We start from the raw sequence: 72089 nt of genomic DNA, 5'->3' as shown, positions 1-72089 counted from the left end.
CCTCTAGTTCTATTATAGAACAAACATACAGATCAAAACAAACAAAAAAAAAGTCATCTCTAAATCTAAAGAGTTTGAACCAATAGTCTTAAAAGACACAGGATAATAGGGTATCTGTACCACACAGTAACAGTTGACACACTTTTGTTATTATGGGTTTAAGAATATCCTACATTAAAAAAAAAAAGAATATCCTACATAATAGCTACATGCCTGTGGCTTATTCTTAGCTTAAGTCTATTAATTTAAAAGTCCCACCCACCGTTAGAAATTAATGGATATCCAAGGACCACTAAATATGTCAAGGAAGCCTACAATACAAATGAAAAGGCTAACCCCTAATTCCAGATGGAAGCATGATATTTCAAACACTGAAAAAAGCTACATCTAACTAGTACCATTAGAAAAATTCTAGATTTTGTACTAAATAACAGAATGGGGTTTTATGAGAAACGGGAAAATGACAAAAATAAACTTTGGAAATTAAGAGTACTGAAAAAGTGCTGAAAAAGTGACAGAATCAAAGAAAAGTTTTAGAATTTAGAGTAAAACAACTAAGAAACTGAAAATTTGGGAGACACGAAGGTATGCTCCATATTGTCAAATAGAGAAGTTCTTGAAAATAATATAGGATATACTGTAAGAGAGTAACAGCAGAAAAATTCAAAGTAATAAAAAGTGACAGAAGCCCTAAAATTGATAGGGCCCACTAAGTGTACAAAAGTATTAAGTACACTGCACACATGTGCACATACACACACCTACAGACAAAATGACCTCACCCAAACATTTCACAATGATTTTCTTCCACATACCCAAAATGAGTAAAAAAACAAATAGCTTCCAGAAAGGAAAGCCAAAAACAAAACAATACAAATACCAAAATAGAAAACAAAAAGTGAACAAAAGTTGGGTTTTAGAGTTTGCATCAGAAAAATGCATGCTAAAAGACAATGGAAAATGAAAAATGACTCAAGTTTTAAATGGAAGCAATTTTCCCTTTGAGTTGTATGTCCATACTAAGTTAAAATATAAATGTATGAGTACAGAATTAAATATCAGAAATCTGATCTGCTACTCATCTTTATCTGGCACGTTACTTGATGAAAACTGAAAGAGTAGATAAAAAAGGAGGAAGACCAGATATCTAGGGAAGAGGAAATACTAGCTAGAAGGGCAGTAAAGGGAAGTAAAAGATGATAATTATGCACCAAGCCTCTAGAGTAAACAGTTCAGCTGAAAGCTGGAGAAATAATTTCTTGATGGTAAATGTGCAGTGTTAGAAGATCATTAGGATAACATAAAGACTGAAAATATAACATAAAGCATTTAGAGATATGAAGCCCTCACTACAAAAAATAAAATGATTTAATATAATATTAATTATAAGTTACTTTTCCTTGTGGTGAACCATATGCACATTATCAGAATATAGGAAAAGTAAGCCTAGTATTAAAAGCCTTTCAAAATCATTTTTTTCCTGATGGTCCCAGATCCTCTTTACATATTTATTCTCAAGGAAAATTACACAGTCATTAATTGTTGTATGGCAAAATGTTTATCCTTGCCTGTTAAAAAATATATTCCCTTTGGGGAAAGTCCTCTCACAACCATGTCATATGAGCCTGCTGAAATCTGTTTATTCATATCACTGTGGGTAAAACACAAAGGCAAACAGTTTCATCCACAGGTGTATCTGCAGTACTGTGAGAGTTATAATCTCTCTGAAATCTCTCCTGATTTGCAGCCAGTAGATTGTATTTTCTTTCACCTTTATACCTCAATAGCGCTTTGTTTTCTCTCTGATATTTATATTGTTACATACTACAGATATTTAGATACTTATTTCATCTCTCCCATGAGATTGAATATTTTTAAGGAGCAAGCAAAGACATTCTCCTTCTATATTCAGCACCTTGGCTACAGTAAGTGTTTGCTAAATATATTTTGAATTGATATGACTCAGACAAAATCATCCTAAACCTTGCCTCTCTATAAATCATTGGTAGAGGGCTATTAAGCCATAAGTACCAGGGAGAGTTTTTGCACAAAGCTTATCAGCTATTCTTTCCCTATTTACTTAATAAAAATGAACATTTATAATGCTAGGTTACAGCTTTTTTTTAGGTCACCCTCAATTCAAACCCTTCTAGGGCTCCCACTGTCTATTGCATCCATTAAAAACATAGTCTAATATTTAAAGCTTTTTTTCAGATTGTAGGCTTCTTTCATTTTAGTAATTATATAACATATATTTGTACTCAATAACTATTGGTTAAACATATGACTTAATAAATTAATGAAGTATTTTGGAATAGGAGATCTAAGCCTACCACCTTTTAATTCAAGCAGTCATTGATATTCTATGGAGAAAGTACCTGGAAGTTAAAGTTCTTTTTTCACTTAAAAAAAAAAAAATCCATAAAAGAGAAATAAAATTCCTGCCACCCTCACTCAGTAGGATACCACAAAGATTAATGAGGTAATGTAATAAAAAGTGCTTTGAGCTATTCATATGAATGGTGCTTTACAGAGGTACTTTATTGTAATCATTTTCTGCATTTACCTTTAATGCCGTAACTAAAGGATTTTGGACTAAAAAGAGAGTAACTTTCCAGTATACAAAAGTTGTTTCAAAGTCATCTGTTCCAAAAAAAAAAAAAAAAAAACAAAGTCATCTGTTCCAATCTTGACTGCTAGCTATTTTTTAAGTTAATTAAAATCCTCACCTTATACAATTTGTATTGTAGATTAATGTCATGAATTAAGTGAGATAATATATTTAAAGTCTCTGGTTCTTGATAAGACCCTAGTAAATGTTTGTTTTGTTATTGTTGTTATTGTTTACAGTCAAAATAGTTATAGTAGAAATTGTTTTAGAAGTTCTATAAATATAATTTGTAGAAATATCTGGAAGAAGAAGGTAGCCCAGGGAAGCCAAATGAAGTTTGAAATGCTGGTATTTATAATAGCCTGATTTCAAAATATTATTAAAGAGCTACAATAATCAAGACAGTTTGGTACTGGCATAAAAACATACATATGGATCCATGAAAAAAAAAATTCCAGAGAGCCCAGAAATAAACCTTACACACACGCATGGTCAATTAATCTTTGACAAAGATGTCAAGAGTACACAATGGTGTAAGAATGTCTTCAATAAATGGTGTTGGGAAAACTAAACAATCTTATACAAAAGAATGAAAGAGTATCCCTATTATATGCCACTCACAAAATTAAGATGGAATGAATTAAAGACTTTAGTGTGAGGCCTGAAACCACTAGAAGAAAACATGAGGGAAAAAGCCCTTGTCATTGGTCTTGGCAATGATTTCATGGATACAATACTAAAAGGGCAAGCAACAAAAAGCAAAAATAAGTAAGTGGAGCAACACTTATTAAAAAATAATTATTTTATTTGCTTCAATTCAGCAAATGAAACAACCAAATGAAAAGGCAACCATTGGAATGACAGAAAATATCTGCAAATCACATACCTGATCAGGGATTAATATTCAAACTATGTAAGGAATTCACACAACTCAATACCAAAAAATAAATAATCTATGCAATAGACAAAAGATCTGAATATACATTTTTTAAAGAAGTCACACAAATGGTCAACAGGTACATAAAAGGTGCTCTGTATCACCAATCATTGGGAAATGCAAATCAAAACCATAATGAGATATCACAACTGTCATACTGGCTATTATCAAAAAATCAAGAGGTAAGTGCTGGTGACAATGTACATAAAAGATAACCCTACTTCACTGTTGGTATAAAAGCAACCATAGCGTAGCCACCATGGAAATAGTATGGATTCCTTAAAAAATGAGAAATAGAACTACCAGATGATCTGGTAATTCTATTTCTGGGAATTATATCCAAAAGAAATGAAACCATTATCTTGAAGATACATTTGCATTCCCATGTTTATTGAAGTGTTATTCATAATAGCCAAGACATGGAAACAACCTGAATGTCTACTGATGAATAGATACACAAAATGTAGTAGATTTTAGATACTAGCCCTTTAACACATATGTCATTTGCATGTATCTTCTCACATTCCATAGGCTGCCTTTTAGTTTTGTTGATTGTTTTCTTTTGATCTTGATGAAGTCCCAACAGTTTATTTTTGCTCGTTTCCTTATCTCCAGAGATGTGTCTATAAGCTGTTACTATAGCCTATGTCAAAGAGGTTGCGGTCTGTGTTCTCCTCTAAGACTTTGATGGTTTCCTGCCACACATTTAAGTCTTTCACCCATTTTGAATTTGTGTGTGATGTAAGAAAGTGGCCCAGTTTCATTCTTCTGCATCTTGCTGTCCAGTTCTCCCAACAGCATTTTTTGGAGATGGTCTTTTTTTCCATTGTATATTCTTTCCTGCATTGTTAAAAGATTAGTTGGCATAGCTATGGGTCTATGTATGGGTTTTCTATTCTGTTTCCATCGATCTATGTGTCTGTTTTTGTGCCAGTACCACATCTATGTGTCTTGATGATTACAGCTTTGTAATATAGTTTGAAGTCCAGAATTGTGATGCCTCCAGCTTTTACTTTCCTTCTTCAAGACTGCTTTGGCTATATTCAGGGTATTTTGTGTTTCCATACAAATTTCAAGATTTTTGTTCTAGCTCTCTGAAAAATGCTGGTGGTATTTTGATAGGATTGGTATCCAAATCTATAAAGAACTTACCAAATTCAATACCCAGAAACCGAACAATCCAGTTAAGAAATGGGCAGAAGATATGAATACACATTTTTCTAGGGATGCCTGGGTGGCTCGATGGTTGAGCATCAGCTCAGGTCATGATCCCGGGGTCCTGGGTCAAGTCCCACCTCAGGCTCCCCACGGGGAGCCTGTTCTGCCTTTCTCTCATGAATAAATAAATAAGATCTTTTTTTAAAAAAAGACATTTTTCTAAAGACATCCAAAAGGCTAACAGACTCATTTTGATATAAAATTACCTAAATTTTTTTAAAATAAATAAAATTACCTCCACAAGTTAGTAAAAATAGTCAGAAAACACTAAAACTTGCCTTGATTTCCTGAGTATATGCAATGCTTCTATGAATAACTTCAAGTAATACTATCTTTCCAAAGCAAATTTTCCTCCAGTGGATACTCAGTCTGGACTGGCTCTATAATGATCATTTGTGTTAATCCCCCTTGTGTTACCATAACATACATCCTTTTTGAAATAGCATACACCTTCTCTCAGACCCATCCTTATAACTAAGTCCTTCCAGCATGTCCATTTATATACACTTTAGGTCAACTAGAAAGTTAGTAAAACGGAAATAAATCTATATTTGACTAAACTTTAATATGAATAATAGACTAGATTTTTAAAAAGATTTTACTTATTTGATAGACAATGTGAGAGAGAGAGAGAGAGAGAGCGCACAAGCAGGCAGAGCAGCAGGCAGGATAGGGAGGAGCCAGCTCCATGCTGAGCAGAAAGCCCAACGTGGGGCTCGATTCCAGGGCCCTGGGATCATGACCTGAGTCAAAGGCAGATGCTTAATCAACTCAGCCACCCAGGTGCCCCGATAGACTGGATTAAATAGGTTTTGTTACTGCATATTTTAATTGATTTGCTTTCCATCCATCTGCCATAAATATGTATGTATATTTACTTATTTATATATTAGCTTGTACATATATTTGGGAAATTATTAAATGTTACATAATTACTGCAAAATTATTACATAATTACCTAAACTGTTTTTCTGACTCTCACAAATCTTACAATACTAACTCTAGCATTTTGTTGTTGTTGTTGTTGTTGATTTCCCCTCTCTCTGCTTATATTACCCATCTGTTCTTACATGATATATCCATCAGAATCCTTATCATGTTAATCATTGTTTTGTTTTGTTATAACTCCCAGTTAGACAATTCCAACATCCCTGCTATGTCTGGTTCTGATGTTTGCTCTGTCTCTTAACCTTTTTCTCCCTTTTGGTATGCTTTGTAATTTTTTTTTTCTTGATAGTCAGATATGGCTGAGTAAAAGGAATTGCTATAAATAGGCTTTTAGCAATATGGCAGTGAGGTGTCTGGAGAGGTGAAGCATTCTACAGTCCCATGAGTAGATCTCAGTTTTTCAGTGAGCCTGTGCCACTTCACAGGTACTTACTTTTTTTTTTTTCCCTCCTTAAGCTGTGACAGGATGGCTAGAGTGTGCTGGAGTTCTTTCCCTTCCCAAGCCAGTTAGTCTCTGATACTTTCCCATCTTGTTAGACTCTGGTTAACTTCCCCTGAGTGTAGGCCTTACTGAAGAAAGCAGAGTGCTCTGACAGATTTCAAAATTGTTTCTCCCTCTCCCACCCCTCAAAGTAGGAAACATGAAGGGGTTTTTCTCTGATATTTATTATAGGAATCTCCTTGAGCTCCTAGAGGTAAACCTGACAATATTTTCGGGGCCTCTCCACCACTGGATTCCCATGGACTTTTTTAATTCTCAGATTTGTCCACACTTAACTTCCAGCAATTCATCCATTACATTCAAGTTTTTTTTACCCAAGCACTGGTTCCTGGCACTAGTTCCTGTAGCAATTTCTGCTCATGAGTATCTGCTAGAGTAAGTAAACTTCCTATATCTGCTCATCTGTCTCTCCAACCTTGAGATGCTTGCCATGTCTTCTCTTATGCATCAAAAAAAAAAGTTATTGACTCTTCAGTCTCTTTAGCTTTCAGCTTGTTGTTAGGGTAGAGTGGAGACTTTCAGAGTGCAAACAAGTCTTCTTCCCACCCCATATTTAATGTTCATTTATTGCTAGACTACTCCTCCAAGAGGCGTAATCAGGAATTTCACTGACTTCTTTTCCCCCATTGCTCTGGTTATTAAGTTTGGCATTTTCAACATTAATGTGGTTGACAACCCTAAATTCTAGTTGCACAATTACTTGCCCTCCACAACTCTAATAATGCCACCACTTAAAAATACCACCATCCTATTACTCCACAGCTGTATTCTCTCAGGAGGACATTCTAGACCTTCCCACTGCTGGTTAGTGGTCTACCTCAGAAGCTTTAATTAGCTCCATCTAAAATAAACATCTAAGCTGCCTCCATGCCTTCTTTTCATTAAACTCATTACTCTTTCATTTTAGCCTTCAGTCTCTTTCCACCTTTTTATTTTAACCTATAAATTACCACTAAGCTTTACATCTCTGCTCTTAGATGTAATACGTTCTATTTTTCTTCCCATGAAGAGTGTGGTAACTTTTCATCCACAATTTGGATTACCATTTTTTCTACAAGTGTGTCCATGTTTTTGCACTGTGTTGCTCTACAAGGTGAGATCCTCTTCCTTTTTCTGGCCTCCCTTGACCTTCTTTGACCATGCCCCACCTCCCCTCCATGTCTTCCCATCTGATTCCTTTTTACTCCTTCCTCTTATGGCATATCTCTATTTCTTTTACTACTTTACTATCCTCGTGCAGTTTTTATTTTATATTGTGATTATTTATATGTATCTCCAAGTCCTAGCTTATAAATTCTTTTGGTGCAGGATAAATTTTTGATTTGCCTTGAATTTTACGGAATAAAAACTTGGTAAATACAAAAAAAACAAAAAAAAACAAAAAAAAAAACAGTATTATGTATCTTAGATTTACCAAGCCTCTCTATATAATGTGTATAGTATCTTAATTCTGCTTGACCGTATAATATGGCTTGCTTTGGTCAATGAGATGTCAGTAGACGTGACAAATGCTGCGTTCGGAGATTAACAGAGCCAAACAAACCACGGCTGACCTGTACATCTGTCAGCAAGTCATAAGACTGTTGCTATTATCCACTAACATTTTAGGGTTGTTTGTTGCAACTGATAAGCTGGCTCACATTCCCAAATTGAGCCCCAAGGCTGAATATCTCTCACCAGCATCCTAATTCCTTTCCTCTATGATGTTCTGCCTCACATACAAACAAAACAAAAAAATCCTCAAAAAGTCCCCATTCTAAAACATGCTTTTTAAAATATTTATTTTAGAGAGAGAGAATATGTACATGTGCATACAAGTTGGGGGGGGGGAGGCAGAGGAAGAGAATCTCAAGCCCACTTCTTGTTGAGGGTGGAGCCTGAGCCAGGGCTCAATCCCATGACCCGGATATCATGGCCTGAGCCGAAACCAAGAGTAGTGAGCCCAACTAACTGAGTCACCCAGGCGCCCCTAAAACATGGTTTCAATTAATGTTCAAGAGCTTATGATAAAAACTACATAAAGGTACACATTGTCGCCATTACACATTCCCAATTTCCAAAGAGCAGAATTCTGAAAACAATTTATTAATATTTTTAGTTATCCTTGATCAACAACTCCTATTATCCTCCATTGCTATTCCAGACTTCCTTAAAGTCTCCTACCCAGCCAGCACACCCTTCTTCTCAGTAAATTGCCTTGCATATATCTTCACATATTTATTGATCTTTACTCAAGTACTTATTTACATCTGCAGCCATTTTCCTCCCTTTTTCTTTTCTTCTCTGGATCCAATGTTGTTTTTCCAGTTCAAGAGTAATACCACTACTCCTGTTTTACCTAGTTATTACCTCATCTTACTTCTTCTTGGAATTCCACACAACTATTATTTTTTCTCTCCTGAGTTACAAACCTATCATCTTTGTTGTTTTTCCATCCTGCAAAACAAAACAGCTCTAAACCTGACTATGGGTCCTTCTTCCTGTCTCTATCACACCCAACCTTTTGAGTGTGATTTGCTACTGTTCTTCTCAAACACACCACAGTGCCCTCAAATCTGATTTTTATCTCCACCTTTACAATTAAGCCACTTTGATAAACTTGTCATTACCTCAAACTTCTCTTTATGCTTAATTTGCTGTCATTGTACTTCTCTATCCTGCATTTTTTTGACAATTTGTGGACAGGTTTGTTTGTCTTTTATTTTTACCTATCCCAATGCAGCCTTCATCCTTTGGTTTCTGTAAGACCATCTCTTTTAATTTCCTTTCCTTGTCTTATCTGTGATGAATAAATAATCTTTTAAAAACATTTTTTTGCTATTATTTGTATTACTAACATAAATGTACCTCATTGTCATTAATAAGTCTAATGAGAGTACTTTTCTTAGGAAACTATGTTTATAATGCACAATTTGATTAGGAATAATTATTTTTGCCTTAAGCCATTAGAGAAATTTTCCCTAAGAATGAAATCCTTGTAATGAGTCTTGAAGGATAACAAAACATTAGGGAACACACAGAGAAAAGACGGGCACTTCATGAGAGGGGGAAAAAAAAAAAAAAAAAAAACAGGTAAAAATATATTTATTAATGGAGAATTCAATGTGGTTAAAGTACCCAGTGGAATAGTAAGGAATGTAGCAAATTATGAGGTAAGGTTTTGGGTCGGGCTGGATTTGACCACCAAATAGCTTGCCAAAGTTTTAGGTGGCACCTATAGTAAATTGTAAGGACATTTTGAAAGGATTTTCAGGAATGAGGGCTTTTTGTTTTGGTTTTTAAAAGAAATGACCTTCCACAGATGAAGCAGATAAGATTAACCATAAAGAAAACTTGATAATAATGAGGCAATGTGGTGCACTACTGTGGAAAGACCTTCCCCCTTCAAAGTAAAAAACAAGAAAAATTCAATATATATAACATATAATACATAAATTTATTTTATACTATGTAACATTACATATGCATGTATATATATAATTAAATACATGTACATATATCTTTTCCAACTGAAAGGAAATGATGTTGACTTTAGGCCCTACGTCACTACAGTATGTAACAGAAAGGAGTCAACAAAAGTAAACTCCTAACAAAATTCAAAGTTTCACAAATCTGTCTCATTGTTTCTAAAAAAAGATGTCCTAAGAACACTCTAATATATTATTTTTTTAATTTTTAGAGCTAAACATTTTAAGTGAGCTAAACATTGAAACAACTTCTGATTCCTGTATTACAAAATGTTGATATTTGGTATATGCTCCTTTCCTTCATACATTCTCAGAATAAGCAAAAATAACTTAGCTACTTGCTTCATGAAATACATACTCTCAGGAAACTATGAAGCAACTAAACTATCTTACTCATAAAGACTAACTTTTCAAAACTTGCTCAACATTACTTGCTCTCTAATCCAAAGCCATTATATCACAAAACTCTAATACCAGTTTCCAGACTTAGAAGAGTCACCATGTAATGATTTAGCCCATGCTTTAAAATCCTGTATCTTCTCGAATTCCCTAAGACACTACTTAAACTATGCCAAGATGGTGCTCTCTCTTACTGTAAGTTTAATAAAACCTAGATTTAATTCATGAATATTTTTTTCGGATGGTCTTCTGGGGAGTTCATCATACAGTTAATGCATTGATGCCAGTGGTATATTTCACAGTATTATTATTATTTATATTCAATTGGTGCTAGGAAATATTCAGAGGATATATTAAGATTTCAAACTGAAGCACCTGCCGTGGAATTATTGATTTTTAGGACACTGGAAGCTGAACTGCCAAAAAAAATATGGCTTTGAGATAGATCTACCTTGTCTATTAATGAGCTTCATGAGGGAGGGCTCTGTGTCTTTTGTATAAAGTATTATAATCTCAGGATCTTATGTTATGATTGGCACATAGCAGGAAATGCACACATTGCTGAATTAAACAAAAAGGTACCCACTGAAGACACTGCCATCGTAATGTGTGAATTTAACTAAGATTCCATTGGTAGTATTGTCATATATTTACAGTTGAAAGAAAACTGATTCCAAGATGACAATTAACTATATGTTACTTGGCTAGGGACCAATCAATGACAAATTGTTCAGTGGTTACTAGGCTCTCATATTCTTAGGGGAAGATATGATCTTGAAAAACTGGATTGTATATGGCAGCAAATTCCACCTATTAATGTTAAATGAACTGTACTGTTTCTAATATATTTGTTATTATAAGTAGGCTTTTATAAAATAGGCATATTATCACAGAAAGAAGCAAATAATAACTCACATTTTAACCATGTAAATACTTACAACATTGAAAAACAGAACAAGAATTTGTCTTGAGGATTAGCTGTCCTTGTTTAGAAACATCTGATGGAAAAAGAGCTGCTGGCAGAGTCTAGATAAAGAGGGGAAAAATTAAGGGAGGATTAAATTCCTTTGTATTAGAAATGTATAGAACCTTTTTGTTTGCTTCTATAATGATTTCTCCAAAATGAAAAGGGATGAAAGGAAGGAAAAACAATCAAAAAGCATTATAAAAACATACAGTACTTGAGCAGACAAAACAAGTGAATTATGCACTAGTGAAGACTTAAGAGCAGAAAAAAAAAACTCTTTAAGAAAAATGAATGCTATCAGTCTTTTTTATTTTTATTTTTTATAGGCATTTTTTTAAAGATTTTATTTATTTATTCATGATAGTCACAGAGAGAGAGAGAGAGAGAGAGAGAGAGAGAGAGAGAGGCGCAGACACACAGGCAGAGGGAGAAGCAGGCTCCATGCAGGGAGCCCAACATGGGATTCGATCCTGGATCTCCAGGATCGCGCCCTGGGCCAAAGGCAGGCGCCAAACCGCTGCACCACCCAGGGATCCCCAGTCTTTCTTTTTTAATTCAATTAGCCAACATATAGTAGGCTATTAGTTTCAGATGTAGTGTTCAGTAACTCAGTCTAAAATAGACTGAGCAATGTTGATTGTTACAATTTCTTAATTGTTCAGTAAATTATTCAGCACACACAAATACCTCATGAAATTGGGTGTGGTTTCATGAATGGACAACTTTACATCCAAGTGTGTGTGGAATGGAAAGTATGGGTAGGATATGGATTTAATCCATGAAATTTATTAATTTGTTGAAGGAGAAGCTTTGAGTTAGAGACAGGTATGATGATGTAAGCCATAAATGTGTATACCCTAATCCTGAAGCAGAGGTGGGTGGGTATATATTATCATTAAATTTCTGAACACTGTAGAATGTAGATTTGAATTAATATCATAGATAGGGACACCTGGGTGGCTCAGAGGTTTAGCACCTGCCCTTCAGCCCAGGGCGTGATCCTGGAGACCCAGGATCGAGTCCCACATCGGGCTCCCTGCATGGAGCCTGCTTCTCCCTCTGCCTATGTCTCTCACGAATAAATAAATAAAATATTAAAAAAATATATCATAGATAACTTAAGGACAAAGTGACCACAGTTAAGAGCTAAACTAATATAAAATGAAAACAAAATTCTAAACAAAAACAACTACAAAAGTGACTCCATATATGGAACATGCTAAAAATAAGTATTTCCATGTATTTATTTGTAGCTAACATACAAAAATATTTTTTTCCATATTCTGTACAATCTCAGGCAAAACTGGAGAAATTGAAGCATAATGCATAAATATGACCTATTATTAGTTATCATTTTTGATAACTGTATTGTGAAATGTAATCCCTGATAATCCATTAAAAATTTGTTTTTTCATAGTTGTGGGGATGCAGATTTGATGCAAGAATATAAAATTATGAACTGCACATTGAAATCACCATTTTCAATTAGGGTATGAGCTTTAAAATTTCAGCTCTGAACTTATAACTCCACCATTAAACATGATTTTCAACACCATCAACTAAAATTTGTTCAGTACTGATTTGTTATGTGCTTAAGCACTTCAGGAATATAATTTATTGACATCAATCTGTTTGTAAGTATGCTTAAATTCAATTTTAACAGCCATTAGGATATATGCCATCTAGTCTTCTCCAAAAAATGAAGCAATAATGGAAAAGTCAAAAGTATAATAGAGCGTGAAAGAACGAGAGAAAGAAGAGAGAAGGATGGAAGAAAGAAAGAAAAAGAGAAAGAACAGTTCTGAATATTGAACCCCAAAGAAGTGAGAAAGTTGGACACATTTTCACTCTATCATCTCACCTGTTTCGATTAAAATACCACTTCTCAGGTTCACTTTGAAATCATTGGATTTTATACCATCCATTTATAAGCCTTTGAGTGGATTATTTATAAATCTGAAATGGCCAATAACAATTCATTTTCCATTTCAAAGATTTTATTTGAGAGAGAGAGCATGGCGTGGGAAGAGGCAGGTGGAGAGGGAGAGAGAGAATCTCAAGCAGACTCCCCACTGAGTAGGGAGCTTAGGGCAGGATTCAATCACAGGATCCTGAGATCGTGACCTGAGTTGAAACCAAGAGTCCGATGCCTAACCCACTGAGCCACCTAGGTGCCCCTGCACTTTCCAATTTAAAGCTAGCTACTTTATCTATATTTTGGAGGGAGAACCATGTAGAGGAAAAAAACCACTTTTTGAACCAGAGCATCATGAATTCAAAATCATTTAATAACCCTGCATTTACTCACAAGGAGAACATTGCGATGTTTTCATTGTTGTTGTTTTTTAGGCACTTTTTTTTTTTTTTTAAACATTCAACTCTCTGGGCCACAATGGTGCTTGACCTGATTCTTTAAATAGAATGCATCTACTGAATCCCTGAATAGTCCCATCAGATGCTTTTTAAAGGCAAAATCCCTTGATGGGAAATTCTTGGGACATAACCATCCCCTGAACTCAGCAACAGTTTGAAAGCAAGGTTGGGGTAAAACTGACCATTGGCTACACAAGAACCTCTCAGTATCTCGTTGAAATAGCTTGGGATTTCCATGTCACTCATTAATTAGTATGGATGTGTTATGTGTTTTTAAATTAAATTCTAATGGGAAGCATTTATTAAAAACAAAAGCAAACTCATTTGCCTTAGTGGTGGAGAAACAGAACTTCTAAAATCATGAACAGGGAAAAATATTATTTGTATATTATTATTTACCTTTTATCTTCTGAAAGGATGAGGGAAAAAAGTTAATGGTAATAAGAAACAGATTAAGCTTTTGTATTAATTTAATTTATTTCCACAGGGTAACACTAAAGCAAATAGTGCAGTGGCGTTTAAAAAACTAGATTTGATTTAGTGAATGAAAAAAGTATCTGTAGTTATTTTAGCTGGGGCTAAGGCAATTAAAGACTTTATGTCTGCCTACTTCATAATAAAAATTAGATACTTATCTAACTTAGCTAGGGAAAACTTATCCTTTTATCCTCGTGGTTTATTATAAGTAAATGTATCCTCACAAACAACTAGCTGGCTTTTTTTTTTTTTTTTTTTTTTGAGGTTCAGAAATCCTTTTAATTGGGAATGTAGGGATCCAAGTGTTCCCACTTTGATGAAAACCTTATGACTATTCCTTAAACTACTATAGTGCAACACAATAAAAAGAATTATGATCACTTTAAAGCTGGGTGGCATTCATCAAATGGTAACCCAGGGTGAAAGGTCCTATATCCCATTTCCACTCCTTTGAACCATGTACTGAACTAATGTGTTTTTCTCTTTAAAATGTCCTAAAAGATATAAGATGTCCTCGTGCTTATAGGATTTTGAAATTTTATTTTAAAGAATCAAAAGAAATTTGCTCTGTGAGCAGGTTTTTCAGTTTGGCTTGAGACCTTTGATTCAGGGAACAAGCAATCTCCTTCCAACTCTCTCTACTGGAGAGATGTCCCCTTGTCCCCTTTCAACCTGTCTCTTGGTCCAATACAAATCAATGAACTCAAGACCCAATACACCATGTCTTAAAAATCCATTTAGAAAACAATTGCTCCATTCAAAGTTCATCTCCTTCCTTTATCAGAAATTGCTGGAAATGTAATTTTGCAGCAAGCATTTCATTTCTTGTCGTGAAATAGATTGAGGTAAATGTAAAGTCAATGATTAGATAAATGTAATGTCTTGGGTTGATGCCACGATGCAATATTTGATGGTGTGGTCAGTACCGATGGATGTTTTGTATAGTTACCCAGTTGTATAATGCGACAAATTCCCATGACCCTATTTAAAACACCACATGGCTCCTCTCAATTAATATTACCAAAAGTACTTTGGCACAAATACAAAAAGCATGAGGGATTAGTGCTGAACAGGCAAGTGCAAGTCATCTTTGCTCTGTACAGATTCTCCATACAATAAACTGTATCTGCGTGCAATTTATTTATTGAGCTGTATTGCATGCAGTAAATAACACAACAAAGATTATTCCTCTTTCAAAAATCACTTCTATGAGATTATAAATAGAAAGCCTGTGCTCAGTAATCTCTGATAGTACAGTTAAGGATTAAAACCTGATGAAGTTAACACATACATAGGCACGCACAAAAGCACGACAGCCATAGAAACACATTGTTTATGAAAATCTCATTTTGATGTCAAGAAAACATATTTATCTTCTTTATTTCCTGCTATCAAGATACATATTCAATGTAAAAGAGGGGAAGAAGAAAGAGATGACTTTCTTGGAGAAGTAATAAAAAACAGAATATTAGTAATGCCTTTAGAAAATATCTTTTGGAAATGTGCAAGCTAAATTTTCTGGTTTGCTGATACCTAGACCATAACATAGGAATGAATCAAATGATACAATAATATCTTTTTTTAAGTTCCCCTTCTCTTGAAGACTGTTCTTCAGTGATTTTCACTGTTATACAGAAACCCATGATTATCAAGAACAATATTCAGTCACTATCATGTGTTTCAAATTGGTACATTTCCACTATCATTAAAAATGAAAACATTTAATACTTTCTAGAACATCTAACACTTAAATAATTGTCAATATATCAACATTTTACTTTCTAGTGTCTTCAGGTCCAGCACAGGATAGTTAGTGATTTAGAAACTTTGTTGTCTCTACTACTGAAGAATATGTGGCCATTATTTGTAACATTAAAATATATATATATATATGGCCATTTTTTAGCTATTACTATTCATATTAAAAGTAGTACTCACTTCAGTGGCACACATCCTAAAATCGGAATGATACAGAGAGGTTTAGCATGCCCCCTGCACAAGGATGACATGAAAATTTCTGAAGTATTCCACAAACGTATGCATTCCTGTACACCGACACACACAAACACACACACACACGCGTGCAACTAAATGACACCTGCTCCTTATAATGAAAAAAAAAATTGATACATGTTTGAGGGCATATACTTATGACCATAATGTACAAATATAAATATATTCTGAAATTTTTGTGATTTTCTAAATTTGTAAGTTTTAAATCGCTCTTTGTAAAGGATTTTTTTAAAAAGTCCTCCAGAAATAATCTGATTTTTCTCTGTATTGCTGGAATTCTATAATCACAGAATCCTGTACTTTAGTAGGTTTTTTTCTCTCTGAAATCTTTTCTTATTTCTATTTCTGGTGTTACAATATTGCATGATAAAGTATACCTTAGCTGAGACTTTTGACTCCTTGGGCTGGTGCTTGGTGACTGCTTTTTCCTTCCTTGGGACTCTTATGAATTATTTAATTTTCTGCCACTTCATTTTTCTCTAATATCCTAGAACTTCTGTTAGAAAATATTTAAACATCTGGACATCTTTTCTCCATTCTTTTTCATGTTTTTGCCTTTTTTTCCTGCTTTTCAGATTTTCCCTGCTTTATCTTCTAAACTTCCTAGCCTCCAAGTCTATTCTTTTGGACACAGTAAACCCACCTTCTCTTATCTTCTTGAAGATATGAGTTATGGGTTTCTTGCCTTCTCGTTTTCTTCTCCCCCTTACATTCCCTGTTTCTTCTGTTTTTTGTTTTGTTTGGCTTGTTTTCTTCGCTTTTCTTGGCTTCACTCATTGTGGCAGTCAGACCAGTTTCAAACCACTCTCACAGGACATGCAATTACAAAGCTTAAGAATCTACTGGTTATTGCGAGAAAAGAATACAAAATGGCAGCAGCCCTGAAGTAGGAACTGCATCTCCAGGTTGGCTCACAGCACAGACAGCAGCCACGAGCTAGCTCTTACCCTCCTCCACCTGCAGGGCAGGTGGACATATCACCCCCCGAGACAGGTGCAGAGTGCCTCGGACTAGGGGCCTACCTACGCACGGAACTGTGAGGTAACCGGCCCTTCCGGCAGAGTCGGGGTGGGGGAGGGTCACCCAAGCCAGGCGTAAACCACCACCCCGCTGTCCATAAAATAATTTTCACAAGCCTGCGCAAACCAGAAGAAACTCACCTTGGTCCCGCGGTTGAAAAGCGACACTATTAATCAGCGCAAGTCAGGCCTTGTCTGGAGTCCATACTGTCTTGGTACATACCTCGCCTCAGCAACACAGCTCCGACTAATTCCAGGCCTGCTGCGATTAACCCTCGCGGCACAGACGCTTCCTTTAAACAACAGCGTGAACGAAAATATTAACTGAAACTCCGGATGGGCATGCACGGCTTACCTTCGAGTTTCAGCGAACAGGCAATTTGCACCGGAGACCATTAGGTGGCAACCCGGGCAACGCCGCCACCTGCCGCTCCTCAGAGTCTTCAGAGAGAGGCGCGGCGGGGAGAAGCCGGAAGTGGCCTCACTTCCCGCTGGGCGACCTCTCGCGAGACGTCCCGCGTGGCTCTGGAGCCCACCCGCGCCGCGCAACGGTTCTTCCTGACTCGCTTGCTGGGCGGGCAGCTGCTGGGGGTCGTGCGGTGGTTGTTTCTGGGGCTGGAATGAGGGAAGGGTTTTCGGTTCACACCTGGGATGGCCCCAAATGTTGCAGGTTGACAAAGCAGCCATTGAATGCTGCGGTCTTCGTGGAGACCGCCTTAGGCTGGCAAAGATTCTGGAAGCAAGACTAGAGGGTGTCTAAGCATTAGAGCAGGAGGGCAGAACCACGCAGTAAAGGGTGCGGTGCACAGCTTTGGCCCCCTGGAGTCTGTTGGCTTGCAGCTCCGGTATTTCCCCCGGAGTGAGTTCAAAACTGGCCCCTCTGTACGAGAGGGCAAGGAGACACTGAAGGGGTAGACCGTTCCAGATTGGTAGGTGGCACTTTGAATAAGCAAGAGGAAATTTCCGACTTTTAATGTTTGTGGGCCCTGCTTCTGGGATCCTAAGGAAGCTACACTTTAATGTTTATCAAGGTGGGCTCTACATCTGCCCTGGGCACACACTGGACAGCTGCCTTGTTAAGAATAGTTAACCAAAAAGGAGCATTCTTAAAAAAAAATTTTTTTTTTAATTTGTTTGGGGAGGGTGGGAGGAAGGGGGTGAAAGTGGGGGGGGTGGGGGGAAGGAGGAAAGGGGGCGGTTGGTGGGAGGACACAACAGGAGGAGAGGGGCGGACTCCTGGCCCAGACTGCCATGTGGGGCTCCATCTCAGGCCCCATGAAATCGTGACCTGAGCAGAAACCAAGAATCAGCTGCTTAGCAGACTGTGCTACCCAGGTGACCCCCCCCAAAAAAGGAACATCCGGAACACATGATAAGACAAGGAAACTGCCCTGGTTCTCATAAAAGTCATAAGCCTTGCTTACACTAAAAACATAATATAAAAACATAAGATCAACTTTCTGGAATGTCCTCGGGCATGATGGTTTGTAAAAAACATATATTACCCTGCACCAAATGTTCCTTTTCTGGAGCACTTTCTTCTTGAAGATCTATCCCAGTCAGCTGTTCTAACTTGGGCTCAAACAAAATCCTTTCCTTTCTCTTTAAAATTTTTTAAAAGATTTGTTCATTTTGCATCAACAAAGAATTTACAAACCAGGCTTGTCCTGGGTGGTGGCAAAGAGGAGTAAGTAGCACTCCGTACCTGCCTGCCAGAACCTTAAGAGCTTAGAGGCCTTAATCAGGGTTCAGGCACAGAGTCCATACAACCCTCAATACCACAGTACTCTCTCAAGTCTGCTACTTGAAGTATTTTCTAATGTAGGAAGAGGGCAAAACATACATTCCTAAAACACGGGAGGGAATAAAGAGCCTTTGATTACTGGGTCCCCCTAGAGGATCAACCAGCTGTCACATCCTCTTGACCACCTTCCTGACCAGCTCTACAAGCTTACATGTGCCCTCACCTTTGGCATCCTACGGAGTGGTCAGCAGGTTTGCTTGTTAGCATGTAGGTAGGTAGTTCATTTGGCAACCATCTAGCTACACTGTAGGCAAATACCACAGCAATGACATAAGCACATGCAAGAGAAAATACAGATTAAGATATCGATCCCCAAATTAAGTACCAATATTTTTTTCCCACCAAAAGCCTCATGACCCAAACCACTGATTTATTATTAACTCCCATAGGCTGCGGTCAAATCATTCAGAATATTCTTCATTTGTGTCCTTTGTGATCTAATAAAGAGGATATGACATTAAGATATCATAAATTAATATTTGGCCAACCCAAGTAATATTTGATTTACTTATCTGATGCTTTGATATTTCATTCTTCCTTTCTACAAATCTTCCTGCTTGTGTATCATAGAGGAGATGGCACCTCCATCCAATGTCATGTTCTTTTGCCCACTCTTGCATATCATAACCTTTGAAATGTGATCCCCACCACTGTCTATTCAACAAGGCTATCTGTATTTGGTACTCAGCTCCTCTAATCCCCTAATAGTGGTAGCCTGGTTTGTGTGGCAACAGGGGAAGTTTGGGTTAGGTCAGATACGTATCCATACAAACCAAGGCATACTCAGAAGGAAGGTGAGTGCTAATACAATCAATTTGCCAATCCCTCCTCGTGGATGGCCTCAGACTCCTTTGGCAGTCCTACCTTGGGCATTGTTTAGAATACACAAGTCATGCTTTTACAGCATTAACCAAGTCACTACGTTTTAAGGACAATCTGGCATCCTTGACAATATGCCATCCCTATCAGGCACTATACTGGTCACTCCTTCTATGCACCCAATCTGCTGTATCTACTGAAAGGGCAGTTGCTAGGACCGGTGTCTGACCTAGGGTATCAGCTTCCTGATTTCCAGGGAGTGTTGGTACTTTATGAGCCAGGATATGGAAGACAGTGAGGACAACTTCAGGGTCTTTCAAGTGAACTCAACTATTTTTCTACATATCCTGACCCCTAAAGGGCTTACTCATGATCATTCACAACTCAGCTTCCCATTTTCCAAACCATAGGGATGGAAACAGCCTGTTTAGTGCAAAGTATTTAGAACAGCCTGTCCATGCAAAGGGTTAACAGCCAGGGCTTATTATGAGTGCTCACCAGCCAAACTGCTCTTGAGTACAGCCCACCGGCTGTTTTCATCCAAAGGTTTCAGTGTTGGGCTGAATAGGGACTATAGTCAAGTGGGCTGGCTGCCCTGACTAGGCCCATTGGTATACCAGGCATTAGCAGGAATTTTCCCCATTCCTTCTCTACAGGCCACAAAGGCCACCACAGGAATAGGAGTGGGGACATTTGGAGAATCTACATATTCTCCAGGGCCTGCTAGTGTCTACATTTCTACCAATGATTGGTGGACAAGGAACTTCTCAGCTGCAAATAGGTTTGCCATTTAGTCAAAGTGGGAGTTTTGAGCCCTGGCAGAGGTAGATCAATGGAATATATTCTCAATAGACCCCTTTACTAGCAAGATAAGTTCTTACCATGATATGCTGTTCCTTTTTGAGAGGCTCCATATTGTAAGGAGCTGTTGTTCCAAGGGGGTATATTGAGTTCTTGCCCCCTTCTGGAGTTGGGACCAAAATCCTAAGGGTATGCTCTCCTTCTATTGTCTCTGCCACAGTGCGCAACCCATACCTTCTAGGATCACAGATACATCTAATGCAAGTGGTAGCCCTGCTTGGGTGATGCCCGGAGCTTTAATAATCTGCTTCACTAGTATTTTTGCCTTCTCAAAGGCAGCTCGTTGTTCTGATCCTCTATAGTCTCTTCTTTACCACGTGGTACAAGGGACAGAGGCACTATGCCAGGTGGGGAATAAAAGTCTTCCAAAACCTCCAAATTCCTACAAAAGCTTCCACCTCTTTCACATTCTTCGGGGGTGGATAAGCCTGCACCTTGTTGATAATAGTCTCTGGTGCAATGCATGCTTTACCTTACCATATGACTTCAAAAAATTTGGCGATGTCTGGACCTTGAATTTTCTGAGTTCACTCATCCTCTCACTCCCAGATGTTCCAGCAAAGTCTTCATAGCGTCCTGCAGCAGAGACAAGTTTTTACATGTCAACATTATATGGTCAGTGTAAAGGGCCCACATTTTATTGATGTGGGGAAAGAGAACAGATCTCAGGCTACCATCCCATGATACATTATGGGACTGTGGAACTTGGGGAAGCACTTGAAAGATCCATTGTTGCCCGTTCCACTTGCAGGCAAACTGATCTTACGACTCAGTGACCAGAAGTATACTGAAAATGTTTGTTGTTGTTGTTGTTGCTAAGTCTACTATGGCATAGTACACTCCTAGGACCGTGGCCAAGGAATCTAAGATGGTGGCAATACCAACAGGAGGCACTACCTTGTTCAGTTATCAGTAGCCCACAGTCATCTCCGTGAGCGATTTGGCTTTTTTACTGACTATACCAGGTTGTTACAAGCACTATGGACAGGGTGCACAGTATCTGCTCGGTGCAGTTCTTGGATGGTTTCTCCTGTTTCCTTATGCTCCTCAGGCAATTTATTCTGTTTGAACAGGTATCACTCTTCCAAGGGTAGTAGATTTACTGGTTTCCAGTTGGCATTTCTCGCTAGCACTGACTAGTTTTATTACTCTAACCTGAAGAAGGAATTCAGTGATAGAGATTTGAAAAGTTTGACCTTTTAGGACATTATTGCTCGATATGTTCTGAGGTATTGGAGAAAGAAAATTTTTGTTTTGGTGGGAAGAATGCCCAATTTTCTGTGTCAAAGGACCTTCCTGACCATAATGCTTGACCTGGGAATATTAGGGATACTCATACTATGTAGGTGACTTCTGAAAGCAGTGTAGAAATCTCTAGTGATGTGGATATCATGTATACCAAATTAAGTATATGTACACATGCATGATGTATGGAGAAAATATTCTTAGCAGCATTATTCATATTCTTGGAAAAATCCAAATCTTTATTTTCATTAGAATGAATAGTGAATCATTGTGCATTCATAAATTGAATGCAAAACTCTGATATTAACACATTATTTATATATTTGGTTTCTAAAATGAGCTTAGGCAACAAAATGCATGCAATAAAGTAAAACAAAAGCAAAATAAGGAAAAATAGGGGCAATACATCTGTACAGAAGCCATTAATAAAGTGGCTAATGTTTACACAGACTATTCTGATGTTGAAATTCTGGCATTCATGTGAATTTAGTTTTGTTTTCGTAATATTACAAGGTTTGTGTTCTTATAGCTATGTCTAACCATTTTCCAAGGCAGTCACTTGAAAACATGTAATATTTGGGAGAGTTTTTCCCAAATTTTCTTGAAGCAAAAGATTTTCATTAAATACCTAAGTGCCAGATTCAGCTTCCTAGCTCTGTTATTGCTACATTGGATGATATAAAATGATATCAACATACTGTAAATTTTCCCCACACTCCCATTTGTATTAATGTTGTCATATACTTAGAAGTCACATGGGATGTGTGGACATAAATTCTCATTAGCAGCTAATGAAATCTCTGTTTATATGGATTCCTCTTGCAGTCACAAATTATCACTATATTTGGAAGAACATATATAAGGTCTCAGCATAGCCATAGCCTATGTCCATTGTTATAAACGTAGTTTAATTATGTAGCTAGAAAAGAATTTCAGCAGCCTATGAGCATTTTAAAAGAAAGTAATTTGTTTCTCTCTCAGTAATGTTTCTATGAATTTTAGATTATAATGACAGTAATCTATACCTAATGCTTGCTTTTGTCAAGGAAAAGGTAATTTTTCCTTCTTTCCATTCCTGATAAGTTTTTCATTGGACTTTATTGTTTCTAGCCTTCCCTCCAAGATCTTGCCCAGTTAATTATACCCACTTTTTTTTTTTTTCAATAGCTGCCATCTCCACTGCTGTGGTTCAGCAGTTGAGCATCTGCCTTCAGCTCAGGTTGGGATCCCAGGGTCCTGGGATCAAATCCTGCCCACATTGGGCTTCCCTTCTGCCTATGTCTCTGCCTCTGTGTCTCTCATGAATAAATAAATAAATAAATAAATAAATAAATAAATAAATAAATAAATAATCTTTTTTAAAAATTGTTTTTGGTGCTATAGATGTGTTAAAAAAAAGTCTTTTTTGTAGCTCAGTATACGAATTGTAGTGTGCATATGAATACTTGGGCTGAGATTAAGTTTCCATTGCTAATGACTATAATTACCACAAAATTCATTACATGTTGGTTAATTATTTTAAAAGTAAAAATAAAGACACGTTCTTTCAAATCCTAAAAGCTGGAGTTGGAACAATTATTTCTAGACTTAGTCCCAGTTATGCTAAATATTATTAGGTTGTCTGTCCTTGAAATTTAGATTCGATTTCATCCACTGTTTAAATCTGATTTTACAAATCAAACTCAAGTAAGGAAACAAATGGAAATGCATCTTTCAGCAGCATCATCTGACAGTATATGATAAACAGCATCATTTACAGGACACTGCATCATACCATTTACATTTAGAAGGAAGAAAAATGCTGATTAAGCTTCCATTTGGCCCAGGCTTTCCAATACATAGCGTGTTAAGCAATTCAATCTTTTCAGTTTTAAAGCCACACACATCTCTAATCATAACACGCCAGAAGCAATAAAACTATCAGAATGAGTGGGAGTGTCTACTTCTGACATATTATAACATCTCTGAGCCAGCAGTATTCCAAAAGCATGTGTTATTATCTCTGGATTGACAGCTCAGCACCCAAGGGTTTCTTCCTTTCCCCAAGGTTTGTTTTTAAAACTCACAAAAGGCTCCCTTAAAATAAGTGTAAAATTGCATTTCCCATTCAATGACTCACCACTTGTTTCAAAGGAAAAAAGAAATCATCTGACTGTTTTTGTAATTAAATAATCTCCATGTTTGAAGCAGAGTTAAACAAAACAAAAAACTTGCTAACCATTGTTTTTTTTATTATTAGATTTAATGGAAGTTGTGCATGCATTAAAATTGCTCATTTTTATTTTTGAACATACTAGAGATGGTGATACTTCTAGAGGAATAGCAAAGATTTATAACATAAAGATAAAAATACAAAGAGAAAAACCTCATTACTTGATAATTTCAGATGATTAAATAAATGTCTTACTGACTCTGGCCTTTTTACTAATTATGAAGAAAAATTTCTCCATGTAAAGCATCAATAGTAAAAGAATTGTAGATAGATTACTAGATTTAAATAGTCTGTTATTTGGATAGCTTCTTAAGCACTCTTTAGTATTTCAAAGTAATTATTTTACCAATCTGTCTACTTATAAGTCATTATCTGTTTCCTAAAGCAATTTCCAACATATAGTCCTGACATCCAATTTTTGTTATTGAATATAGATAAAATGACTAAAATATATACATCTAAAATAGTTTGCAATTTAGACTGGCCTTCTTTTCTACAAGTCCAAAGTACAGTTAATTTTTTTTTTCATTTTAGTAACTCTTGCTTGAAAGTTAATATTCTTTATTATGCCCCATTTACTTTAATTATCCTTGCTAATAAACTAAAGGGGAGAAAGAATACTTATGTCTTAAATTATCCCTTATTAAAATCCAGAAAGAAAACAATGTAGATGATCAGTCCTAATACAATAAGGGCTGTAAAATAGGGAGGGAAAAACAATACCTGAACATGAATTCAGTAAAATTCAAAACTATCTGAAAAAAATATTCACAGCACATTAGACTTCATGGCTGAATTAAGGTAAATGTGGCAAATGTGTGCATGTGTGTATATATATGTGGAGAGACAGACAGATCAACTTAACCTGGATTCCCTTTAAATTCATTACTATGATAACATTCAGACTTTAACTCTGTCCTGGTCTGAAACAAATCATGGCACAAGTCTAAGTTTAGGCCACTTCTGGATATTCTGGTTTTTTTTTGTAACTATAGTTGTTATTAAATGTGTATTAATAACTATACACTGCCTTGTGGACAGCATGTGTGTGTACATGTGTGAGCAATCTATTTAATATCTTTTCACCTATGCATTCATCCTTCAAGTATAAGCTTAAATGCCACTTCCTAAACCTTTAAAGCCTACTGAGATCACTTCCAAAGTCAAATATGTTAATTTTAGATGCTCACAACACTCTATGCTTGTCTTTCAACACTTTTTTTTTTTTTTTTTTTTTTTTGCTTAGATTTTATTTGAGAGAGAGAGAGAAAGCAGGAGAGAGAGGGAGAGAAGACCTTGAAACAAACTCTGGACTGAACACGGGGCCCAACTTGGGGCTCAATCCCATCACTGTGAGATTCTGACCTGAGCTGAAACCAAGAGGTAGATGCTTAAACAACTGAGCCACCCAGGCATCCCTTAACACTTTTTTAAAAACTAGAATAAGTGTGTATGGAGGTGTGCTGTTTCCTGTTCTTGACTCTGCACTATGAGGTCATGACCCTTCCCGCCAATCCATGCCTGTCTCACCAGGACCTAGCACAACACATGGTCATAAAATGGAAGTGGCTTCAAAATGAATAAATATAAAAATGAAAGAACATATCAATGAATAATATTGAAGATCCTTGAGAATCATAGAATAATAGTTTCTTTTAAAAAAAAATCTGAATGCGTATTCCTTGGGATTACTACTAGAAGAGAGTTCTGAAACCTCTGCTAGGGAATGAGCAAGGAAGGTATTATAGGTCTCTCATAATAGACCTATGATTTAGTGAGGACATAGAAGTTAATCAAGTAAATACATAAATGAATATAAAACACTGTAATAACTGTGTGATAATAAAAGAAAGGTATATGATACTGTAGTAGATGGAGCAGTGAAAATGTATATTAGGCTGATTTCCCTAAATCAAGAGGAAATTATGCCAGGCTTTTCTGCAGAATTTAAGATAGGGCTGAGATCAGGAGCAGGCTTTAGGTAAAGTTGGTTTAATATTATCCCATCTCTCAGATACCTAAACTAGGGCCCTACAAATGTTTATAAATGTGCCATATATGCAACTAATTTGTATAAAAGCCAAGGCTAGATTTCAGGGGGAAAATAAAAGTAACATTTATTGAGACACTATATCAATTGTTAGGAACTGCTTTCAAAGATTACTTTTTTTTTTTTTTTTTACCTCATTCACTCTCTCTTTCAGGAATTTCAGTTCTTTTTGTTTTTTTAAAGATTTTATTTATTCATGAGAGACAGAGGCAGAGACATAGGCAGAGGAAGAAGCAGGCTCCATGCAGGGAGCCCAATGTGGGACTCAATCCCGAGACTCCAGGAGAGAGTCACACCCTGAGCCGAAAGCAGATGCTCAACCGCTGAGCCGCCCAAGCATCTCAAGAGTTTCAGTTCTTTTTATTCTACTTCTTGGCTCCCACTATAGGGAAAGAGAACTAATCCTGTGAATAATCAGCAAAAAATGGTCATTCTATGTCCACTACTAATTGTGTTCACCATTGCCTGAAAAACAAATTGAAACTAATTTATGGATGATCTCTTTTATACTTCCCTCTGGGGATCTAGCTGTCTCAGTAAAGTACACTGGCTAGTGTACTGGTAGCCAGTATACTACCAGTACTACAGTGCTACCAGTACCACTACAGTGGTAGTCACTGGTAGTTAGAGCTGCCTTAGTTCATCCATACCCATTCCATTCAGTATGGTGGCTTAGTGGGTGACCACCTGTCTTCAGGAGTCATGCCAACATTCTTTATCTTGGCACAATTGCCACTGTTTCTATTTATTGTGGCATGTGACTCAGAGGAAATTGATAATATCCAAAGAGTCAGATTCTCTTTCAGTGTAGACAGAAAAGGAACTCGTTTTGGCCTATAGGCTTATTCATGTGATTCAACCGGACAGATCCATGGCTTTGCATTGGATGTTGCCCAAGGTTTACCCTCCTAAAAATCAAATACTTATGGGGTATTTGATTCTTTTTATACTACTACTATTATGTATTCTTCTATGGGACTTCTTGAGTAGTGGATATGATATTTATGGCAATATTTAGTCCCTTGATTTCTTGGTTATAATAGCACCTAATCTGGGGGTTCGCATTTGATTGCTCATGAGCCAAATTCTATTTGCCACGTTTTATAGATAAAGGTTTGTTGAAACACAGCCATGCCCATTTATTTGTGTATCAATTCTGGCTGCTTTCATGCTATAATGGAAGAGTGAAGTAGTTGTCAAAATTGTATGGTCTGCAAAGCTGAAAATATTTATCATCTGATCCTTTACAGAAAGGAGACTTTGATCTAAGCTAGTATTTATTACTTGCAATAAGTATTGTTTACTTAATATTTATTACCAAAAAATCTTAAGTGAATCATCTGATAAAGATGCGAAAGATTTACAGTAAGCTGACACTTGGTCAAGAAGAAATTATGTAGTTGAGTTAACCATTCTTGCCAATAACCGATACATATAGGAGAGAGTAAAGGGCTTAGAGATACTAGAATTTCCCTCTCTTCCTGCAATGAATTAAAAAATAAAAAGATCCAAGGTACACAAAGGAACCCTTGGATCCTTTATATTCCCTAATTTTATGCATAAGCCATTTTGTAATTTATTTATTCCCTTGAATCTCTCCTTAGTATTTATTTCAACTACAATTTCGCCTGTACTCTTAAAGTTGACTCTGGGCCTCACTCTACCCTAGGGAGGCTTTGCCTGAGGGGCCTTGATAAATAACATTTTCTGGAGCTGATGATAAAATGTTCTGTAGCATGTATGTAAGAAAATCAAGGATGATCCTTGGCTAGTTGGCTCTGCTGACTGTAGTCATCTAGACTAAGTGCTGACAGAATAATATAAAAGGACATGTCAAAACAAAACAAAACATTAGAGATATATTTTTAAAAATATTCTGTGAATCAGAAGATTTTTTCATGTTGATACTTTCAAATTAGATTAATGGAACTATCGTGTTGATACTTTCAAATTAGATTAATGGAACTATCATGCAGTAGGATATATTTATGAAATATTCCAAGATATTCTACAGAGATATTGCTTCAACTTTCCATGAAAGCAATCTGAATTAAAATTTAAGTAAGCCCCTATTTTTATTTGGTGTGAATAAAAGAATTTAAAAAAAACATGAATTGGATGCCTCTTTTAGGCATATGACAGTACTAAAAGACTTTCTCTATCATTATGATTATTTGCCAATAGAAATTCCTCAGGCAAGTCATTAACTTCCAAGGGTCTCATTTAGTTCTCCTCTCAACATTGATCAAATGATATATAAAATTTAAATTACTTACAGTTGATCTAAATAGATTATATTGTGTGGTATGTCAAATATTCTTAGAACGTTCATGCAAAGAATGACTACATACAATTATATTTTATAGGTGAAGAAACAGGAAGTTTCAAATATGGGCAAAAATGTACCTTTACTTCAGTTGATTATTAAGGATACAAGTTTATAATTAAAAAATAATATGGAATATCAGCATTTCAAGTACTCTTCTGGGAGAATGTCAAATTTATGGAACTTGATGCTGTTTCTTTTGATTTAGCTTGTATTTCAAACTAATAATTGCATGTAGTCTTTTAAAGGCTCAAATAATAATATTGGATTTATGGGAAAAATTAGCAGTATCTTAATCCCTTCAATTTACCAATTCAAGAGGCAATCACTTTCATATCTTGCAATTTATTCTTTTGATATATCTCTCTATATCTAAATAAAAATTTTTATTAGTTTCTAAATTGTTGATTTCTAGGCTTTTTTCTGTTGACATCCCTCCATGGAAGGTGAGGATGTAGATGTCCTTTGTACACTGCCTCCTCCCTGTCTCCACCCCTCCTCCACACTCAAACACACTAAACTCTCATTCTCCCAATATAATTATATTGTGATGGTCATTTAGGTTACATCAATGTTCTCTGTACACAACTCATGAATATGTAAATACTATTGACAGCTGAGTACTGCCTCACAACAGATAAAGGAGGTCCAGGTATAAATATTGAACTTTCAACAATCTCTTTTATTTTGATTTCACATTTTCCCCTACTTCAAAAGGCACTTGATATTACTTTTGAGTGTTCCACAGTATAATAGATTTTTGCTCATTGCCAGGTAGAAACTATCTTAGGTTTCTAAAGGCCTTTTTCATGTGCATAGTCAGAATTCTCCTGAGAAACAGAAACAGAAAGACTGATTGACTAATTATGAGGAATTGGCTCATACAATTACAGAGGCCCAGAAGTCCCATGATCCGCCATCTGCAAGCTGGAAATCCAGGGAAGCTGGTGGTATAATTCTAGTATGAGTTCAAAGGCCTGAGAACCGTAATGCAGATGGTGTAAGTCCTAGCCCAACAGCAGAAGACCAGTGTTCCAGCTCAAGCAACCAGACAGAATTCTCCTTTCCTTCACCTTTTTGTTGAGGTCCTCAACACACTGGATGACACAGTCTGTTTTACTTAGTTCACTAATTCTAGTGCTAATTTATTCTAGACAAATCTTCACGGACACATTCAGAAATAATGATTCATCAGATATCTGAGCATCACATGGCCTGGTCAAGCTGATACATATAATTAACCGTCACACCATGTATATATCCAGTTCCCACTTTTCCTAACATTGCATTATTCTATAATCTTTGTCTTTTTTGGCTTAAGTCTATTTTATAAATTCCTTTGTTAAAAGTTTATTGGTATTTCAAGGGGGAATGGAAGATCATGTGTGTAACCCACCTACCACCTTCAACTATACACCCCTAATATTTAAATCTTCATTAATTGAACTCCATTTTATTGAATGGAGAACATGCAGACTACTCACTCCTTAGAGATACTCTTACATTTACACTTATGTTAAATGAAATAGCCAGCCTATCTCCAGAGGAAAGGCTCAGTGAATTGTTGAGTATTTTTAACTTTCAAATGAGGAGTGTTAGAAAACTTGTGAGGCCATGGATGGGAAGAAAGGGGAATGTCTTAGGTCACTGCTGGTACCAAAGGAAGTTGAAGATCCTTAGTATCCATGTACCAAGTGCTGTGTCATGCATAAAGTCTTTCTGTAGGTCCTTATGAATATCATACCATATAGATAAATATGTATTTTCCTGCCTTTTCATACATTGTAGTTTCTAAGAACTTCATCACTGCTCACGTAACTATTAAGTCTTTTACAATTCAAATATAATGTCATCCTTCTTTCCAAATATATCTTCATCAGCTTTAACTATAGTGACTCTCTTCTGTACTCCCATAACACCCAGAAAATATCTCTAATAGTCCTTTAGTAAGTATTTAGATTTGCCCCAAACATTTGTTATCCAGGACAAGAGTACAAAGGGAGGTACCCTGCTTAAATTCCATGTTCTCTAGTTCTTTACCCTATCTCTATCCTGTCCCTTTCCTTCCCAGGGGACTTATGGAGATGTTTCTTCCAATTTGAGTCATATATCCTTTCACCTATCCATCAGGAAGAGGGAGAATGTACAATATAGGACAGTCTTCTAGAAAACAATCATGTAGATGAAGCTCACACAGGTCCTCTGCCATTTGGAAAGCTAATTCTATGCCAGGATATCCAGAGAGAACTCTGTAACATCTGGGCCCTGTAGATTCCTCACCCTCTTGGGAGGAGATACACGAGAAGACCAGAGTTGATGTATCTAATGTATCAGAGCCATTAGTATTCTATATATCCCTTGAAATTAGTGATTTGTTTTCTTCTATCTCCTCCACTCTAGTTTGAGCTCCTTAGATACAAGAACTGTGTATGGTTAAATCTCTATGTGTGTCAAATTAACATAGGTTTTGTTTTTTGTTTTTTTTCCCATGGAAGTGCTCAAATAATACATGAATGGGAATATATCAGAGTATGTTAGAAATGCCAATGTTGTCTCAAGGGACTTCTTCTTACCTACCCATGAGCAAATTTCATAGATAGGTTTTCCTACATACACACACACACACACACACACACACAAAGTTTCCAAGTCTAATCATGGGTAATCACCAGAACCAAACCAAGTTGATCAAATTGTCTTAGGAGTTTGGAATTGAGACACAAAGAAATTCTATCAATTAGCTGTTGTTGAATATGAAGATACACACACAGAACTATATTTAAGCCTTCTGTAGGTTGAAGAAAAAAAGAGAAAGAAACAATGCCAAAGACGGACAAAGGTAAACTGTCACTCAAGATCCTGTGACTCCAGAGAAGTTGGAAGCCCTAATTTCCTGGGATCTCTTCAGCACTCTTCTGGATTCGGTCCTTGAAATATTCAATTACACTTCCTTTTCTTGAATTCTTTTTGACATGCCTACAACCTATTCACTGTCTCCACATTCTCTACCCTGTGTATAATTTCAGTATAATTTGACTCTGCACATGATTACTTTCTTTTTACTGTTACATCTGAGAGATAAATATATTTTCTTATACATTTATTTATATCAAGCTTCCCCCATACCACATGGAATTCTGAGTGTGTTCAACACTCAAGACTCAGTTGCTGTCTGAATGGCTACAGGATCCTTTACTTTCTGAGAAACTATGAACCTAGTATCAGGTGGTGAAATAGGTTTTTGAAGCTGTATTTTTAACCTTTTCAGGGTTATTTGAAATGGATTACTCTTCAACCTTAAATATAATCTAATCCTAGTGACAGTCTAAATGATAAATATATTTCCAAAAAGATTTCACTTTTTGTTTTTTTTATTTTATTTTTTTTTAATTTTTATTTATTTATGATAGTCCCACAGAGAGAGAGAGAGAGAGAGAGGCAGAGACACAGCCAGAGGGAGAAGCAGGCTCCATGCAGGGAGCCCGATGTGGGATTCGATCCTGGATCTCCAGGATCGCGCCCCGGGCCAAAGGCAGGCGCCAAACCGCTGCGCCACCCAGGGATCCCAGATTTCACTTTTTGAATAATTACTAAAAAGGAGTGATTTGAGGCCCAGGGTAATTCATTTTTAATATTTTTCCTGTAATGTTTAATGTACATTTTTCTTTACGGATAAATAACTAGCACTATTGGAGATGTCTGATTATCTAGTAAAATGTTGGACATTTCCTCTAATTTGAGTTATATTTTGTAGACTACAACAATTTTATGAGCCTATAGATTAAATAAACCTAGAGATTAAACCATTTAATGAGAAAATATGCTACAGAGAGTTATAATACACAAGTGCACACAAGAGTGGAAGAGCATGCTATACAATGTCTGTGATTATAAGGGAATGGATTTTCCTAAATGTTTGGTATGAATGTATGCTTCCACAAGATGGTGATTTTTTTTCTTAACAGCATGTGGTAGCTTCTCTGTCACTTCATGAGTTGATTATCACTAATTGCTCCAAAGAATTTGCCAAAGTCCAGTTTTGAATTGTTTTGTTAATTTGCTGTCATCCAGAATTGATTCTGGTTACTGGTATATTTTGAGTATATTAAGTTTTCACTACTTGGGGATGAATGCTTTTCAAAACTAATAAATTATAATTGAGACACCTGGGATGCGTTAAATGTATTTCAAATCAAAGCTAACATAGGCAAAGTGCTTGAACAGAAGTCTAGTAAGCTGAACCATATTGATCTGCTACTAACCTTGGACAATTTAAGAGAACCAAGTTTCTTATTGTGAGGTCACTAATGGCTCCTTCATTTGAAAGACCAAATGGTTCTATCAGAAACATATATTGGCATAGTTTTATGACATAATTTGAACAAAAGGGAACTTTGCATAATTGGAGTATATAGGTTTTCTCTTACACATAATTGAGTATAATGTTGTGTTCACAAGTGTAGCAATCTCAAAGATGTTTTACAGGAGTTGGAATTCACAAAACTTCCATATGGATTGGCTTTCTGAAGAATTCAGGGTCCAGGATAGCAAATTTGCAATGAGTGTTAAATATACTTAAACCGGTACAAATAGGGTAAAGATCAGATAAAATGCATGAAACATCTTCCCGAAATCTCAACACATTTCTTAACCTCCCATACCAAGGAACTGAATGAACAAAACAAGGTTGGAAGAGGGATGGGTAATTATGACTCTTCTCAATAACATCTTCATGAACCTAAGTACTGCCTTTGTTAACCCTGGGTTAAGAGCCAGATTCATGAAGCCATTATCAAGTATTCACCCCTTTGACAATTACAATATGTCAATGATATATTTGTGATGGAATTACAGATTCTAGATTTTAACTCATTTGGAAAGACTAGGAAAAAGGTATTCAGAAAGATCTCTTTCTGAGCTGAGTATATCACTTGACTTAGAATGGGAGAGGTAAAGAATAAAGTGGAGAATATTCTTCTATCTTTGAAAAATTTAAGAGACAGAAAAAAATGGAATACCTTCTTGAAATGCCTTGCTCTGAGGCAAGCTGAGCAATTGTTGTTTTTAACTTCCCCTCAGTTAAATATGCTTCCATCATGCTATCTGTACAGAACAATGATTTGTTTTGCTCTCACTGTTGGCAAAGCAGGAGGTGTAAATATGCTTTCCAAATCCTCCAGGGGACTGTGGTGAAGTCTTCCCCACCCCCAGCTGAAGATTAATTTAAACCACAGCCTCTCCCCCTTTGGCGGGCTTCCATGTGTGAGCCAGAAAGTAGTTCTCCATCTGGAATTCTCAGTGACGCAACCCTAGCAAGCCCTTGGGTAAGGGAGAAACTTAAAACTCAATATTTTGCTACTAATAGTATTGAGAATGTTAAAATTGTATTTGATAATGTATGTATAATGAACCTAGCTTTCACAACAGAGCACCAGTGCTAGTACATGCACATACATATGTACCTACCATTCTTAAATGGAAATCACAAATGTGAAGGAGGGACAATCACATGTATGACTGGGAGGGAATCTTATCTACTCTGTCCTGTATCCTCCGGTAGTTCATACATGGTTCTTAACAGCCACTTGGAGACCTGCTTTAGTTTTCGCATAGCTCCAAGAATTATGAAACACACCAAATGCTCCAGAAGCCAATACACAGAGACAGTTAAATAGACATGGACCCCTTCGTGTTTGTCATTTAAGAAGAGAATTAAAAGCTTCTGCCCACCAGAAGTCACCTGCAAATAAAGAAGTATATAATATTTTCTCCTTTAGATAAATGGATAAACACTGTATTTCCTTGATTGTCAAATAGACACACTCATTTAAACATTTCTGATATTGAGAAGTATCAATCAATAAATGCACTTAATGTTTCTTTATATTTCATCAATGTGCTATCATTAAAGAGATGGAATGTCCTAATCATTGGCATCTTAAAATGGAGGCAAAATGGTATGTGGGAACAATCCTCCTGACAATGAATTGAGTGGGTAGATAGTGGTATCATTCCTGTACTCAAGAGCTGAGGACAAACTAATGCTGGTGAATAGTGATAATTCTGGCACAGGTGTCACAAATATTTAAAATGTCAAAATATAAATATTCTGTGGCTTCTTTCTTAAATTATTATGTATAGTATTCAATTACCAAATATTATATAAGGAGAATCTTCCCAATTAGTGAGATATAAAACTGATGTGTGTGTCTTGAATGAACTACTCATGTGCCCCAATATGCATCTAATTTGCCTGAACAGCAGGAGCCCTCAGCTTGTTATCTCTGCAGCATCTACCTTCATTTATGATATTAGTTCATATAACACAATTTTATGCATGTTTCATGTTATAAAAAGTTAGGAGATCATGTACATAAGAGGGAAAAGTGGGAGAAAATATTAAAAGTTTATTATATTTGTTCTGGGAAGTACCTGGTATTGCTGGCCACATGTAAGAAAATCCAAAATCAGTTTTTGAGTAAAGTGGATAAAGAAGCTGGAAGAAGCCCTCAATGATTGAAGAGATGTTACACATATGTGGTTGGGAATAAGCCAAAAATATGTTAATAAGCAGGACCTGAAGAAATAAATTAAGCTATGTTTTATAATAAATAATAAATCAAGGACATCTTTTTAACCAGGACATAAATGGCACTCACAAATGGAAAAGTCATAGGGAGACAAAGCAGGAACTGGTATGAAAGTGAATGTGTAGGATTACAATGAATTGGTGAGACAGTCAAGAAACTGGTAGGTTGTCTGGTTTTCCCAACACAGTCTATTGAAGCGCTATATTATACACCTGAAACTAACATAACCCTATATCTTAACTACTGGAATTAAAATCCAAAACAAAAACAAAAACAAAAACAACACAACTGTGGTAGGGCCTTAAAAGAAATTTTGCCTGGGGCACTGGAAATGTATTCGATCTGAAAGAGAAATTTTACATCAGGGCCTTGGTAAGACTGTACAAAGATTACTATTTAAGCTACTAGAGGAGGGGGACTAGAAAGAAAAGATCCAGTTAAAATATAATTTCAATAGCCTTACAAGAAATAATATCAACAGGAAGAAGATGGCAATGAATATAAAGAGTTGGACAGCAAGAAAGAGGAAAGAGAATTAGAAGCAATACAAAGTTTTCATGCTTGAGTGACTCAGAAGATGGCAGTGGAAATATGAGAGATGGTAAAGAAAATGGAAAAACAGCTATGAGGATAAAATGATGAAATCAGCTTTTAGAAGTATGTTTTTAGAGGTGTTAATGGAATATGGAGCTGGAACAGGGATTGAGAATCAATAGCAAAAGTATACATTCAGAAGGATAAGGGTTTAAACACATTTCCATGCGTGCTTAACTCTAAGATCCTCTCTGTCCTCTCATTAATTGATATAATTCTTCCTTTCTTAAAAAAAGAAAAGAAAACTCTGCATTGTTCATAATGTGTCAGGCATTGCTACTGTAACAGCAGTGACTAATATCACAGTATTCATGGAATAGATGTACATAGTAGGGGACAATATATGTCAGAGCATCATAAAATGACCTTCTAGTAGTAGGCAACTAAGTTAGTTTCTGTCCTTGGGAAGTAAGAAAAAAGCCTCTCAGATATGGTTGAGGGAGTTATTTGGATGCTGTTCCATGGAGGAAAGTGAGAGATATAAGAGAGACAAGACATAGGCTTGGGAGAAGTTATCTCAGGTTGGGGAACAAATATGGAGGGAAAGGACAAATAATATAGGTTTTTAGAGGAGAACCATGGCAATTCAAAACAAGACAAAAAAATTAAAAGCAACAATATAAAAGAAGAGGTAATAGTAATTTCTTCAGAAATACACTGAAGTATAGAAACGAATTTAAAGGATCATTAAATTTTACGATTAGGGAGTTACACCAATGATCATGGTGAAAGGAAATACACTGAAAAGGCAGAGATGGGGATCCCTGGGTGGCTCATTGGTTTAGCGCCTGCCTTTGGGCCAGGGCTGATCCTGGAGACCTGGGATGGAGTCCCACGTTGGGCTCCCAGCATGGAGCCTGCTTCTCCCTCTGCATCTCTCTCTGTCTCTCTCTCTCTCTCTCTCTCTCTCTGTGTCTGTCATGAATAAATAAATAAAATATATATATAAAAAAAAAAAGGCTGAGAAATACCAGAATTTCAGGGGTAATGACTATGGGTAATAAGAAATAAACTACATTTGTATTAGTTTGCTAGGGCTGCTATGACAAAATACAAGAGACCAAGTAGCTAAAACAACAATTTTTTTAGAGATTTTATTTATTTATTCATGAGAGACACAGAGAGAGAGAGGCAGAGACATAGGTAGAGAGAGAAGCAGGCTCCATGCAGGGAGATGGACGTGGGACCTGATCCCAGGACTCCAGGATCACGCCCTGGGCCGAAGGCAGGCGCTTAATCGCTGAACCACCCAGGCATCCCAGATTTTTTTTTTAAACACAATTCTAGAGGCTGGAAATCCAAGATCAAAATGTTGGCATGTGTGGTTTCTTTCTCCTGATGCTTCTCTCCATGGCTTTCAGATGGCCACTTTCTGTGTCCTCACATGGCCTTTTCTGCATGCACTCTCACTGCTGTTACCTTTTTTGTTCTTAGAAGGATTCTAGTCTTCTTAGATTAGAGCTCTGCTCTTAAGTTCTCATTTATTAAAGGCCCTAATTCCACGTACAGTCATAGTGAGCATTAGGGCTTCAACATATGAATTTTGGGGGGATATAATTCCATATATAACTCTGGTATCCTTTCATTACATATATTTTTTTTTTACTTTGATTCTATTTAACATATTTTTGAAATTTTTTATATTTCAGATATACCTAAGAACTTCTCAAAATACAGTGAGCACTAGTATACCCACTTCATAGTTTAAGAAAAAAGAAACATTTTTCAAACAGCCAAATATTTTGCATACCCATATGTCATGCCTCAGAGTTAACCTCTATCCTGAATATGGTATTATCCTTATTACCTTTAAACAATATATAATTTGCATGCTGCTAAATTTCATATAAATAACATCAGCAATTTTTCTTTTTTGGTGTGATATTTGTGTTTGATAGCTGTAGCTCTAGTTCATTCACTTTCGCCGCAGTCCACCCTTTTGTCGTATGAATAAGGCACACATTTCCACTGTCTCATTAATGAATATTCAAGTGATTTGCCATTATTTACACTATTACAGAAAAACTGTAGTGAATATTCTCATGCATGTTTCTAGGTGCAAATGAGTGACTCTCCCTCGGGTAATTTATTTTGAGGTGGAATTACTGGTTTGTAGGAATGCACATCTCCAACTTTAACTAGATATTGCTGAACTGCTTTCCAAGGGTTCTATCAACTTACATATCCACTAGTCACATATAAGAATTGCTTTTGAGACAAGTCTTGCTAACAAGACTTTTGTCAAGCTTTTATTCTTGCTCAATCTATATGCCACATGGTATCTAATTCTGATCTCAATTTGCATGTAATAAGAATACAAGCTTCCTCTTCTATCTCCTGCTCTATGCTTCTCAGGTGTCTTCCCCCTTATAGGACTCCTTGCTATCTGGCTTCTGGTTGAGTTTGTCCAATAAAAGGATAAAGTATCAGAAGGCTGCAAGAAAGAGATGAATATTTCTTCCCCTTTTCTTCTGCTTCAGCACATGGATTCTATCATTTGCTTTGTCTCGCTACAATTACAGATGTGATCAGATGGTCCTCTGAGAGAGCCTCTAGCCTAGCCTAGCCTAGCCTAGCCTAGCCTAGCCTATTTCCTACTGTTTTCCATGAATAGCAGATAATGGCTTCCCACTGTCGCTAATTTCTATGTGCCTCAACCTCTCTTGTTAATTTCTTCAGCCTTGCCTAATATTTAGGTAAACCTCTTGTTTAAAAATATCTTCAGTTTACGCATACGTTTGAATTTGCTTTCCTGACATAACCTTGAATAATACAAAGATAGATTATGAAAACTATCTCTCCAGAACCCTATGCTTGCCTGCTGTTAATATTACCTTTTTGGTCGTGCTACCTACCAGAGATTTTTTTTTGTACCTATTAAAGCAATTAAAATGTGTGTTCTCATCCTTTTTTTAATCACAAATAGCAGACATAGTCACTGTTCCTTAACTTTCTGGTTGGGTATTGGGTTTTTTTTGTTTTTAGTTAGTAATGTACTAAGGAGGTAATCCTATCAGTACACAGGGAGCTTCCTCACTAAAATTTTTTAACACATGTGTGTAATACATCTTATAGGTATACCTTAATTTATTTATCCCTCTAACGATGGACATTTAGATTACTTGTATAATCTTTCCAAAAATAGCTTAATGTATAAATCAATGCTCACATAGATTTGCTGGGCCAAAGCTATATAAATCTGGTGTTTTAGTACTTGTCAAATTGCATTCTTTAAGGATTGCAGCCATTTGCAGTCCCATTTGGAATGTGTGAAAAGGTCTATCACCCTACAGCCTAAATAGTAACGGTGTAGTATCCAGATGTTTGCAATTTTGTTATTTTGACATAAGATATGGTATTTCCTAGTTTAAATTTGCATTGCTTTTATATTGATTCAGTAGAATGCCTTTTCTTATTTAAAAGGAATTTGCATTTTCATTCCTGAGAGCTATGTTTATTTCCTACACCCACATGATATTGAATTTTAGTCGTTTTCAATTTGTAGGCATTCTTTATTAATTATGGGGAGAGAAGCAGGTTAATCCTTTTTCTCTGGTGATATGAGTTTTAATTTCCTCTCATTTTGTTATTTTTCTTCTCACTTTGTTGTATGTTACCATTTAGAAATTTTCTACTTTTCTATAGAGGAATTTTTCAGTCTTTATAAAATACTCTTCCATGATTACTCCTAGTATTTTCATCGTGTCTTACTTTACATTGAAATCTTTGTTCCAGTTGGAATATTTTTCTGCTACAAAAGAAGCATGGATGCAACATTTTTTCTTTTTGAATAATTGTAAGTATATTTTCAAAGTGTCTTTTTTTCTTTACTCAACTGTTTTACTTAGTTATATCTTTTAAGATCACTTAGCTTCTATTCTGTTCCAAATTTTCAGTATGTGGAGAGTTTGGAGCTTTTTATTTTGTTGCTTGTTATTTCTACTAATTCTTAATTCTGGTAGCTTGTTTATTTCTACTTTTGGAAATTTTGTATTGTGAGCTCAGTTTTGGCAGGGTTTTACGTGTGGGAATCTATGTGTCCTCAATCGAGGCTGAATCCCTTCAGAGAATATTTATATTATTTTCTGCTAGGCACCACTAGGCAATAACAATTTTTAAATTAATGTTTCAACTTAGGATTTCTTGGAACATATAGGTAACATAAATAACAAATTTCAATCCCCAGTGAAAGAAGAAAGACTTGCATATGTGAAATCTCGGGAAAGATGTTATTTTCCCTAGATTCTCAGTTAATAAGATCTGCAAACAGCCTCAAGGCACCTGTGGTTTCAGCATCCTCATCACAAACATGTTCTCTACTTCATCACTTTTACCACCTGTAGCCTTCACTTACTTTCTTAAGAGCACAAAGTTTGTGGCTATTTTTTACTTAGCATTTTTAGGATGTCTGCAGGGGGAGGGGAATTTTTTCTAGGATATTTAGTCAACTGTCTTGTTGGCATGATACTACACTATAAGCTGATTTTTGGTATAAAGAAAGAGTGAAATAGTTTAAAGCAAGAACAGTATTTAGGATGCATTTATTTCAGAACAAAAACAGTTTGACCATATTTTAGGCAGGATGTAAGACTTAAAAAAATGAAGTAGTCCAGCAAGTAACATCAGTTAAAGGGCATTCTGGACAAAAAGAACAGAAAGAACATATATAAATGTGTCAAACAGATAGAGTGTGCTAGAGTAAAATGAAAAAAGTCATACTTAAATTAGAAATATATAATTTGTCCAGATCATAGGAAGTTTGGAATATGATGCTCAAGTTTTTAGCATTTGATCTGAATCTAAATAAGAATTTTAGTTAATGCTGGGATTACAGAGAGTTGAAGCATTAGTAATCTTGTCTGGCATCTCATTATTACCTATAGTCTGTATTGCTTTTACTCTAAGCTGTGAACATATGAAATGTTCAGTTTTTTCTCCAGGACCAGCTTGATAGGAGAAATAATCTTAGGGTTTTCTTAGGGTTTGTTTTTTTTTTCCCCCATCCAGATGTGCCTGCATGCTTGTTGTATTATGTACTCCCTTGGTATTAAGAAATGATTTGAAAATGAGTTTATGTTAAAGATTCCTCAGCAAACATTTAGTAACTTATATAATTTCTTACAATGCCTTAAATCACATAAATATGTATTTAAGAGTGTCAAACTCTAGGGTTGCTCATTTGAATAAAGGTAAAGAGAGATAAGTGGATTTGATAGAAAAATGAGGGAAAATATTAGTTAAAAATATTCAGAGCCAAACATGGTGTGGGCTGATTCAGTTTAGAATGGGGTTAGAAGTGGCCAACTGCTGATACTTTTCATTGTGAGAGTAGTTTGGATTGTTGCTATGGATGTCTGCTGAACATAATCAAACACATGGGCTTGGGCCCCGATCTGTCTTTTACTGCATCCCTTTTCTCTCCACTCTGACACACAATATGGGTATACTCAGTGATAATCAGGGAGCTAAAGCCTCTCAGGGAAGTCCTCATTCTGTAAGACCTATGAGTTGCTCTAAGGAACAAAAAGGTCATTTTATTTATCTATGTATATATTTGTATACTACTCTGTACTTAAATGCAAATATCTTTGGCTTAGTTTTTTAGATGTCAGTGATAGTTCTTTGTCACAGATTAGGAAGAAATCTAGAACCCAAACTTAACTAAAAGTAGCTATAGCGCAGACACTGGAGGCTTAGACTTCATCATATATATATATATATATATATATATATATATATATATATATAATCTCTCCAAGTTCTCATAAGTAAGAAGCTATCTTATTAATGAACCTAAATCCTGTTCCTGTTTGTTAAGGCTGCTGTTATTCACTAAAATCGAGCCCTGAATTTGTGCAGTATCACTTCTTAGATATTTAAATGTTGTGCCTGGAAGCCAATCCCCAGCTATGAGTTTACAAACCTGGCAACATAGATGTCAAAATATGCCTACTGTTGTATCCTCTATACTGTACTTGAATACATTGTACACTTGTTACCAATATGCTTTTGCTCATGTTAAATGTCTGAGTCAAATCTCTACTGCTTATGAGCCAGGAATTTCTTTTTGCCCTGCTCCTACACAGGTTTCAACTCTCATTCCAATTTCTGGACACTCTATGTTTGTCCTAACTCGTAATTAAATGCAGTCCGCTTGTCCACTTTTCAAACTATGGCAACCAGAATAGTTTTTCATGTCAAGGTTAGAGAAGAGTTTGGTGTCGGTGATACAGCGTTAGTTATCTATTGCTGCTTAGCAAGTCAATACAAACTTAGAGGCTTAGAACAAACATACACTTATCTCACACTTTTCATGGGTCAAGGAGTTCAGGTATGATTGAACTGGGTCCTCTGCTCAGCATCTCACAGGTTGCAATCTAGCTGTTTGCCAGGCTGCTCACATAGCTGTTGGAAGATTTTAATGTCTTGTGGTTGTAGGATTGAGGTTGCTGTTTTCTTGCTGACTGTCATCGAGGTACCACTCTCAGCAGCTAGTGGCCCTTGCAGTCTCTTGCCACTTACCTCTGTCATAACAATGCAGCTTACTCCTTCAAAGCCAGCAGGAGAAGCTCTCTCTCCAATCTGCTAAGATAGGATATAATATTTATAGCATTATCAAGGGAATGACTTTCCAATTATCTTTGCCATATCCTATTGGCTAGAAGCAAGTCACAAGTTCAATTCACACTCAAGGGGAGGTGATTTTATGAAGGCATGACTCACTGAGGCTCATCTTAGAATTCTGCCTCCACAGACACCAATCTGAAAAACTGAGTGCAAGGAATTCCTACTACTACCAACAGCTCTCCTTCAAAAATAGAAATAAAAAATAGTAACAGACAAAAAGGAAAATACCTACTAGACACATGTAGCAAATGCCTGTTGTGATGGTTAATTTGATATGTTAGCTTGACTGAGCCATAGGTTGCCCAGGTATTTGGTCAATCGTTACTACAGATGTTTCTGTGAGAGTGTTTCTGGATGAATTTAACATTTAAATCAATACCTTGAGTAAAGCAGATTGCCTTTCCTAATGTGAGTAAGCTCATCCAATCAGTTGAAGACCTGAATAAAACAAAAGGCTGGCCCTCTCCCAAATAAGGGGGTATTCTTCCTGCCTGATGACTTCCTAGCTGGGCCATGGGTTATTTTTCCTGCCTTTGGTCTCAAACTGTAACGTTAGCTCTTCTCAGTCTCAAGTCGACTGGCCATTAGACTGGAACTACACCATTAGCTCTCCTAGGTCTCCAGCTTACTGACCATAGATCTGAGCACTTATATTCCACAACTGCATACACCAATTATTTATAATAAATCATAACTCTCTCTTTGTCTCAGTTCTACATCTTATTGGTGCTGTTTCTCTGGAGAACCTTGTCTAGTACACCTGTTAAATTGAACATATTATATTAACTAATCACCAACTAAGCATCATCTAACAAATCACTAATTACTAATCAAGCATTATTAAATAAACTACATTATTTAGATGGAAAACCGGTTTTTAAATAACCATCTTACCATCTTTGTGGCTGTCTGTTTTAATAACATAGCTCATCTGAAAATTTAAGTCAACACAAATGCTTTTATTAAACTGGGCAGAGCTGACTTGTAAAACTTTCAAGAGGCCTGTGGAATCTTGTTCTTTGCATAGCTGGCTTTGAGCAGACCCAGGCTAATGCAATCTGACTTGTTTGACTAAAATAAGTTTTATATGTTCAAAGGGGAGAATATAGTCATTTTTAAAAGAAAATTCAAATTCTTGTTCATTCTTCAAGCAATATGATGCTGTGCAAATTTATATTATTAATACCAATTTTCTTAAGCATAAACTAATTATTCAGATGCTTAAGCATTTTGTTTAATGAAGGATAATAATGACTGTAAAGACATAGATGATCAGGGTAGTTAGATATCTAGCCATAAGGATGGCCCTACTATGATGTGCTCCATCAAGGCATCAGTTTGGTAACATCATAAATATGGTAAACAAATGCAAATAATTTTTTAATAAAAATTTTACATTTTATAGAAAAAAATATCCAGTTCATTAGAACTATTACTAAAACCATCATACAAAATGTATTCAGAAAATAACCTGGAGTGAGTTAATTTATTGATACATTCATCCAACAAATATGTGTTTTATTACTTATAACATGGGGAATGAAGAGAATAGAAGGGACAATCTCTCTACCCTTGTAGGTTTCCAGTCTAGTAAGAGAGGCAAAAAGGTAAACAAGTAATTACAATCAAGTTTAGTACTTATTAACATCTTGTGGAATAACTGATCAAGCATACTTAACCTATTAATAGTGGATGGTGGGCAAAGGAAGTTTTCATAATAGAGCGAAAGATGAAGAGACTGAAGAACTGAGTGTAGAGAACTAAAAATTCGAGACATATAGACTTGAAGGAGGTTTAGTATAACGTATCCTAAAGAGAAGTACAATGTTTGGTGTATCTATAGTTGGAGTGGGGAGTGCCATGAGATGCAACTAGAGTTACATTAAGATCACCATTAGAGTATAAAAAGTTCATGTTAAGTTTGAAGTTTATCCTAAAGACAAGAGGAGGTCACTGGAAAGCATTAAAAAAAAATCAGATTTGATAAGGTTAGATTTTCATTTTAGACAGTTTGCTTGGGTTGGTTTTATTTTTATGATAGCATTATTGAGAATTGCATTATACACCATAAAATTCACTCTTTAAAATGTACAGTTCATCATTTTTTTAAAAGAAATTCACAGAGTTGTTCAATCATCATCACTGTCTAATTCCAGAATATTTTCATCATTCTAAAAAAAGAAACCTCATGGCTATTAGCACTCACTCTGTGTTCCTCCTCCTATTCAGCCCCTAACAACCACTGATATATTTCTGTCTCTATGCATTTGACTATACATATATTTCATACACATTGAATCATAAAATATGTGGTTTGCTATGACTGGATAATTTTACCTACCATCATGTTTTCAAGGGTCATCTCTGTTGTAACATGTATCAGAACTTTTCTATTCCATTGTATGGTTGGAAATACACCACATTTGTTTATCTGTTCATCCACTGATGAACATTTGAGTTTTTTTCACTTCTTGGATATTCTAACAATGCTGTTTTGAACATTCATGCACAAGATTTTATATGGACATGCTTTCATTCTCCTTGGGTATATACCTAAGAGTGGGTTTGCTGGCTTCTATGGAAACTCTAGATTTAACAATCTGAGAAATTGTTTCAAAGTGGTTGCACCATTTTTACATTCCCACCAATAATTTATGAGGGTTACAATTTTCCCCACAGCCTTGCCAGCCCTGTTAAGTCTTTAAATTTTTTTTAAACCATCTTAAGGATATGAAGTGGTATCTCACTGCAGTTTTGACTGGCATTTCCCCGATGACTAATGATATTAGCACCTTTCTTTTTTATTGTTGTGATTGTTTTATTTTTATTTTTTTAAGATTTATTTATTCATAAGGGACACAGAGAGAGAGGCAGAGACACAGGCAGAGGGAGAAGAAGACTCCCTGCAGGGAGCCTGATGCGGGATTCCATCCCAGGATCCTGGGATCACGACCTGAGCCAAAAGCAGAAGATCAACCACTGAGCTACCCAGGTGCCCTGACATTAGCATCTTTCATGTGCTTGTTGATCATTTCTATATTTTCCTTAAGAAATTTTAAGTCCTTGCTCATTTTTAAATTGGATTATTATTCTTTTTATTGTTGAGATAAGAAGTCTACATAGATTCTGGATACAAGTCTGTGTTTTTACTTTCCTAATGGTGCCCTTTGAAGAATAAAACTTTAATTTTGATGAAGTCCAATTTATATTTTCTTTTGTCACTTATTTTCATATATAGAAATCACAATCCAAAGTTACAAAGATATTCCTTTATGTTTTATCCAAAGAATTTTATAGTTTTAGCTCTTCTATATAGGTTGCTTATCCATACCGAATTTATTTTTGTACATGGAGTGAGATCAGGATCTAACAACATTCTTTGACATGTTGATATTCATTTGTTCCAGCACCATTTATTGAAGAGACCATTTTTCCCCATTAAAAGGTTTTGGCATATGGTATGGGTTTACTTTGGGAATCTCAATTTTATTCCACTGCTTTCTATATCTATCCTTATGCTAATACCACAATATGGTTTGATTACGGCTTTTTGGTAAGTTTTTGGTAAGTTTTAAAATCAGGATGGTTTTATCAAGATGGTTTTGTCTATTATCATCAACATGTCAATTCTGAATAAGAAAAAAAAAGATACTGGGATTTTTATAAGGATTGTGATAAATCTGTAGATCTGGAGTATAATGCTCTCTTAATAATATTGAATCTTCTAGTCTATGGACATGAAATATTTTTCCCATTTAATCCATATTTTCTTTCAATGATGTTTTCTAGTTTTGGGTGTACAAGTTTTGCACTCCTTTTGTTAACTATATCCTTAAGGATTTTTATTATTTTGGGTGCTATTATACATGGAATTGTTTTTATTGGTATCATTTCCAAATTGTTCATTGGTAGTATGCAGAAATACGATTTTTCTATACTGATCTTATATCCTAGAAACTTGCTGAATTCATTTATTCTAAAAGGTTGCCTATTTTTTTGTGGATTACCCTGGATTTTACATATGTAAATGTCATTTATGAAGTAAAACTACACATAGTTTTACTTCTTACCAATCTTGATGCTGTTTGTTTCTTCTCGACTAATTCCTCTGGCCAGAACGTCCAATCCAATACTAAATAGAAGTAGCAGTAATAATGGATATTCTTCTTCCTGACCTTAAAGGAAAAATATTTACTCTTTGACACTAAGCATAATGTTGTCTGTAGGTTTTCCATGGGTGCCTTTATAAAATTGAGGTAGTTCCCTATTTATAGCTTGTCAAATGTTTTTATCATGAAAGGATGTTGAATTTTGTCAAGTACTTTTTCTGCATCAACTGATATGACTATGTTCTTTTGTCCTTTATTCTATTAATATGGATTACACTGAGTTTCATATGCTAAACCAGTCCACCATTCCAATATATATACCACTTCGTCATGATGTATAATCATTTTTCTATTAGTTGTTGGATTCAGTGTGCTAATATTTTGTTGAGAATTTTCTTATCTATGTTCATCAGGGATATTAATATGCAATTTTATTTTCTTGTGATGTGTCTTCCTGGTTTGGGCATCAAGGTAATACTGGCCTCACAGAATGAATTGAGGTTTGAAGAATGAACTGAAGAGAAAAAGAGAGTGCTAGGTGGGCCAATGAAAGAGCTGTTTCAATAAGTCAGGTGGATATGGTTAAGATATGGTTTACAGTAATGATAATGACAGTGAAATGAGAAAAGATGTCAACATTCAATATCAGGGGAAAAAAGTTGAATTTTTTTCGTGGTAATCAAGGGAGAGTTGCACATGTAAGACATGGTACCTCTGAACAAAACAAACTGCTGATCTTATAAAGGCTTTGAGAAGCAAAATGAAATAAAATAAAATATACAGTACTTGGCAGACTTTCAGGAGGTTGGTGTGGGGACTGTGGCATTGGTAACTGGCTGCTACTAATTGGCTGGTTTTCAGAAGCTGGTTTTCAAAAGCATGTAATTGATCAATTAACATGGGCTTAAACTTATTGGCATGAGTTTAAAACTGATTTAGTGATTATGTAATATTATAGTCAAAAGAGAATAGCACAGAGCGAAATTAACACACTGAAAGTAAATCCAAGCCATATCAGATTTGATGGGGCAGTGGAAAACAAGAATACATTAAAGATGCCATTCAGATTTCTGGCCTGGACAATTAAATGTAAGCTCTACCAGGTCAAGAATCTATCTCTCTTGTTGCCTAATGTATTTCAAGCTCCTAGGGAACAAACTGGTATGTGTCAGGCACTTTATAAATATTTTTGAATAAAAAAATTTCCATTAGCATGCAGTAGATTAGTGTAATTATAAAATATGGAATGTTCAATTTCAGATACCTACAAGGTATTCAAAAGAAGATCATTTATAGTAAACTGGATATAAAAGTTTTGAACTAGAGGGCATCTGGGTGACTCATTTGGTCAAACATTTGACTCTTGATGTCAACTCAGGTCTCAATCTCACAGTGGTGAGGTCAAGTCCTGTATTAGGCGCCATGCTGCAGATGGAGACCACTTTGAAAAAGTTTTGAATTAGGAAAGACATTTGCTCTGCTTAGATTTTGTAGACCAGTATATAGATGGTTATTGAAAAGATCAGATGAATTAGGACAGACATCTGTCAATCACAAACTTTTAAGGAACCAGGGCAGCTATAGAATCTGCAAAGGAGATTGACAATAGAAGACCCAAAATAATGAGGGAAACGTGGAAGTCAGAGGCAAGTTTTTCATCATGTTTTCCCCTCCTGAAGGAGGAAGTTAACCTTGTCAAATGATCTCTAGAGGGTAAACAAGAAAGTACCCATTTGATCAAGCAACATTCAAGTCATTGGTGTCCTTGACAAAAGCCATTTCAGTAGTGTTGAGTGCTGTGTGAAAAGAGTGAATAGGTCTATCTGTGAAGAAAGAGAGCAGGATAAGTGGTATTCAGAGGTAGGCTTTGGGTTGAGAAAAGGGGTTTATTTTATCTTAAGTCAAATAGAGCATGTTCAATGTTGATTAGAAAAAGAAAAACAAATGGAGAGAAATTTAAGATACAAGAAAACAAAAAGATCAATAAGCTAACGTATGTGGAAATTTATGATTCTATAATTTTCTCTGACTCTCAAAAATCCTTGCAACTCTAAATTTCTATAAGTATTCGAATTGTATACATAAATAACTAGTTCATCAGGAAATTATTAGACATTTTACTCTAAGTAATACAAAATATAATGTAATATATGTCAAAATTGATGGTCTTTTTTATTCTTTTATAGGAAATATATGAGAGAATAAAAGTCACTGATTTTTAATGCTTTCACAAATTTTATACCAAAAGACTTTTCATTTATCAAAAAATTGCAGGAAATTTTTCATGTTTGAAAAACATATGCCCTCACCCTATATGTGTCAATTGTTAGTATTTTACTCATTTCCTCCCTTTATCTCTCTCACTCCCATCTGTCCTCTTTCTCTCAATCTCTCTCAGTCTCTCTTTCTACTCATATTCTTTAATAAAGCATTTTAGGATTAGTTGCAAATATTGTGACACTTCATCTCTAATTAATTCAACATGAATCATTAATCATCTAAGAACAGGGACATTCGCTTACATAACCATAATAAAATTGTCATAGAAAGGACGTTTAACATTGATACAATACTATTATCTAATATAGTCTATATTAAATTCTACCTACTATCAATTATCCCAATAATGTGTTCTATAAACTTTTAAGATCCAGAATGCAAATGAGGATTGTGAATTTCATGTAGTTGTCTTATTCTCCAGCTCCCTTTAAGCTATAGACTTCTTACAGGATTTTTCTTTTTTATTTTTATTTTTTATTTTTATTTTTTTTAAAACTAACTTCCTTCCTTCTTTCTTTCTTTCCTTCCTTTATTTATTTGTAAATTTATTTATTTATTTATTTTAAATTTTTTAATTTATTTATGATAGTCACACACAGAGAGAGAGAGGCAGAGACACAGGCAGAGGGAGAAGCAGGCTCCATACACCGGGAGTCTGACGTGGGATTCGATCCCGGGTTTCCAGGATCACCCCCTGGGCCAAAAGCAGGCGCTAAACCACTGCGCCACCCAGGGATCCCGGCTTTTTCTTTTTTAAAAAAGTTTAGAATATGGATATTTTTAGACAGTCTATTCTAGATAGAATGTCTCTTAATTTGGGTTTTCTAATTGTTTCTTCATTTATTTCTTCATGATTCACGTTAAGAAATAGGTGAGAGCACTACCTAACTGATTAATGCATCCTATTGTATAGTACATGATGTCAATTTGTATGGTTAGTGGTATTAAGTTTAGCCACTTGATTAAAATGATCTTCACCAGATTTATCCACTGAAAAGGTACTTTTTCCTTTTGTAATTAATAAATACTTTTTAAAATGATTATTGACCCTGCATGAGTATCCTGTTTTTTAAAGATGTCTTACCCAGGGTTTTTACCTGTATTAATGATATTTTTCTGAGTCTATTAATTGCTGTGGTGGTTGTGAAATGTTTATGTTCTTTCTCTATAATTTCTTCTATATTTAATAGTGTAGTTGGCTTTATTTTTTTTGCAAATAAGCTATTTATTTCTATATCCCCCCTTTTATTTTTAAAAAATGATCAGTCTAAATTAATGGATTTATTTTTAATTAAATGTTACAATATTTTTGCTCTTTTCATGCCTAGCATAGCCATGGCTCGTGGTCCCAAGAAGCATCTGAAGCGTGTAGCAGCTCCAAAGCATTGGATGCTGGATAAACTGACTGGTGTGTTTGCCCCACGCCCAACCACTGGCCCCCATAAGCTGAGAGAATGTCTCCCTCTCATCATTTTCCTAAGGAACAGACTTAAGTATGCTCTAACAGGAGATGAAGTAAAGAAGATCTGTATGCAGCGTTTTATTAAGATTGATGGCAAGGTCCGAACTGATATAACCTACCCTGCTGGTTTTATGGATGTCATCAGCATTGACAAGACAGGGGAGAATTTCCGTCTGATCTATGACACCAAGGGTCGATTTGCTGTTCATCGGATTACACCTGAGGAGGCCAAGTATAAGTTGTGCAAAGTGAGAAAGATCTTCGTGGGAACAAAAGGAATCCCTCATCTGGTGACTCATGATGCTCGCACCATCCGCTATCCAGATCCCCTCATCAAGGTGAATGACACCATTCAGATTGATTTAGAGACAGGAAAGATTACTGATTTCATCAAGTTTGATACGGGTAATCTGTGTATGGTGACGGGAGGTGCTAACCTGGGAAGAATTGGTGTGATCACCAACAGAGAGAAACACCCTGGTTCTTTTGATGTAGTTCACGTGAAAGATGCCAATGGCAATAGCTTCGCCACCAGACTCTCCAACATTTTTGTTATTGGCAAAGGCAACAAACCATGGATTTCCCTCCCCCGTGGAAAGGGTATCCGCCTCACCATTGCTGAGGAGAGAGACAAGAGACTGGCGGCCAAACAAAGCAGTGGGCAAAATGGTCCCTAGGTAATGTGATTGGAAGTCTTTATACTTAACTAAAGATCATAGACCATGAAAAAAATATTATAATTTTTTCTATTATTGTTTATTTTGACGTTAAATATCTTCTAAAATTGGTCAATGAGAGTCCTTTTTAACATTTTTCCTTTGTTAATTCATTCCCAGTATTTGAGTACTTTATCAAATAATTATAAAATTACATTCTTATATGTTTAGAATTATTTATATGCACATGCACATATAGGTATTATGCATATATATAAAATTTTGAGTTTATTCTGTCTGTAATTAAAATAAAAACCTAAAAGCTTTCTTTTCCTTCTTCCATTTCCTATCATATTTTCCTTTTTTCACAGTGAAGAATCTAATTCCCAATAATACCAATATTTTAAATCACTTGCTCTATTTTATCATATAAATGAAATAGTTTCAACTTACTGCACTGATGTCACTAACGACAAAACACTTAAGTAATATTCAAGATTTCTTTTTGTTCCTAAGATATATTCTATCTATTGGTAGAAACAGCAACTAAATAATTCACTCAGTCTTCAAAAATTAACCTATGCTGTTATATTTTCATTAAAATATTTTTATTAAAATAAACCCTGTAATAGCACAGTTGATCACAAATGTAATTATAATGATATAGTAATGAAGGGAAAGTCAACCAAAACTTAAATCGACATTACCGTGCTCCTTCCCTTATTTTTATTTTGTGAATGTCACATTGGAAGACGTCTTACTTGAAAAAAATTGCTTTTTGAGTTAAACTCTGATGGCAGCTTGGGGTATAAAAGGCAAAAAATATATATATAATTCTCTAAGTTTATTAAAATGTCACCCCGGTATTAGGTCTTGCTTGGAGAGAGAAAAGAAATACTGGTGCTCATTAAAAATAATAATGTTCACTTCCAAATGGTTTTCAGAGATGTATATTTTGGGGGACAAAAGCCACCTGTGTTCTCAAAGGTGTGGATAAAAAGGGATGAGCCCATTTAACAGCCTTCATTTCACATTCTGTGTCTTTATTATTTCAAAATGACACCTTTGCAGTTTAGAAGGACCAGTAGGCACTGTTACAACTAAAACTGAATAAAATTCCAAGCTGTGTCAAAGACATTGTTTGAATTCACTTAAAAGTGTTTTATGTCACTGCTCACCAACTCCCCTTCTCTACTCATGATCTGCCTGTGGCAAACTGTTTCTCTCTGGGACTGAAAAGATTACTCCCACTGATACTCCTCTGACAGTGTGAATATTGACTTGCACTTATAAAGGTCAGACAGTTCCACTAGTTAATAGGAGTGAGAAGAGCAGTTCCAACAAGTTTCTTTGAAAGGAATTTAACCTTCAAATTGCAAAGCGTGCTGCTCCGTGGAGCCAATTTTGGCAACTAACAAAATACATGCTTCTCTGCTTTCCAAAAATACCAACAGGAGCCTGAAAGTTAACATTACAAAAAGGAAACAAGCATGCAATGTAGCAGACAAACATCCGTGGGAACACCATCCAGCATGTGCCTTGTTATTTTATTTTTTAAAGAGAGTTGAATACTGTAGAGTAATTCTCTGGGCCTTTAACTTTCTTCAATGTATAATAGCCTTTTCGACTTTTAAGAGCCATGTGCTGTGAGATGATAAGACACCACATATATTTTTCTCAGCATCATTCTGACACAAGATCAAGAAAGAGGTTTAATCCCAGTGGAGCATGGCATCTCCTTACCTATCCTTTGAAAAGTCCTCTGCCTTTTGTTATTGTCTCATGACTGAGAGTTCAGGAAAGGCTGACATAATTTAAGGTCTCTGGGAATGTGGCCTATCTGTTAATAGTAGTGTCCTGAGGTACAATGCAAGAAGGATGGCCATGAGAAAACAGAACTGAAAATGCGAATGAGACTTCACTTTTCATTCTGATGGAAAGTAGAACCAATATTTTTAATTTTTAATAAAACACGTTTATATTGTGGCACCAGCAGCAGAAAGATTGTGCTGCATATAAATGAAGATTATTCCCTAGTTTGTCTTGAGCCCTGGAAGACAGGGGACAGAATGATGAAGAGGGCCTTTTAGAAGTAATAAGTAGGAAGAAGACTAAGGCCCAGGTATCTTGGAAAGCAAAGCTTTTCAGATGCTGGAGCATATTTTAGAAATGGCACTATGGCTTTCACCACTTTAAGTTTGCCATCAGCGAGATTTTAGATTGTGCTAAAATCATCCTTAATGTCCTTTCTGCCTCATCAGTGGGGGACCATTCAAGTAACAAAGTGCCAATCAGGGGCTCTTGTTCCTCTTTAGCTTGGAGATATGACTGTGGAGGTTTTTGAGAGAGCGTGATCTCTCCGCTTGAGATGCCCTTTATTATAACTATAGTTAAAGGTCTGCTGACTTAGCCATTATAAACCGCTAATGTTCTCCACTACAAAAATTTGCTCTAAAATAAAGCTTAGCATACTAAGTTGGAGCCCATGGGAGCCCTGATTTTTATACATTTGAAGGGAATAAAACAGTCATTTGAGTTAAAAAAGAGAGTAACAAAAATATAAACATCAAAGCTATGTGAATTATATGTGTCACTGCTCTGGTATCCCCAAAAATAGCATCATTAATTAAAATGAAGTTGGAAAGTAATTAGCTCATAATCTACACTAATCATTTTTGTAAGTTTGGAATATAAAAATGTAATTAAGAAAAAGAAAAATGGGTTATAGACAGGATCGTATTCTTGACTGAGAAAATTATGAACTTTTAACTTAAATATTTGCTGAAAATATGGAACCTGCATTGCTCTTGCATAATCTTTGCAGTGTTTTAGTCAATGAGTCAAATACTCCTCACGCTTAAGCCTTCCCCTGTAAATTTCTTAGCCATCTTTAAGAGCTTTATTAATTGACCTGAGCAAGAAATTGAAATTTCTAAAAAATAAAAGAACAGTCAAAAGTCAGAGTGTTAAGGAACAGGAAATCGATCTCAATATTTTTTTATTTTGAAGACTATTATTATTAGAATGTGTACTTTTAATATCTTTTTGAGAAAATGCCTAAAGAAACATGCACTTTTCTAGTAATATAAGGTCTCTTCAGAATTTTTTAGAAATCAAAATATGTTAATCTTCCAGTGCATTAACCTTTCTGCAGATAATGATTATAATCCCAGATAAAACAAAACATAACAAAACAAAATCTACCTGAAGGCTCTGAAGAATAAACAATGTTAGGCAAATTCTGGAAATGAGTTGATACTTGAAAGAGGGAAACCTCCACAGGATGAGTTTGCAATTTCTACAAAAGGATAAACAAGACAGTATCTTAGAAAGTTAATGTCTCGGGCAGCCCCGGTGGCGCAGCGGTTTAGCACCGCCTGTAGCCCAGGGCGTGATCTTGGAGACCCGGGATCGAGTCCCACGTCGGGCTCCTTGCATGGAGCCTGCTTCTCCCTCTGCTGTGTCTTTGCCTCTCTCTCTAGCTATGTCTCTATGAATAAGTAAATAAAATCTTTAAAAAAGAAAAAAGTTAATGTCTCTTTTTAGATAATGTGGTCAGGAAAGGCCATTTTGAGGATTCATATTGAAGCTAAGAAGTAATGGATATAAATTAGCCAATTCATAGAATTTCTGAGGAAGGATATGAAAGTCAAGAAGAAGAACAACTGCTGAGGTACTAAGGCAAGTCTTGGCATGATCCAGGAGCAGATTAGAGACCCATGGTGCTAAATTCTAGTGATTAAGAGGCCGAGTGATGAGAAATGAAGCTTGAGAGAAGATGGAAGCCAGATCATACACCAAAAAGAAATGTACTTAAGGCCTACTTTATGCCAAGAACTGCTTACAGGAATATAAACAAGATTTGGTCATTGCCCGGAGGGATCTTCCAGTCCAGTGGTGAAATGCGGTTTTCTTGGATTTGCTGTCAAAACAGCTTGTTGCACATGGATCCTGATCATGTCTTCATTTAGTCATTTTCCAGCCTGGAGGCAGGCAGAGAAGGTCCTTTAAAAAAAGTGTCTTTTCGGGTCCACTTGGGTGGCTCAGCCAGTTAAGCAACTGCTTTCGGCTCAGGTGATCTCAGGGTCCTGGGATTGAGCCCCACATCAGGTTCTCTGCTCAGTGGGGAGTCTGCTTCTCCCTCTCCCTCTGTGCTCTCTCTCAAATAAATGAAAAAAAAAAAAACCTTTTTAAAAAATATGTTTTTGGGGGGATGGTTGGGTGAATAAATGGATGGATGGATAGATGGACAGATGACATACTGAGAAAGTCCAGCTGGCAGCTGAAACAACTCAGAAGTGGTCATTTCTTGGTACTGTCACCATATATAGATTCTCAAATTGAGGTAGCATTTGATAAAATTTTACAAATTTTATGTGTGTGTATATATATATATATATATATATATATATATGTATGTATATATATGTATGTATATATTCTTTTCAACTTTCTTGAGTGAAATTGAGTAGTCCCGGAAGCAATAATCAAGAGTAGGAGTGGCAAGAGGCACCCAGGAAGCTAAAATTTGATCACAGAAAAAATTTGGTGAAAGGAGTTTCTTGGTTGCTAGAAACCAGTCATCTCTTCTGGAATTCTGGTTCATGTTCCTCCTTCCTCCTTACTTTATTGTATTGTAATCCCGTTCTTTTCACTGACTTTATATAATATATACTCAAGTTTTTCACATCTTAAAAATGTGTTCTTCCTTCCACCCTGTATGTCCAACTACCTCCTGCACTATTTCTGTGCTTTCTTTCCTAATCCAGTCTCTAGAAACAATATACTTATCACATCCACTTCTCCACTTTCCATTCATTCTTCAATGACTAAAATATGGTTTCTGTTCCTTTTTTTTTCTGAAACTGTTTTCTCTAAGGGTTCCATTGGTACACTTTTACCAAACCAACTACACCCTTTTGTCCCAATTGTACTTGTCTTCCTGTAGCATTTGCCTCTCTTAACTATAGCATCTTTCTTGAAATTATCATTTTCTGTCATGCAAATTCCTCCTGATTCTCTTCCTATTCTTTCTCTGAGGCATTCCTTAGATCACATTTCCATTGGTATTTCTGCAGGCACCGAATCAAACCATCTATTTCTTTGCATTATGTAATTTTCTTGGACAATATTGCAAAATTCCACAATGCTAATTACGACATATCCTTAGAGGACTCATTCAGGTATATCCAGCATCTAAAATACCTCTTGACACTAAAGAAGTATCCAATTAATATGCTTTGAAAAAATAGATGGGATCTATAGGAGAAGTCACAATCTAGAATCTTTGAGATGAATGTAAACCACATGCATCTTGGGGAACCATATAATTAAGAATATACTGCATGCCAGTATTTATAATTTTTAACCTAAATAAAAGTCCTCTTGGAAAAAAAAAAAGGAAGATCTAGCAACATCAACTTCACATGTGAGCATGGCAACAATCCATTGGAGCTGAGTCATATCTGTAGTTCCCTGTAGAGATATGTGCTGTCCAATTTGTTATACTTAGGTCAAGTCCACCTCCCTCATTTAGGTTACTTGTCTTTTCCCAGTAAACATTCAATTAAATAGCTTTAAAACACTGCTTGTAGATACATAAATCCTATAAAATCCAGCCTATATTAGTTATTTTTCCTCCATTTTTTTTTTATCAGTTTCTTCCTCACCTATGTACCAAATTTCAGTGAAGAAAAATTTATGTAAGGCAGAGCAGGGGCCTTTGATTTTGCTCCCATTTACTTATTCCAACATCTTATCAACCCTACAACATATCAGTAGACATCATAAATATCTCTAATTTATCTCCTCTTTATTTTAGGTACACATCACCTTTCCCCTACACATATTTTAAGCTCCTAACTGTTCTTCTGGCTTGTACTTGGCCTTTCTGTATTCATCTATCAAAAAATCTCCCATCTTTCAGATCTCAACTCTAGTGCTATATTCTTTGAGAAGCTTATCTGACTTAGAACTGTATCTATTTCTCCCTATGTCAAGTAAATTATTATTAATGTAATATTTTCTTTAAAAATGACAATTAGGGACGCTTGGGTGGCTCAGCAGTTTAGCGCCTGCCTTCAGCCCAGGGAGTGATCCTGGAGTCCTGGGATCCAGTCCCACGTCAGGCTCCCTGCATGGAGCCTGCTTCTCCCTCTGCCTATGTCTCTGCTTATCTCTGTGTCTCTCATGAAAAAATAAAATCTTTAAAAAAATAAAAAATAAAAAAGACAATTATAAGCAAAATACATTAAGTACCTTATATAGAACAGTACTACCCTAATAACTTAACATGTGTGGGGGCAGCCTGGGTGGCTCAGCGGTTTAGCACCGCCTTCAGCCCAGGGCCTGATCCTGGGGACCTGGCATCGAGTCCCACTTCGGGCTCCCTGGATGGAGCTTGCTTCTCTCTCTGCCTATGTCCCTGCCTCTCTCTCTTTCTCTCTCTCTCTTTCTCTGTCTCTCATGAATAAATAAAATCTTTTAAAAACTGTGTGTTATTTGTGCAATATTATGAGGTAGATAAGATTATTATCAATACATAGAGATGAAGACTCAGAGATACTGACAGATTAATTTGACTAAGTAGGGTTGAGGTTTGAATTCTGCTATTCTGATTCCAAAGCATATAGTCCTTTTAAATCTGTAATTGATTGTTCAAGTTCAACAAACAGCAGCAATTTATTTTTCAGTTTTGACAAAAGTTTTTTATAGTTTTTGTAATCTGTGTGATTAAGATAGTGATTGATATCTAAAAGAAAGTCAAAGAAGCTGGATGTCTATGATGAAGCATTTGCATTTAGATCCCAATGTTAAATGCTACTGGCTTTTAATTTGTTGTTTAATGTGTTGAGTGACTCTTCTCTGGGCAGCCCAGGTTCTGAGGGCCTCGTTGGTAGCTTAACTACAGTTTGTGATTTCTTTTTCTTTCTTTCTTTTTTTTTTTTTGTTTATTTGTTTTTTGTTGGTATAACAGTTAAGTCATTATAGAGTGAAAGTAGTCTGTTATTGGGCCCTCATCAGTAGCTAGAAAATTTACTTTTGATTAGACTTATTTACTAACCATAAGATCCAGGTAAATAGAAAGATGCACATAGCCAGAAAAAGGCCAATGAGTTAGAGAAAGAGTTAAGTTTAGATAACAAAAACAGAATAGACATTGCAAATTCAATTTTTTTTTTAAAGATTTTATCTATTCATGAGAGACACAGAAGAGAGAGAGGCAGAGACACAGGCAGAGGGAGAAGCAGGCCCACGCAGGGAGCCCGACGCAGGACTCCACCTGGGGACTCCAGAATGACGCCCTGGGCTGAAGGCAGGTGCTCAACTGCTGAGCCACCCAGGGATCCCCCCAAAATTCAATTTTTTGTGGTTGAACACTTCCAAATGTTGGTATGTTGCCACTTGGAGTCTGCTTCTAAAAAAAAAAGATTGATGAGGAATGAAGGTCATAGTGTTAAACAGATTGTGAAAATAAAAGGTCAAGGTAATAGCTGTAGGTATAAATGTTGAAGATACAGCATGTGTTGCCTCTACAACATACTTAACATTAACATGCTATTTTCTTAGGACATCCATCTGCTCTTTGATATGTAAATTTCTAAGTAAGCTGGTCCTTTTTTGTTGTTATCATTAATAAAATTCTAACTACCTAAGGGCAGGTACTAATTATACCTATGTATTTACCATGGTGCTTAGCCCAATACACTCACTGGATCCTAGAAAATCAGGGAGAGGTACACACATCAATCAAGTAAGAAGGAAGCATTTTCACTCCAGTGAAATTCAATATATGTGGGTCTTAACCTGATAATCTATAACTTAGGATTTGTTTGTCTCTGAGACTTTTTTTTCCCTTTTTGATATTGTAACTTTGAAGCAGGAATTTAATGATCCCAAATAACTCTAGTTGAATAATTGTATTTGAAAGAAATTTGATTTGAGAAAAGCATTGGTTAAGTCCTATTTTTTTTTTTGTCCTGGAGAAATATGTACTTAGACTGTCAGAGCAAACTAATAATTTTCCTTCAAATTTGTATTAATTTCTCACTGAAGAACAAGAGAGTAATCTTTGTTTACAGAACTACTTTTGTGTTGGTGGGATGATTCATATCAAAATGCAGAATCTGTCAGTTGTGTCATTATAATGGAGAACTTCATAGTTCTTTTTGTTAAATTATAACACTATAATATGTGGTGATGTTTTAAGTTTTTTTAATGACAATATAACTTTGTGAAACATTATTGCTGTTAGGAGAATTAATCCATGCATTAGGGAAGTTCATGACACATTTTGAAAATATAGATGTTATGACTCATGTATACTCTAGCTTAACCTCCAGTTTAGAATTGCACAATTAAATTCTAAAAATAGTTTATTCATTCTTCTATAAAATGCTGATCCACAGACAAAAATTAGAAGGGTAGTATTTAGTAGGAAAGGCAACCCATTTAGATGATGATAGAAGTTGATTTTTAAAGGGAATTTTGTATTATTTTATAAGTGAGGAAGCAGAGACTCAGGTGATGTGCCCTGAATCAAAACATTCACTGGTGCTAGAAAATGGGTTAAGAACTAACCTGGAATTTTTTGCTCCCATCTATGATTGCTAACTACCACTGGATTAAGTCTCCTACAAAAAATAACCATAAGAGGTGGTGGGGTGTGTGCGCGAGAATTATCAGCCAATTGTTTTTTAGGCAATGGGTTTCAGGCAGCACTGCACTCTGTCCTGAGAGAAGGGGACACAGGAGTGGACACTGCAACAGCTCAACCTTTATTTCTAGAAGGGGGAGACAGTATTGAAGCCACAGAAATCCATGTGTTAAGGTCTCCTGAGGATCCTGGGTAATGAACACATAGGGTAAGAATACAAAAAGGTTACCAGAAAGCAGATGCTACAGAGTTGGGAACAGAACAGAGATATTGAAGTAGGAAAGTTGAAAGGATGCCATTTTTGACAGGTTCCACCTCTGTGTTTTTCTGCTAGGCCCCATTTACTCATGTTCCATATTTTGCCTCTGAATTAGCCAAAGAAGCTATGTTCCTACTTCAAGGGGAAAGCAAGAAAGTCGGTCATTCTCTGAACTTTGTCCTAAGCCCCAAGCATTTGATATCACCTAAGAATTGCTGGATCCCAAATGTGTTCCAGGACATTAGTTTCAAACAAACCTCTGCTGATGCTGGCATCAACATCCCTAACTTCAGTAATTTATGGAATAACGCCTATTGTTCACTCAACATTTGGCCCTGATACGACCCTACCATGCATGGATTCCTGAAGACACCTGTACACTAGACCTGTTTCCAAAATAAGCCCCTAACCCCTAGCAAATGAGATTAATTCTCCTCTCCTTTCAGTTCCTACTGAGTATGGACAGCAGGAGTAGGGGCTCAGAGTGCCAAGTAGCCCTGCTTCTGGCTGCCTTCTTTAGTCTTATTGCTGCCAGGTGAGGGTGGAAGCTCAGATCACTGTTGGAACCCATTACCTTGTTGAGGAAATTGGGACAACCTACTTCCTCAGCAGAATAGATTAACTTCCAGTTCAGCTCTGTGAACACTACAGGGGGAGAAAAACAGAAGCACTGCCTGCTTCTTCTGGTTAAGGGGTGGAAAAGAAGCTCCCTGCTTACCCACCAAAACTGTGTAGGGTATGAAGGTGTAAGCTGAGAATTAGGGGTTCCCAGAGGAAAAAAGACAACACATAGTTTTTGTGACACATGAGAAATATTTCAGCCTTCCAGCTATTTTCTGTGATCTATGCCTCCACTTGCCTAAACATACTTTTGGCAGAACTTCCTAGGAGGTGTCAGGATTACAAAGAAACACAAAAGTTAAGGATTTTAAGGGAACAATGGGGGTGCCAAAACTATCTCTACCAGGCCAGGATATAGACTAACCATATTAGAGACAATAAATCAGTGGTAAAATTCCCAGTGCTGTTTCAAAAATAGGCAAAGCCCTGCATTCCTTACCTGAGATAAGGAACCCAGTATGCTATCAGGTTTATACCAGAGTTCAAAGCAGGCCCATAGCCCCTTCTCTTTGTCTGATAGTTACCTCTGATGCATTATAATGTTAAAGTGTCCAACCTAGGAGGAGCACAAGCTTCATTACTGGAACACAGGATGCATATATATAGGCATGTTTTCTAAGTGTGCGTGTGCAATCTTACGCCTGCCTTTACATGCTATGACAGCTCTCCTTTCCAGATATTCATCCTAAAGTTTAGATAAAAAGAACCCACTCCTTCTTGTTTGGGGGGCATGGCTTTGGGAGTTATAACTGTTATCTCCTTATTTGCTGCAAATAATGTTTCCTTTGTATGACAAGTGCACTTGGTCTAATGTCTATCTGTAACTCAGCAAGGAGTAGACTCACTTAAGTTCTGTTATAGAGGGGAAGTTCTGGCCTTTTGGAGGTTGCAGCTGGAGGTCTAGGTTGTTAAAAAGAGTTATGGGACTTCTGATTAACCAAGATAGAATAATCTCATTTCTCTTAGGATCTCCTTCTGACAACTAAATAACCCTGGCATAACAGACCAAATAAACATAGGAATACTTTCAAAGGTGAAAGAAGAAGATAGGCTTCCCAGGGACTTGGGATTTTAGGAACAGCATGGTGGCACATTCTCTGCGTTTCCTTGTTGCTTCCCATACATCCTGGATGGGGCGGGGGGGGGGGGGGGTTGCTCTAACCTGGAATGTCACTAGGATAAGCTGTAAATAGGACAAAAGCCTCTTACCCTTAGCCAAAGGACAGGGACAATGATAGCCTAACAACAGGAAACGTTTTGGCAACACCCACCCCACTCCAGCCACAAATCAGGGATATACAGAAGGTCTGAACAACATTAACAACTAATTGGAAATGACATTTATAGGACACTACCCCTCAGAAGAACAAACACACACAATCTCAGTACACATGGAACATTCACCAGAACAAGTGCTAGGCCAATGAATTAGTCTAAATATATTTCAAAAGTTAAATCTTATGAAGTATTCTGCCCGCCACAATAAAATTATATTAGCAAACAGTAACAAAGAGATATTTGGAGATAAAACAGAACATTTCCAAATAATCTACAAATCAAAGAAGAAACCCTAGGGTGAACTAGAAAATATTTTAAGAAAAATGATAATATAAATAAAATGTATCAAAATATATGGGAAACATGAAAGTGGAACTTAGAGGAAAATTTAAAGATTTTAATGCCTAAGTTAACTAAGGTAAATGATGTAGGTTTCTATAAATAAAACTGACAAAATAGAAATCAGGCAGCAAATAGAGAAAATTAACATAAAAATCCAATCATTGAAAATATTAATAAAGTTTATAAACACCTAACAATGTTAAGAAAAAGGAACAAATATAAATTATCAACATTAGGAATGCAAGAGGATATACCACCACAAAAGATCCTACATATATTAAAAGAATAAGAAAGAATATTAAAAATAATTTTATGTGAATGAATCTGATAGAAAAAATAACACAAATTTTAAAAGTCAACTTAACAAAATTATTAAATAAATTTAATTCAAAACAAAGGTCATTCACAAATAAAACTCCAAGTTCAGATAATTCTATTGTTGAATTCTTAAATGATCTAATTCTAAGCTTTTGCAAAGTTTGCCAGAAAATAGAAGAGAATTGATTGCTTCACACCTTATTTTATGATACCAGCATAATCTTGCTACCAAAACCTGACAGAGAATGAAAGAAAACAAATGATTGATCAATACCCCTTATTTTTTTAAAGATTTTATTTATTTATTCATGAGAGACACAGAGAGAGAGAGAGAGAGAGAGAGAGGCAGAGACATAGGCAGAGGGAGAAGCAGGCTCCTCACAGGAAGCCTGATGGGGGACTCCATCCCAGGGCCTGGGATCATGCCCTGAGCCAAAGGCAGATGCTCAACCACTGAGTCACCCAGGTGTCCCAATATCCCTTATTAGAATAGAAATATAAATCTTCAACAAAATATTAACAAATCAAATATAAAAAGAGATGAAAACATTGATCCATCATGAACAGTCATTATGTTCTCTTAATTACAATACTGATTCCATATTTGAAAATCAATTATTGTAATTTATTTTAACAGAATAAAAGAGAAACATCATGAGATCATATAAGAATGTGCATTCTCGGGACGCCTGTGTGGCTCAGCGGTTGAGCATCTGCCTCCAGCTCAGGGTGTGATCCTGGAGTCCCAGGATCGAGTCCCACATTGGGGTCCCTGCATGGAACCTGCTTCTCCCTCTGCCTATGTCTCTGCCTCTCTCTCTCTCTCTCTCTCTCTGTTTCTCATGAATAAATAAATAAAATCTTTTTTTTTTTTTTTTTTTAAAGAATGTGCACTCTCACCACCATTCCATATTGAACTGGATGGAGTATTACCTAGTGTGATAAGGAAAGAAAGACATATATTTTTAAAACTTAGAAAGGATGAATGAAAATTCTCTCTATTCATATAGAGTATATTTATCTAACTAGAATATCTTCAGGAATATACCAAAATATTGCTGGAATTTAGCAAGACCACAGGATCCAAGGTCAAATACAACAATCAATTTTATTTCTAAAGTCTAGCAAAAAGAAAATGGACAATAAAATTTTGAAAACTCAGTAGCATCAAATATATAAACCACTACAGGAAAAAATAGCTAAATATATAAAAGATTTTTTCACTGAAAATTATTGCTGAGAGAAATGAAAGAATATCTAAATAAACTGAAAGATATCCATTATTAATGGATTGAAGATTTATTATTTTTATGATATTCATTGTGACCAAATTTTTCTATGGATTCTACAAAATAACAATCCTATAGTATCAATAGATATTATAGAGATTGACAAAGTGATTCCAAAATTTATATGGAAATGCAAAGGACATTGAATAGCAAGCATTTTGAAAAAGAAAGATAAAAATTGAAGAATTTACATTACTTGATTTTCAGACTTATTGTAAAGTTACAAAAAATAAGATAGTCTGGACTTTGTGTTCCATCAGAATTATATGTCAATTAAAGAGTTTAGAAATAGTGTCAATTAATGATAAATGGCCAAATGATTTTTGACAATGGCTACACAGTAACTCAAGGTGAAAATAGTCTTTTCATAAAGTGACTCTAGATCAACTGAATATCTCCATTGGGGAAAAAAAAGAGAAGAACCTCAACCTCTAACTCAACCATTGTAGAAATTTTGAAATGGATCAATAAGAAAGGAAAAAATCATCACAAACTTGGGGTAGGCAAACATTGCATAGACAAGAGATAAATACCAATAAGACTTAGTAATATCCATTAGAGAGTAAAATATGTTTCATTCAAATTAAAAGTTATCACTCCTTTAAAGAAACAATTATGAAATTAAAAATACAAGCCAAAAATGGAAGAAGAAATATATAAATATACGTACACGTAATACAGTTGACCAAGAGCACCATGGGGTTATGGGTGCTGAGACCCCTTACCTCTCGCACAGCAAAAGTCTATGTATAACTCCTGACTCTCTCAAAACTTAGCTGTTAATAGCCTTTTGTTGACCAGAAATCTTACAGTTGATTAACACATATTTTGTATATGTACTATATACTGTATTACATACCCTTATAATAAAGTAAGCTAGAGAAAAGAAAATGTTATTGAAAAAATCACAAGGAGGAGAAAATACTTTTGCAGTACTCTACTGTATTTGTCCAAAAAAATCTGTATATAAGTGGACCTGCACAGTTCAAACCCCCTTTATTCAAGGATCAATTATATATGTATACACCATACAAACACACAAACTCACACACACAAAGGACTGTACCAAGAATTCATAAGAACATTTAAAAATTCAGTAATCAGAAGACAAATAATAAAATAAAATAATGGGTAAAATATTTGAGCATACTTTTCATTAACAGCATTAAGCATGTGCAAATATGCTCAACCTCAGTCATCAAAGAAATGTAAATTAAATTCATACTAAGAACACTTTTTCACACTCACTAGAATTCTTAAATATTTTTTTTAAATGGCAACTGTTTGATAATTTAATGGAAGCTTAAAATTAAGTGTTGGATACCAAGTGGTATAACTGGAAGACTCATCAATGCTGGGAAGTATTTTAGTAGTTTTAATCCTAAGTATTTTACACAAGAGTAATTAAAATATAACTTCAGAGATTGAAGAGAATTAAACTAGAATCAATCCTAATTTTTGTCAACAGGAGAATGGAAAACAAATTGTGGTATACCTCATGATGGTATATTACTCAACAATAAGGAATAAACTACAGATAAAAGCAGTAATAAGAATGAATCTGAAAAATAGTATACTGTGTGAAAGAAGCCAGACACAAGAGTATGAATGATATTTTTCCATTTATATGAAGTTACGGATAGCCAAAATTGATCAGTAGTGATATAGCTGATAAATGATTGCCTGATGTAGGATGGGATATGGGTAGGAATATTTGACTGTAAAAAGGAAAAAGAAGTTTTCTGGAATGATAAAAATATTTTCAAACCTTGATTGGGTGCTGGCTACATGGGTGTATACATTTACAAAAATTTAAAAATCAGATTTTTATAATGTGTACATTTTATTTTAGGTAAATTATAATCCAGTAAATTTTGTCAAACAACAACAAAATAAAAAAACTAATCTGTTCTAATACTATTGCTTCTGGAAGAAATTATCTCTGGCCTAGGTTTCTTAACTCACAAAATTTTACAGTTACAGGGATCATTGCATAGCACTGCATCCAACACTTTTAAAATACAATGAAGGACAATTAAATCTTTAAAATGTTAAAAGCACCTCTCCATTAAGAGTTCTTAGCAGATTTGGGACTAGCGTCCAGATTCTTCAATCATTACCTAGTGTTATCTCAATCATATGATGCAGTCCTCCAACAAATCAGCATTGCTGGGATATGGAATAACTTATTATCAGTGTTTCACTATGGCAAGTAGTCATGCACTAAATAGGAAAAAGTCTGGTTTATCTCCTTAGTTTATGAAAGAATAAACTATGTTTTTATCTTATTTTTAGTAAGTTGCCAGTTTTGTGAAAGCTAAGTAGATTCCTATGGCGAAGATAATGAATTCCACCTCAAGTATGAGCATTAGCTTGCGATCTGGATTGCTTTCTGATCTGCCCTCTTGTGCCAATGTTGATCCAAGTATAAAGCATCCCGATCACTCCATCTCATAAAACCAGAAATTTATTTTTTCCTATGCTCAAAAAACACATAGACCTCAAAGATATACAAAATGTGGCAAAAATGACTGGATTGAGAAGATTGCTTTTAAGTACTTTCTACAGAAATGTCACTTCATTTACAGACCATTAGCAACAATTATCACCTTCTTCCTGAGGAGAACTTTGCTTTTTTTCCCCATAACTTTGATATTATCTTCTATTTTTGACATAATCAGTTTTTCAACCCACCAACAATGTCAGCTAATTCTAATTTGTAATATCCAATTTTGCATATAAAAATAATTTGTGGGAATATCTCTCTTAATCACTAATTTTTCTTGATTTGTTGCTTAGAAATGTAATTGCTATTTCTTACTTTTATGTTTTGACTACTATTTATTAAAACTCTAGCTTTAGTTCATAGATCTTTATATACTTTATATACTTTATATATACTTTATATACTTTTATATACTTTATATACTTCATCACAATCTCTTTTTTTTTTTTTCTTTCCCACCACTCTGGAAATGCTTTTACCAAATTTTTGATGATGCCCAAATTGCCAAGTCTAATTAATGGTCTATATTCAATCATTAATCCATTTGACTTTTGTTAACACCATTGTCCCTACTTACCGCTCGAACTTTTGGAATTCTCTCCTTCTATGAATCCTAGACATCCTGTTTGCCTAGTTTACTTCCTATATATTTGAAAATGTTATTTCTACTTAATTTACTGGTTCTACTTTCAAAATTCATTACCATATTTTCGTATTTTCTGAGATTTTGTCCTTGGCCCTCTTGTATTTGTCTATATACACTACTTGGGATAATTTCATAAGATTACTTCTACCCCAAAACACAATGGTTGACTTTCAGATCTTCATCTCCTCTTTTGTTCTCTCTCCTGAGCTCCCAATCCAGTCACTTATATGGACATCTCCAATTGAATAAACCACTGACAGTCAAAACATAACAAATCAAGTATAATATTCAGTAAATCCAATCTGTTCCTCCTATATTTATTGTCTCAGTTCCTGGTGTTCAGATATCCATCTAGACATGATGGTGTCATCTTTGATACTTCTATGCTTTTCACAAAGGACATAATATCAGCAGTCTTCTACATTCAAGCATTAAAACACCTCATTTCTCTTTAACCCCATCTATCCCTACTGCTGCTGCCTTTGTTCAGAGTCTATCATTTCTTTGCTGAATCATTATAGAACCTGTTTTTGGACTTCCTGTTGTCAATATTTCCTCTCTCTGGTCTTTCCTCTTCCTGCTGCTGGAGTAATCTTTGTTAAAAACCTAATCTAACTCCCCTGCCTAAAGGCATTGTGGGCTATAAATTTCAAATCCATCACTTCTCATAAAAGACTCTTTATAATCTGCCTTTAAACCACTTCTTCGATCTCATTAGCTCTTTCTTACACCTGACATTTCAAGCAATAACCTTTTGTTTTGAGTACCTTGAATAAACTACTGTTTTTATATGTTTGTATCTTTGTGCATACCAGTGCCTCATGTTCACATTTCTTCTCTTTATTATTCCACCTGGAATCATCCATTTATTCCTCAATACTTAATTAGAATGTGTTTTCCTCTAAGACTCCAATATATGCTGTCTATCTAGCCACACAAACACACATATGCACTTATGATTGCACAGAAGAAGGGAGATTAAGAGTCTTGTTTTTCCATCTACTTACAAAGAAAAACATTTCCCAGAAGAAATCCCCTCCAAAATAGTATCAAATGGGAGATTTTCACGCCACTATATATTAGGTCTTCTCAGAAACTCAGGTCTCCTTGCCTTTAAAATACAGATGCTTTGGGACACCGGGGTGGCTCAGCGGTTGAGGATCTGCCTTCACTCAGGGTGTGATCCTGAGGTCCGGGGATTGAATCCCACATCAGGCTTCCTGCATGGAGGCTGCTTCTCCTTCTGCCTTCTCTGTGTGTCTCTCATTAATAAATAAATAAAATATTTTTAAAAATACAGATGCATTACCTAACATTTCTATTATAAATTACTTCTATGATAGACAGTATAGACAGAAACAGATAGATGGATGGATGGATGGATGGATGTGATACAATCTTCAATAACTAGCTCACTGCATTTTTCTGTACCTTATTTTCCTCTTCTGTAAAATGAAATGTTTATACTAGATCTCTGAGTTTGCTTCCATTCTTGAAATTTAAACTTAAAGGGCTCTAAATATATACTCATGTTTTTTTCTGAAGAAATTATTTACATTAATTCCATCACTCAGATTATGGTCATTTTCATGTGCATAGATTTGATAGTCAAATGTATACATCTCATATTTGCTCTCAGTATATTTTACTATTTCACTGTAATAAGATTTTAGAGCTGAGTTTATAACTAGGGAGAAAATACAGATATGGAAATACTGGAGGATTATATTTCCATCTACAGCGAGGTGAATTAAAGTCATTCCTTTGTATGCGCAGTCGTTCTAGTTTTTGGAAATATGCCAACAAAAGGTTAAGTTAGATATTCTATTCTGTGCCACAACTGCAGTTACCCTCTTTAGACCTTTATTAACTTCTTAAATTACTAACTCACTGAAGACATTACTTGTTTTCCTGGATTGTGAAGAAATATACATTAGGAGGCAAAATAGCTTAGTGTCAAGACAAGCAAGCAGGAAGTCCAAGAATCCCTCTTTTGTCACTGTCATATGCACACTTTTGAGTCTGTTCCTTATCAGTCAGTGCCTCTGTTTCCAATAAATAAGACAATAGGTTGGAAACAAAGTGACCTTTACAGGAAAAAAAAAGCAACTTTATCATTTGGTAAAATACATTTCATATTAGGGTGTAAACACACATATATTGTGTTTTATCTTTTTTATTTCATCACTCCTACCCAGTTGTAAGCTAAAAGATAGAAATATAGGAACTAGTATCCTTGTTTGTCCTCTGCTTTCAAGGAGACAAAGTGTTCTTTCCAATTGCTATAATATATCCTTGGTGAGGAAGGAGGGAGAGGGAGCAGAGATGGATGGAGGCTTACTAGCGATATTTTTCTAATTGTTAGAAAAAGGTAATAGATTATTAGTTCTGTTATATTGTGACTCACACTCAAGAGAATAAGAGAGTGAGGAATAATCCTGTTCTGACATTGTCTTTTGGAAAAAAACACCATGCATAGAGCAACAAACAAAGCCCAAGACAAAGAGGTGGAGTAAGTGGAGACCAATCTTGTGGGGATTCTCATAATTACTAAATATTCAAAATCCTTTATCTCATGCCAACTATTGAAACTGACTTCACTGTAGCAGAAAAAAAGACTAATATATCCATCTGGGACTAAACTAAAAAAGATGTAGAGCATTTCCACATGAGCAAATAAATATCAGGATAAATAAATTTGCTCCTCTCTGGAATGAATTCAATGGTCATTGTGATAGGTCTTGTAAACATACCTTGCTCTAACTAGACATCTTGTTAGTACAATAGTATTCACCAAAATAGAAATCATACTCATCTACCTCCATACTTCACAGTTTTGTTGGAGAACAGTAGAAACATTTGAATATATGAACAGGTTCACTAACTGCAATGATAAAAATTGCATGGCATAAAACAGAAACCAAATCCATGAAGCAACAGAGTCAGGAGAAAGATCTCTTTCCTCTTTATCCTTATCTTTAAATATTTGATTTAACCCCTTAACCATACCTAGTTTCTCAGTACTGTTTGCTTTTTAAAGAGTGCTTCAGGCAGCACTCCTGCTACATTGGAATGTCAGGATTAAAGTACCATCATTCTAATTGTAACATTGTGGGTTTTTTTCCTGAATTTTTAATGTGAAGAGCTAAATCTTGGTATTGATGTCTTCTGGAAACTGATCATTATGAAAACATTTTAGTAAATAAATGGTGGAAGTTCATAGAGATTCTAAATTGGAATAAATAATTATATTCATTTTGTCTAACAGAAGATACTTTACCAGCATCAGATAAATAAATCATAAACATGTGGGGATATTAATTTTTGTAAATATTGAACAGTATAGCTTGTAGTATCATTATGACACTAAATACTTTGCAGGGTAAAACCCTAAACCGAATAATTCAAATTACTTATTTTTATCAAATACTTATCTCTTATAAAGTAACACAAAAATAGCAAAAGAAGCATCTCTAAAATTATAATTGCTCTAGGGAACATTCCCGAAAAAATATCTCAGTAATAAGAAAAGGCTAAAAAAATATGTATTTATTCCAAGAATAATTGAAATTTAATGTGGATAAAAATATAGCACAAGTTTCTTTAATTTCTTACCTTTTTAAGTTTCTTTTATAAATCTATTCCAATTGTATCTAGAAAACACCAAATGGAAGAATTATTATCACAGAATTAAATATTTCAAAATCACCAGCGGCTGTCCCAAAAATTAAATAGTAATTGTTCTAGAGCTATTTAAAATTTGTTTAGATCTACCTTATTATTTTTTTGTAAATTTCATCACCTATTATTTATCCCTATGTGGAAGTCAGCCAGAGGTATGATTCTGAGATCTCACCATTATTGCTCTATAATCTCAAAGCAGTTGGTGGAACTTATATCAGGGAATTGGTAAACCTCACTATTGGTCTACTTATTGAACAAACAACTGAACACTGTTTTAGATGTGGCACCAAGGGATTTACAGGATGTAGATAAGATATAGTCACTACTTTTAGGGGGAAAAAAACTAACAGAAATTCCATGAAAGAATAATCTTAAGAGACTACTTATGGGTACTTATCCTAGTGATGCTTCTTGATTAAGCTCTATTACTTACCAAATGACTTGTATTGCAAAGTAATTTCCTTCTGACACTGTCTTTCCAATAATTTTGCGATCAAGGAGATAATGGATATAAACATATATGAAAATGGAATGAAATTCAAATTTTCACAGTGCTTTCAGAAATATTCTAAATATTTTATGCCCAAAGAGAAACTTGGCCAAACTATTTCTTCATCAGCCAAACTGTTATGACGTATTTCTGGGAAGCATGTATCTGTGACCTATAACTAAGAACCCAAGGTGAAGAACACTTACTGAAAATCCTCATGGATCCCTGAAAGCTAATGCCACTAAGAACTATGATTATCTGGAGGCGGGGCAAGAGAGCAGAAGAGGAGGGTCCCCAAGTCACCTGTCCCCACCAAATTACCTAGATAACCTTCAAATCATCCTGAAAATCTACAAATTCGGCCTGAGATTTATTTTTTTTAATTTTTATTTATTTATGACAGTCACACACAGAGAGAGAGGCAGAGATATAGGCAGAGGGAGAAGCAGGCTCCATGTACCGGGAGCCCGACCTGGGACTCAATCCCGGGTCTCCAGGATCGTGCCCTCGGCCAAAGGCAGGTGCCAAACCGCTGCGCCACCCAGGGATCCCCGGCCTGAGATTTAAAGAGAGACCAGCTGGAACGCTACAGTGAGAAGAGTTCCCGCTTCTATCAGGTAGGAAGACGGGGAAAAAGAAATAAAGAAACAAAAGGCCTCCAAGGGGGAGGGGCCCGCGAGGAGCCGGGCTGAGGCCGGGGCGAGTGTCCCCAGGACAGGAGAGCCCCGTCCCGGAGAAGCAGGAGCTGCACCAACCTTCCCGGGCGGAAAGGGGCTCGCAGGGAGTTGGAGCAGGACCCAGGAGGGCGGGGATGCCCTCGGGCTCCCGGGGACAGTAACAGACACCTGTGCCCCGGGAGATGCGCCGAGCTCCCTAAGGGCTGCAGCGCGCACGGCGGGACCCGGAGCAGCTCGGGGGGCTCGGGGGCGGCTCCGCGGAGGGGGCTGCGGGGCAGGAGCAGCTCAGGAGGCTCGGGGACGGCTCCGCGGAGGGGGCTGCGGGGCGGGAGCCGAATCCAACAGCGCAGGCCTCGGAGCACACGGCGCCAGGACACAGCCCAGGATCCGGCCTCCCCCCCGGACAGGCAGAGGCCGGGAGGGCCCAGGATAGCGAGGACGCTCCTGCCCCAGCTGAGCAGAGCAGCGGCCCCGCCCCGGAGCCTCCAGGCCCTGCAGACCGAGAGCTCCGGAGCTACTGCGGGGGCTGACTCCAGGGCTGCAGAGCTGGCCCCGCCACTGCGGTTGTTCCTCCTGGGGCCTCACGGGGTAAACAACCCCCACTGAGCCCTGCACCAGGCAGGGGCAGAGCAGCTCCCCCAAGTGCTCACACCTGAGAATCAACACAGCTGGCCCCTCCCCCAGAAGACCAGCTAGACGGACAGGGGAAAAACAAATTATTGACCAAGCAGCCCTGGAAACTTCCAGGGGAAGTCGA

General features: G+C 36.0%; 1 protein-coding gene and 1 non-coding gene across 9 annotated transcripts; both read left to right on the top strand.

Moving 5' to 3' along the window:
* Positions 1-15829: 15829 nt before the first annotated feature.
* LOC112658108 (U6 spliceosomal RNA) lies at positions 15830-15936 on the top strand. Its single transcript, XR_003135514.1, has one exon. It is a non-coding gene; the product is annotated as a U6 spliceosomal RNA (small nuclear RNA).
* A 1533-nt stretch (positions 15937-17469) lies between these two features.
* LOC112657026 (40S ribosomal protein S4, X isoform-like) lies at positions 17470-51500 on the top strand. Of its 8 annotated transcripts, none has more exons than XM_049113035.1 (4): positions 17470-17860; positions 44897-45051; positions 46640-46706; positions 49777-51500. In XM_049113035.1, the coding sequence occupies exon 4, from the start codon at positions 49784-49786 to the stop codon at positions 50585-50587; it is 804 nt and encodes a 267-aa protein (XP_048968992.1). In that variant the 5' UTR covers positions 17470-17860; positions 44897-45051; positions 46640-46706; positions 49777-49783; the 3' UTR covers positions 50588-51500. The 8 variants fall into 8 exon arrangements, with proteins under 8 accessions (XP_048968992.1, XP_025298520.1, XP_025298518.1 ...); XM_049113032.1 differs by lacking the exon at positions 46640-46706 and adding an exon at positions 39168-39228 and having other exon boundaries at positions 17472-17860; XM_049113033.1 differs by lacking the exon at positions 46640-46706 and adding an exon at positions 25119-25255 and having other exon boundaries at positions 17472-17860.
* Positions 51501-72089: the final 20589 nt, after the last annotated feature.

This window comes from Canis lupus, chromosome 8, assembly GCF_003254725.2.
Source record: "Canis lupus dingo isolate Sandy chromosome 8, ASM325472v2, whole genome shotgun sequence".
Taxonomy (NCBI): domain Eukaryota; kingdom Metazoa; phylum Chordata; class Mammalia; order Carnivora; family Canidae; genus Canis; species Canis lupus.
Note: the sequence above shows the minus strand (reverse complement) of the source record. Positions and strands in the feature narration are given on the sequence as shown.

What these genes read in the sequence shown, in the direction of transcription:
- LOC112657026 (XM_025442732.3), top strand. Translation starts at nt 49,784, where the DNA reads ATGGCTCGTGGTCCCAAGAAGCATCTGAAGCGTGTAGCAGCTCCAAAG.